The sequence below is a fragment of the Perognathus longimembris genome, chromosome 15, assembly GCF_023159225.1.
Source record: "Perognathus longimembris pacificus isolate PPM17 chromosome 15, ASM2315922v1, whole genome shotgun sequence".
Classification (NCBI taxonomy): domain Eukaryota; kingdom Metazoa; phylum Chordata; class Mammalia; order Rodentia; family Heteromyidae; genus Perognathus; species Perognathus longimembris.
In genome coordinates, this window is record NC_063175.1 from 30,290,987 (window position 1) to 30,363,075 (window position 72,089).

The following is a 72,089-nucleotide window of genomic DNA, read 5'->3' on the forward strand; positions in this document are numbered from 1 at the left end:
GGAAAAAGAAAGGGACCAGACCCATGAGCCAGGAAGCCTCCTTGCTTTTATCTGTGATACAGGGTCTTTAAATGGACACTTAACTTACTGATAATAGAGTATCTGAGGTGTGATTTTAAAGGTAGTTTTGTATCTTTCACTTTCCTGTGTTAGCCAGGTACTTCGCGTTCTCTTTATAAAGAAAATAAACTTTATAGATAGTGCTAGAAGTTAAATCATTGTTGGTGTCAGATATTGCAAGTCCTAAATGGGAATAATTGTGCCAATAAACCTTGTAGTTTACTGTGAGTAGTACCTCAGATGATAATTTTATTCCCTGATCTTTCAACTTAGGGTAGTAATTAGTAATAATAAGTAACAATTTGTTACTTATTTTTGGATTTTCAAGTAGTGTTTCATTGTATAGATTTACAATTACCCATCTTAATCTGAAACTTAAAATTCTTTTGAGTGCAGGTGCAATGCTTAAAAAGTTGTAAATTTTGGAGCATTTCTGATTTCAGGTTAAGGATGCTCAGCTGGTAAAGTCTATGCAAATATGACAGAATCTGAAAAAGTCTGAAATCTGAAACAGTTCTGATCCCAAACATTTCAAATAATAAATACTCAGTACCACAGTTTATGTATCTGTTTATTAGTAGTAATAGATAAATGTTCATACATTTTGGTAATTACGATTAAACTGCTGTAACAATTTTCTTGTAGGTCTTTGTGTAGACAAAAGTTTACCTTTCTCTGGAAGGGTTTGATATGAGAAGACAAATTTTTAGGTATATATATATATATATAAACAAATTAGATACTATATATAAAACTGACATTAGATTTTAGAAACTACTTAGTAGAGTCACTTTTTTTTTTTTTTTTTTTTTTGCCAGTCATGGGGCTTGAACTTAGGGCCTGGACACTGTCCCTGAGCTCATTTTTGCTCAAGGCTAGTGCTCTGCCACTTTCAGTCACAGTTGCACTTCTGGTTTTCTGATGGTTAATTGGAGAAAACAGTCTCATGGACTTTCCTGCTCAGACTGGCTTTGAACCAAGATCCTCAGATCTTAGCTTCCTGGGTAGCTAGTTACTACAGGTGTGAGCCACCAGCACCGGGCAGAGTCACATTTTAAGTCCATTATATTAGCAGTCAAGCGACCAAAAGAGGTAGGTAGCTTTTCATGTCAAATACATTTCAAACTATAAGATTATGTGTCTTGCTTCTGTAAGGTGAACTGTTGTTCCATGACATTGTTTTCTGAAATTCTCTTACCTGTTGCAGTTGTAGGTAGCTCCTCACTGAATATGATACAATATCAAGTTTCACATTGAATAAGCATGCTTTTAAGACAGGACTATGACAGGAGCATCCTTGTTTTTACCTTGAAGTCAGAGAATGTTGGTCTGATAGAAGGAAAACTTCCCAAGAAGATGAGCAGAAGTAATAATTATTTGTGCTTACAAGTATCACTTAATACTTTTTTCACATGATTTCCAGGTTGCTGTCTAGTAACCTTGTAAAAAGTCTTACATTCATAATCACCTGCCTCAAATTGTCTGCATAAATCCATTTTTGCTGGCCATCCTTATAAGAAGCTCTTTGATTGCCTGTCAAACCAATTTTTCAGAGTATCTGCTTACATGGCTTTCATTGTGGGGCACATGTAAAGTGTGTTTCCTCTGTTACCATATTAGAACATACTTTGGTTTGTTTCTTTCCTTTCAGCTTCAGTGTTAGCAACTCCCTGACATACTTTTTTTGATCTCTGAGGTTCCAGAGCTCCCCAAGATAATATTTCTCATGTGCCAGAAACATTTCTAGACAGAGTATCCCAGATTACTTTACAAAATTCCTTATGGTATTTTAACCATGATTATAGAGAGGTTGGGAGAATGGCAAGTAGAACATAAAAATTAGGGAATTCTGAGCCAATACTAGGTCTCAGATCTTTTAATATTTTTCCTGTGGTGCTTTTTGTGAGTGTTTCCTGAGTTTTTGATAACTGGAGGTTTTTTGGATGGTATTCAGTAAGGAAGGAGGGACAGGACTTAGCTGATAAGCTGCTGCAATGCAAATTATAGGGGAAATTACTTTGAGTCTAAGAACTGAATGTATAGACTGGGGTCATTGATTGCGTAGACTTTAACAGTTAATAGATTGACTTTTGCCTTAGCATTTAGTATAGCAGTTGAATAGAAAGGGCGTTAAGATCTGTGTTTAATGGATGTGAAATAGCAGCTCACTTGTTTTAATTTATATGTCTAATTATAGGGAATTGAGCATATTTCTACACATTTATTGGTTATTTCCTTCTATAAAGTGCATACTTGTATCATGTAACCTATTTTCCTATTGCATGTTATATTACTTTGTACAAGTTACTTATATAATCATGAAACTTCGATAATAGTATTGATAGTCTTAATGACTATTAACGTATTAATAGTCATTAAATTAATCATGAAATTGGTTTTCTAAGTTATGAGTTTTTAAGTAAATCTTTTTTACTTTTTCTCTCTAGGATATGAACGTGATTTCTGATGAAACTGGATTGGAATAATTTCCATAATATTTGTATATTTATATACATATATATATATTTTAAAATTTTGCATTTGACTTAAAGTGCCATGAGAAAATTTGCATATTGCAAGGTGGTTCTAGCCACCTCCTTAATTTGGGTACTCTTGGATATGTTCCTGCTGCTTTACTTCAGTGAGTGCAACAAATGTGATGAGAAAAAGGAACGAGGACTTCCTGCTGGGGATGGTGAGTGATGTTTTGTAAAACAACTATATTTATAAATATATCACTAGTTTTTATTAATTTGAACAATATAATTAACTTTTTAAAATAAATGTGATGATTATACTTCCAACAAATCTACAGTTGGTTCTTCTGTTAAACCTGTTGAGGGCTGGGAATATGGCCTAGTGGCAAGAGTGCTTGCCTCCTACATATGAAGCTCTCGGTTGGATTCCCCAGCACCACATATATGGAAAACGGCCAGAAGGGGCGCTGTGGCTCAGGTTGCAGAATGCTAGCCTTGAGTGGGAATAAGCCAGGGACGGTGCTCAGGCCCTGAGTCCAAGGCCCAGGACTGGCCAAAAAAAAAAAATCTGTTGAGTTAGCTGGGCACTGGTACCTCATATCTAATCCTACCTACTCAGGAGGCTGAGATCTGAGGGTCATGGTTCGAAGCCAGCCTAGACAGAAAAGTCCATGAGAGTCTTATCTCCAATAAGCTACTCAGAAATGGCACTGTGGCTCATGTGGTTGAGTGCTAGCCTTGAGCATAAATAGGCTCAGGAACAGGGCCCAGGACCTGGGTTCAGGGCCCAGGACCTGGGTTCATGCCCCAGGACCAGCAGACACAAGCGCGCACACACACACACCTAAAAACTGTTGAATTGCTCATTTCAATGTGTGTTCAATATTAAATGTACTCAATTTTATGCAAATTATTTTGTATTACCAAATAATGTAGTTGGAATTATTAAAATTGTATAGATTAGACTACTATAATACTGAGTGGAAGATTAAAATTATATTATGAGATCTCAAAGTTTTCTTTTGTTTTTCATGTGCAATCTGGAAAATCCTTTTTTATTAATGCTATATAGATAGCTCCAGTTAGCATTCTTAAAAGGGCTGAAGATCAGGCTATAGAATATGGACCATAATAAAATCATTGTAGTATTACTGAAAACAAGGAAAACATAAAGGTAGTACTGATAATTTTGGAAAATTGAGTTCTAAGCTCCTGATATTCAAGCCAACAAACAATGCTACCTTTTTTCTCTATTTTTTTTTTTTAGTCATAATGAAAATGACTGTGCTATAAGAGGCAGTAATTCAGCTTATTTTGAGCTATGAAGTCTCTATGATTAAAGAGCACACAATCTGGGCACCAGTGGCTCACACCTGTAATCCTAGCTACTCAGGAGGCTGAGATCTGAGGATCATGGTTCAAAGCCAGCTCAGGCTGAAAAGTCACTCGTGAGACTCTTATTTCCAATTAACCACCTGAAAACCAGACATGGTGCTGTGGCTCAAAGTAGTAGAGTGCTAGCCTCAAGCAAAATAGCTCAGGGACAGTACCCAGGCCCTGAGTTCAAGCCCCATGACCAACCAAAAAAACAACCAAAAATATCCTCACATAACTAGCTGGGTGCTGGTGGCTCATACCTGTAATCCTAGCTACTCAGAAGGCTGAGATCTGAATATCTCGGTTCAAAGCCAACTTGGGCAGGAAAGTTTGTGAGACTCTTAACTCCATTTAACCACCAGAAAAATGGCAGTGAAGCTATGGCTCAAAGTAGAATGTTAGCCTTGAACAAAAAAGCTCAGGGACAGTCCCAGCTCTGATTTCCAGCCCCACAACTAACAAAACAAAAAAAAAAAACATGTCTGTATGGCACTTTGCCTGTTTCCCTCTTTTTAGGAATTATATACAGATACTTTTTCTCCAACATAGGTTTTCTTTGCATGTATAGCCATGTTTAAATTTTTCACACTTTCACAAATTAAAAGGGTACTTGGTCTCCCATATTTACAATCTAAAAATAATGAAATACCCCCTTGTCTACTTTTAAAAAGAAAGGACAAATATTCCTATTTACTGGCAAGAAATTTGAATACTGGATATAAACTTTTTCCTTATCTTACTTTGATTCATTGCCATTATGGTGCTCTATTCATTATGGTGCTCTATTCCAAGTGCAAGGGCTCAAAGGGATTTGTAGCATGTGAACATTCACTTGAATAAATGTTTCCAAAACTCAAGTAAGTGCTGGGCAATATGAAATGCTATTAGTTCAGCTGATTAGCAACAGGACAGAATTCCTTTTCAGAAAACTCAGTCCAGAGGCCAAATGAGGACATGCATAGGAGTGGTTGACAAAGACGCAATAGCTATGTGCGTATAATCATATAAAATAATATTTTACGAAATGAATCTCAAGAAAAGGAAATGAGATTAAAAAAAACCCTAAGTCTAATGAAGAAAAAGAATAACTGTAAAATGTCAATTTAACCAATATCACAGAGATGTGCACAGGAACAGAAAGGAAGGAATGCCTTGGAATGCCCACAAAGGAATATACTTCAGCAGAGTATTAGGGTGAAGGGGATACTTTTCAGACTTTATATGAATAATGGAAAATCTGCTTAGCCAAGTAATAGAAGCATGTAAAAGATAAGCAAGGGAGAGTTGATGGATTCAGGAGTTCCAGGCAAGAGCATGTGACAAAGTTTGGAGGTGTCAGAGGCCACATCTTGAATGCAGTAGAACCTTTGGGATGCTAAAGACTTTGAACTTCATCCTGCAGGCTGTAGCATGCCTTTGAAATGTCTTTCAAGGATTTTAAACAAGAATATTAAGTTATTTAATTGATCTGAACCTTTTTTTTTTCTTTTCTTTAAATGTACCAGATTGGGGCTTGAACTCATGACCTAGGTACTGTTCCTTTTTCTGCTCGAGGCTGGTGCTCTATCACTTTAACCAGAGTCTACTACTGACATGTATATGTGTGCTTGTGCACGTGTGTGTGTGTGTTTGTGTGTGAGAGAGAGAGATTAACTGGAGATAAGAGTCTTATGGACTTTCCTGCCTGATCTGGATTGAAACTGTGATCCTCAATCAGCCTGTTGAATAGCTAGGATTACAGACATAAGCAACCAGCACCTGATTGGTATGGATGTTTAGAATAATGTGTTGGGGTCCAGGTAGCTGTTGAACTATAAGAAGATGAAACAGGTAACAGAGACCAACCACTGGAAACTTGCAAATGTTTGGGATGTAGGGACTATAAAATGACACTGGGTCTGGAGAGGAAATACAGATATGAGAAATATTTAAATGATGGGATTTATATATCTCAGCAAGCCTTTGAATAAAAAAGTTTAGTTATCCTCAGGTCTCCTTGATTGGACAGATAAGAGGTGAGGCCCTCAGTGGAGGAGCAGCTTTGAAGAAATTCTGAGTAAGAAAAGCCAAGGAGTAAAGCACTAATGTGAATATGAAATGCTGCTGATGTGTTTGATAATAGTGTCCCTAGTGACCCTCACAAGTGCCATTCAAAAATTAAGGCCATCAGATTTGTTGTACTGAAAGAGATATGCAATTTAGGGAAGCAGAGATATACATGTAGAGGAGGTAATACAAAAGTTAAAAGAATGGAGCCACATTTGGTTCTCTGGGTGCGTATATATTATTTGTGTTGAGGGAAAAGTTTAAAATATAGGGAAAAATGAAAGAAACACTGGAAATAGCAAGTTATCAACATGTAAGACAGTATCATATCAAGATTATAAGAATAGGACAATTTTTAGCCAGATGCTGATGGCTCATGCCTGTAATTCTAGTTACTCAAGAGGCTGAGAATTGAGGATCATAGTTCAAAGCCAGCCTGGGGAGGAAAGTCCATAAGACTCTTATCTCCAATTCAGCACCTAAAAAGCCAGAAATGAAGTTGTGGCTCAAGTGGTAGAGTATTGACCTTGAGCAAAAATCAGCTCAAGCACAATGCCCAGACCCCTGAGTTTAAGCCCCAGGACTGCCACCAAAAAAAGAAAAGAGAGAGAGAGAGAACATGAAGGAAGGAAGGAAGGAAGGAAGGAAGGAAGGAAGGAAGGAAGGAAGGAAGGAAGGAAGGAAGGAAGGAAAGAAGGAAAGAAGGAAGGACTTGAAGAAGATCCTAAGGTTAAAAGAGTTTTGAAAACAGAACTAGTGGCATAGATTTCAAAGAAAACTTGTAAATTTTGTACAAGTACAAAAACAGTAAGTAAAAGAAAAATGGGTTGGAAATGACAGTGTGGCACTAGGAGATAGCATTATTAAGTCCGGAGAAAAGGCTTCTGGAAAAGGTGTGAGATTAGTATGCTCTGAAAGAGATTTAGTTTTGAGTTAAAGACACAGACAGGAGAGGGTGGTTTAGAGGCTTTGTAATAGCCAGGGAACGAAAGTGAGTGAACAGTGGAAGAGGAGGAGTGCTAAAGATGAATAAATAGCTAACGGGACATGGTCTTGAGGGGCAAGATTCCTGATGAGGCTTCATCTTCAACATATGGAGTGGAAGGGAAAAGAAAAGTGATAGGGAAGAGGGACCATTTGAAAAATCTATCTCGATGTATGAAGTTTCAGTGCAGTGGTTGCTGAGGGGGCCTGAGGGGTTGCCTCAGAGCCCTGATGCTTGTGTTCTAGTTCCACTGGTGACAAACTGCTGTGGAGCCTCTGAAGATGTCTTTGTACTGTGGTTGGGGAAAGAAGTATGTTTTATCGTAGCACCAAGGATATGAGTCATTTGTATTAGGATTAGCATTTACATTCTCTAACTAAAAGTCTCTTGATAGAACACATGCCCTCGGATTTTTTTTTATGGCATTTGAACTAAACAGCAAAAACAAAATAAACAAAAAGGAAATAATGAGTAGCTAGTGACTGTAGAGTAGTGTTATAAAGATCTTATTTCTGAACATTCAACTCTGTTGACAAGGTAAAATTTACCTAAACCTCTTCTTTTGTTGTGAATAAAGATGTTGTAGATATAAGTACAATTAGAGTTGTTAATGCTTAATGCCCCTTAAAGATTATTTTTGATGTACTTAACAGTCTTAGAGTATTCTTATTACCTTGTCTTTTATAATACCAGAGGGGTAGGTATCAAATCATTATTTTTTTTTTCCACAGGCCAGGACTGTTTATTGAGGAACAACAGTGAGGGGTACAGACCTTCTGCGGGTTTGGAGGTTGTGCGAGGGGGTAAATTTGGACCAGGCTTATATGGGAGTCTGAGCAAGAAGGCAGTGGTTAATGAAGGGACCACTAGATCTAGTAAGTTGGGGCTTTTCCCCTTTGGCCCACAAAGGGTTGTTTACAGCTGGGCCTAGGTGAGATGTCCTGCCTGCATATCAAAGCAGGTTCCCATGTTGAGGTTCCACCTGATGTCTGTATGGGCCTGAGGCAATAGGGTGGAGGTCAGTCCTTCATATTCCATCTTTGGATACATGGAAAGAATCGATCTAGAGGGGAGAGGCAAGTCCTTCATGTAGGATCTCTGGATACATAAAAAGAATGGGCCAAGAAGGGAGCAACAAGGAATTATGAGAACAAGGCAGATTCCCATCATTTGAAACCCTGAAGGAGTATAAAAAGTTGAGGGACTTCGTGGTCTTTCCTGCTGCGTCGAGGAGTCACTGAGCTGTAGTCTTCAGGGAAGGGCAGCATCTGGTTGCCTGCAGTGCCTTGATGTGCTCCCAGGTAGTGTCCTGAGTGAGGGCTATTATCCTGTTAAAGAGAAACTTGAAAAAGGTGAGATCAGGGAAAAGGCTGACAAGGTGGCAGAACTAGTTGGTAATAATGACATAGGAAAACAAACCCTGGGCACATTTGGAGCATAATCCCAGTTTGGCTTATTACTGGGAAGGAGGAATTTCCATATCACTGGGGATATAGTATGGATAGGAAACAGAAATAGCAGGTAACAAAGGCAAGAATGTAAATTTCTGTCCAGTTAGAAGGTAGACAGGCATGGAAATTAGATGGGCAAGCCTGTTATTTCCCTGGATCTCCCTGCTCTGGTTAATTTTGAAAGGGCAAGCACAAAGTGGCTCCACTTAGGATGTGACACCAGGATGTGACCCTTGCTCCTCTCTGAAAGCATAGGTCCTGGCCATCCCAGAGGACCATGCAGAGATAATCACAGGCAGGAGAAGAAGGTTCATAAGGAGGTTTATTAGTGGGGCCGTAGTCCCCACGGGAGAGGGAGCTACTTGGCGTCTGCACCTTATCCAGGTGGCAGCTTCTCTTTCTGGGGGTAAAGGGAAAGGTAGGTAGTGAGTAGGAGTGGCTCATTAGGTATGGGTGGATCTGGAGGCTAGTGGGAGGAGCTGAGGACCTGAGGCTAGGGAAATGCTAACATTCCCCCATTTGTTGTTTATTAATAACAGAGGAGGGGTACCAGGCTGGGAGTGGTTGTTTCTTCTGGAGCTACTTCCTGCTGTAAAGGGACAAAGTAGTCAGGGGTCCCTGATTTGTCATTTGGCCTGGTACTGTCCAAGAAGTATTTGTTTGACAGTTTGGTTGGTTAAAAGTCCTCATCATTTCCACAAGAATGGTTATCAGGGCCAATGGGTATCATGATCTCCTCTGGCTACCTCTTGCAGCTTGGGCACATCAAGGAGTCACTGGGGCTGGGGTCTTCAGGGTCTAGATCTGTGCTGGGCACAGCAGTGTAGTAAGAGGATGGCCTTGAACTGCAAGTTCCCGGGTGGCGTCCTGGGTGAGGGATGTCCTGTTAAAAGAGACTTTTGGAAAGGTCAGGCAAAAGGCTGACAAGTTCACAGGACCAGTTAACATGAACGATATGGGAGAACACACCCTGGGCACAAGCCAGAAAAGTTCCATTTGGAACATACACCCAATTGTGGCCCATTACAAGGAAGGAGGAATAACTGGACTGGGGGCAGGAAGGAAGTGTTTAGGGATAGTAGACTGGTTGGGAGTAACCAGTCAGAAGCTAATATATATATATATATATATATATATATATATATATATATATATATATGTACACACACACACACACAAATAGCAAGTAACAAAGACAAGAATGCAAGTTTCTGTCCAGATGGAAAATGGACAGGTATGGACATTAGGCGGGTAAACACTATTCCTCTTGATCTCCTGGCTCTGATTAATTTTGAAAGGGCAAGTTTAAATTGACTCCATTTAAGATGAGACTTCATCTCCTCTTACTCCTCTCCATGGTTCCTCATTGTCGTGAAGGTCTAGGTGCTCCTTGCTTGGATACCTTGTCCCAGTTGGCATTCACGGGGTTTGAACTCAAGCCTGGGCACTGTCCCTGAGCACTTGTGCTCGAGGCTAGTGCTCTACCACTTGAGCCACAGTGTCGCTTTCAGCATTTGGCTGGTTCTTTTGAGCCAAGCTTCCAGTCTGGCTCTTTGCTGGTTAGTTGGGAGATGGAGTTTTAGAGGGATATTTTGTTGTTGTTGTTGCCTTGGAGTCTGGTGATAAAGAGTCAGGATTGCCTCCATGCTGTTCACTGTGACTCCACCCACAGGCTGCAAAGATCAGTTTAATACGAGACTTAAAAGTTACTCCAAAGCAGGTAATTTTGAAACCATGATGCTAGTTTTTACATGTTTTACAGACAGTTGTGCACAAGCTTTGGGGCGTGCTTAGAATTTTTTTTAATTGGCCATGTAGGTTTTCTGGAATTCCAGTGGAAAAGTGATATTATTTTGCTCATATTTTAGAACCACATGGTCAGTTAGAAAACAAAAACTTTTACAAAAATTTTCACAGATTATCCGGCGAGGAAATGGAGAAGCCACATTTTGAGAAACCAGTTCAGCTCCAATGGGGAGCTGAAATGGGATGCTATGACCAGAGAAGGTCCTGGAGATGGGAGACAGGACAAAGAACACAGACACGTAGCACGGCATAATGGCAGCGGAGCTCGTCAGAGCCTTAGCAGGCTCACAGCAAGACATCTTCACCTTCCAGCATTTGAATTGCAAGGCACATTTGAATTGCAAGGCCACATTTACAGAGTTTAGGGTGGGGGGGCAGGGGTTACTGGGAGTTTGAGTCTCCACATCCCTGCCTAGCCTCAAGGAATTTGGCACGCCCACTACCTGGGGGATGGGTGGGACTCCACCTCCAAGAGTTTTTGGAACCTTGATGGAACAAAGATGGCGCTTGCTAAAATCAATTCTGTTGTCCACCACGTGGTCAATGCTAGAGAAAACTTAGGATTTAGCCAACAACAAGCAGAACTTAACTGAAACTCCAAGCTTAACAAACATCAATACAAGAACAGAAAACCTTTTTTTGTGTCTTTCAAAGCAGATGTTAAACAAATATTGGTACCTTTGGAAGCTAGTACCAGCCCATCCTATCACAGGCAGGCAGAGAGAGAGAGAGAACTCCATCTGCCCGAGCACTCATAGAAGTTATGTAAGTCCTGTAAAATATTCCAAATTTGTAAGATTGGGCTCAAACTTGAGCAGCTTTTAGATTGTGCCCCTCCCATGGTAAGTGATTAGCGGAGCTGAGGAGTTAAATACCAAGCATCCTCCGTATTACTCTGGTCAGCTGAAATATAGGAGACAATCAGCAATGAGGTCGTCACCCCAGTTTCTGTGTCCTGGACCGAGCGTGGAGTGTGGCCCTGAAGCCATGGCCCTGTGGCCCTATGCTACGGTTGCCTGGAGTGGGGCTCGGAACTTGGCGCCAAGATTTTTAGTGTGGCCCTGAAGCCACAGCCCTGTGGCCCTACGGAAAATCGGATCCGAGCCCCCGGGTTAGATGATCACTTACCCTGGGTGTAAGGGCAAATTTGTAGATTGTCGTGGTGGATGGAAGTAGAGCACTCAGTCTGGAGAAGTTACCTCGGTGATCCTCTGGGTAGGCTTAGGACAGCAGAATAAGTCCCTGGGGCAGCTTGGACCCCCCCAGAAATGGGGGAGCAAATCCACTGGGGAACCTATCCCAGGTTCGGCACCAATGAAAGTGTAGGTCCCAGAGGACCATGCAGAGATAATCACAGACAGGAGGAGAAGGTTCATAAGGAGGTTTATTAGTGGGACCATAGTTCCCACGGGAGAGGTGTTGGGGTTTGGACACCCCCTTTCTCCCCCCACGGGGAGAATGGTAACCACAAACTCTATGAAAGAGCACTCAGCCTGGCCCTCTGCCAGCGGAAGGCCAAAGGCGTGCTCACATGGGCAAGCGCTAAGTTGAGGAAGGGTTGCTGAAGCTTCCCCTCCCCCCATTCCCCCCACATGTTACCAAGGGCGGAGGCGAAAAGGAAGGCATCAGGGACACGCTGCGGTGGTGGGAAGCGTCTCAAAGACTTTAATATGGAAGGGCACTTATATAGAAGTAATGGTGGGAAAGAAAGGGGGCTGGCCAAAGGGCCAGTCATAGGCTAGGGGTCACGTTCATCAAGTGACATCACGAAACTTCCCTTTGTGGGCGGGACAACCCCATCATGGTGGCACGCACGTGTTCACCTCCCAAGGGGTGGAGGCCAGAAGGTGGGAGGGACTTCCATTGTCCCAAGGCTGGTGGGAGGGCAGCCTTTCCCAGGCCATAATAATCCCCAACAGAGAGGGAGCTACATGGCGTCTGCACCTTATCCAGGTGGCAGCTTCGGTATCAAATAATTATAAATCGTATTTTTATACTAGAGATGATCTGAAACAATCAGAATAACAAGACTAGTATAGGTTATGGCCTGGAAAATTTTTTATTACTACTCTTGTAGGGTTTTCCAGATTTAGCAAATTTATCCAATTTATGACTTAGATATTACATAGAATATGTAGTATTTTTACAGGTGCAACTTTAGGAATTGATTATCATGCTACCAATGCACTTGATTTTCAGGTCATTGAAATGTTTATATATTAGAAATTATTTCAGCGGTCAAAAACATTAAACATTGAGAACAGAGTTTACAGAAAGAATTTCAGTGAATAAAATTGAAAATATTAGTATGTAGGAATGGGAATTTTTTCTGCCAAAAGCCATTTATAATATATTTATAACATAATTTGTGGTCCATACAAAATTATCAATACAGGTAGATGGCTATTGGCAGCAGACAGGAAGCATTTGAGAAGTACATGTGTCTGTCTCATTATGTACCAGTGATTTCACAGGCTTTGTATAAATGTTCCCCACCCTCCTATAAAGGCTTTCAGAAATGCTCAGAAATTGTCTTAAGTATTTTAGCATTTTATGAAGTGAACAGGGGTTGAAATTGGCAAAGATATTGAAGTAGCAGTGTTACCAATAAGTTTAGTTATAGATCATATTTTGGTATTTAAAAATGAGACACCATGATGCACTTCATAATATCATGCTTGTGTTATACAATACTTACGTGGCACTGTGAAAGCAAAAACATTCCATTTACTGTAAGCAACATTCCAATTTCAGAGACATCAAGACATGGAAAGAATGTTTCAGAATAGGGTAAATATAATAAGTAAAGGTAACAGTTGTGTAATAAGGTAAGAAACTGTGGAAGAAACTATCTTTGCCTCTATTGTAGTAGTTTTTTTCCAAACTAAGTTGTAACTTTGTTCTGCTGCTGGGAGAAAAATACAAATTAGAAATTTAAAAAGCTTCTTAAAGTACATTGATTTGTTAAAGTACATGCATTAAAGTATGTCATGTTGTTTGTGTATGTTGGTTTTACTTTCAGGCTTTCAGCATAGATCTATAATTTTCTTTGTTATTAAGTTTACTAAAACATGAGAATTCTCCATTGTCGTGTAAATGGAGCTTAAGTGAAGCATATGATAAAGTAATTTTATTTTCACATAATACTTTGGAACAATGCTTATTAGCTTTCCATCACTGTGACAGAAATACCTAAGATAAACCATCCATTGCTTCTGAGTGTATAGTGAGACAGTGCATATTGGGAATGTGAAGTGTAGGAAGCTACTTGCCTCATGTTGGCCAAGAAGCAAAGAGAGAAGAGTGGAGTCTCAGGGTCCTAATATCTACTTAAGGTGAGAAAACTTTAGGCCTGAGAGATTCTATCTTCTGTCAATAATTCTATAGGCTGAGGACCAAATCTTTAACATATGGGTGTTGAGAAAGACACTTATCTAAACTATAATAGATGCCTTTGAGTCTCTCTTACCAAATCAATTTGATTCTTAGAATTATTGTGTAAAATTTTTTGCCAAGATTTTTTCAGTATGTGAAAAGCCATTCTGAAATTAATACTTAAAAATTTTGTTGATTATTTTAAAATCTTAGTTTATTAATAGTTAAAATGTATTCAATAGCCATGTGCATTTTATCAGTCTTCTTTGCCTAGGAAAATTAGTTTACAACAATTCTTTATTAGAGATTTATGATAGTCTATTTATACAGTAGTTGTATAACTTTATGACAAATAATCATTTCTGAATGTGGCTCGGATTTTCATGTGTGCCATTAGGTTAGAGTATATAAGGTAAGTTCTATATTAGAATTTCAGATTATTAAATATCAGATAATCAAGCTTAAAAAGTACTTATAGTAGTAACCTGCTTCTTTTATTTTATTTTGGTTTGGGTTTGGGGGTGGTGGTTGTTACTGCTTTTGTTTTTGTGCTGGTATGGGGACTTGAACTCGGGCTTTGCACTGTTGCTTGGCTTTTTCACTCAAGGCTGGGGCTCTACCACTTAATTTTTGCCAGGTAATTGGAAAATAAGAGTCTCATGGACTTTTCTGCCTAATCTCACTTCAAAACTCAGATCTCCCAGCCTTTAATCCTCAGATCTCAGCCTTCTGGGTAGCTAGGATTACAGGTATGAGCAACCAGTGCTTGGCTAGTGTTTTTGTTTGTTTGTTAGTTTTTTGCTGGTCCTGAGACTTGCACTTAGTGCCTGGGTGCTGTCCCTGAGCCTCTCTGAGCCACAGTGCCACTTCCAGCCTTTTCTGAGTAGTTTACTGGAGATAAGCATCTCACAGACTTTCCTGCCTGGGCTGACTTTGAACCCTAATCTTCAGATCTCAGCCTCCTGAGTAGCTGAGATTACAGGTGTGAACCACTGGCGCCCAGCTTGTTTTGTTTTGAGATAGGGTTTCTCACTAATGTAGGCCAACAATAATAGGGCAGATTTCAAGTTTTGATCATGTAGTTTAACTCCCATCATCTAACTTCAAGAGTTATATCAACTCATGAGTTGGAGACCTTACTTGGCTCAAGGGGTCAATCATTTGCTAGGCAACCCCTGGGTTTAATCCCCAGTTCTAAAAATTAACACCTGTCAATTCATGGCTAATTCTGTGGTATGGAAACCCCTCCCTTTCTTCCTTCCTCCCTTCCTCCTTCCCTTCCTCCCTCCCTCCTTCCCTTCCTCTCTCCCTCCCTCCCTCCCTCCCCCCCTTACTTCCTTCCTTACTTTTTTTTTTTTTTAAACATTCTCTTTTTATTGTTGCTGTTGAGGAAAAAGAAATTGGATATCTTTTTTTTTTTTAGTTTCCCTGTCAGGATTTGACTCCCTTTTAATGTTTCGTGTGTGTGTGCATGCATGTATGTGTGTGCAGGCATGCACCAATCCTGGAACTCAGGGTCTGGGCACTGTCCTTGAGCTTTTGTTCTCAAGGCTAGGGCTCTACAACTTGAGCCACCCCTCTCCTTCTAGTTTTTTTTTTTTTTTTAGTTAGGGATAAGAGTTTCATGGACTTTCCTTGTCTGGGCTGGCTTTGAACTGTGATCTTCAGATCTGAGTTTCCCAAGTAGCTAGAATTCCAGGCATGAGCTACTGGTACCTGGCTCCATTTAATGTTTTTTTACACTCCTATCTTTTCTGTTTCCTGTGAACTAGTAGTTTGATCCAGGAGCCTACCCAGTGTTAGGATCTTTTGTTTGTCTCTAGTATAAACACATTGTAGATGCTGTTTTTATGAATTTAGTACTCTTAATTTGAAAGTTGAGCCATATAAAACATTTTTATTTTAATTTTTCTTTAAAGTATCATACTCTAAAATAAGACACAGATAACAGAAGAATATTTATAATCAGGGCTGGAATTTGGCTCTGGTTATTGAAGGCACAGTTTTAACTCATGTTACTGAGTAGACATACTAATTGCTGTGAAATTAATGTTAAGTTTACTCTTTATTCTTAGTTCTAGAGCCAGTACAGAAGCCTCATGAAGGTCCTGGAGAAATGGGGAAGCCAGTCGTCATTCCCAAAGAGGATCAAGAAAAAATGAAAGAGATGTTTAAAATCAATCAGTTCAATTTAATGGCAAGTGAGATGATTGCACTCAACAGATCCTTACCAGATGTTAGGTTAGAAGGGTAAGTACTTGGTGTTACCTTGGCCGTATGTGAATGGAAAGTATATTCAGCTTTCCGAATAAATTTCACTTAAAAACAGTAAAATGTAAGCCAGAAGTGGAGCTGTGGCTCAAGCAGTAGAGTGCTAGCATTGAGCACAAAAGCTCGGAGCAGCACCTAGGCCCTGAGTTCAGGCTTTGAGTTCAAGCCCTAGAATGGGCTCATGCACACACACATACACATAGTATCTGTTTTTAAAGCAGTGTTATTTTACTAAGTTACTACTTATTGTACTTAAAGCAAAATTAAATGCTGATAAGTAATACCTCCAGATATTACTGATGTAATAACTATTTCAGGAATTTGGAACATAATTGTTTACCTTAATATATTAGTAGGGGGTTCAAAACATTGTTGTCAGAATATTTTTACAAAATGATTCCATTTAAATTTTTACAAAAAGCTTCCATTTTTAATAACTTTTAGCAGTTAAATATATGTATAGCTTACTGATATGTATGTATATATATACATATATATACAAATATATGTATAGCTTACAGGTGTGTATACCTGTGTAATAATGATCCACACTAAACAAAATGTTTCTCTCACCCCTGAAGTTTTTCTTTCCTGTTATTGCTCCTACAGGTAACCATTGTTTTACCTCTCTAAGTACAGATTGTCTTTGCCTTAAGTTTCTGTAACTGGGTCCATGTATTCTTTTATGTCTTTGAGATTCATATTATTGTATATGTCAGCCATTTTTTTACAATGCAAATTATTGGTTTTATCAGTATACCTCAATTTATTCATATTGGTAGACTTTTAATGTGTTCCCCCCCCCTTTTTTTACTGTGATAAGTAAAGCATGCCTTTTAGAGGACTTAAACTCTCACTTCTACTTGATGTATATTGGGGAAAGGAGAATAGCTTATGCATTTATATAGTTTCAGCATGTGCTACAAAACATGTTTTCCATAGTGTTGTATCAATAAACATTCATATGAGCAATTTACAAGGTCTAGTTGCTCTGTGTGAAGAAGGTAACACAGGTATCTGAACTGGAGGGTAACAGGTACAATTAAAAACAAAGGGAGTTGTGCAGAAAACAAATGGATTAATCAAGTGAGCACTTAAGTATATTTTTTCTGCTGGAAACATTTGCTGTGTTGTTCCCATTAATGCTGGCAGCCAGACTTTCCTCTTCCTAGCAAGAAATTGGAGAGTATTTGTCAGCTAAAGTGAACTAGTTGTAGAGAAAAGGCCCTACAGACATTGAATATTAGCTTAACTAATCACCTTTGTGAAAACATATAACTGATATCTGTTCATGATTTAGATATGGGGCTTCCATTTTTAAGAGATAAAGCAATATGAGCAATAGTCTCAGCAAAATAGAAAACATACACCGAAAGAACTAGAAAGAGTAGAAATAGAGAAATAAGAGAGAAATGAATATGTGTATTAATGTAGTTCTGAATGTCTAGTTTAGCAAAGACTAATCAATCTACTATGTTATCTAATAAATAGTTCCAAACTACCAGATGCTTCTATAAATCAAAATAACTAGCATGATCATAAGGAATTGTAAAATGATTTGAACACTTCCTGGCATGTAGACTTCTATTTGGGGAGTGATCTCTGTATCATAGGGTGAGTCTCAGGGGAAAATAACTCCAATGGGCTTTTCCAGCCTCACTCATTTTTTTTTTTTGGTGCTCACAGCCTGATTTGTACAGTGGATTCACAACTATATGTTGAACAAGAAACACAGGTGAGTCTTAAACTGTCTTCACACGAAGTTGGGCAAAACTGACCAGCATCTACTTTTTTAGACCAGTCTTCCAAGATGTAAGGACAATTAATTTGCAGTCACCCCTAATGTGTGACTTGTTCAACTTCTAGACTCCAGAAAAGCCTTGCTTTTCTATTCTAGGGGCATGAGCTTATATCCAGATCATCCTATTTGCCAGGAACCTTTACTGTCTTATAGGTCTCAAGGGACATATTTCCTGATGCAAACGAGAGGAAAGAAGACATTGTCCCACCATTAAAAGAAGTAGCAGTCATTTAATTGAGCCTGTGTAGTTTTAAGAAAGGAGGTTCAAAAAAATCCCAAGTTCTTTCATCTTATACAATTTTTCTTAACATTTAAAAAGTAGTAATAATTATGTGTCCAGCATCATATACATTATCATATTTAAACAGTTGAGTAAAGCAGAAGTAGTTTGTCTAGTTTACTGATTGGAAAACTTGGACCTAGATTAAATGATTTGTTTGAAGTCTGTATGGTAAATGACCCAAATGAAGTTTGTTCCTGGTCTTGATGACAAAACATGTGCTCTTAATCATTGTACTTTGTTATCGCTTTTATGGTAATATCAGCTGATCTTAATCTAAATGAAAGTACATAGGAAAAATTTTGCAACTTTGCCAGTCAGTATTTGACTAGAGGCCAGATTTCTTATGAAATACTGAAATGTCATTGGTAAAACTAATGACAGCTTAAATTTAGTAGATGACAAAGAATACATGGAAAATTGCCTGGCTAGTGGCTCATACCTGTAATCCTAGCTACTTGAGGTGGAGATCAAGGGATTAAAGCCAGTCCAATCAGAAATGTCCATAAGACTCTTCAAGTAACTACCAAAAAGCTAGAAGTAGAGCTGTACCTCAAGAGGTAGAGAGCTAACCTTGATCTTAAAAGCTCAGGGTCATTGTCCAGTCCTTGAGTTCCAGCCCCTGGACTCCATACACAACACACACACACACACACACACACACACACACACACACACACACACACACGAAAATCTTCCCTCTGAGTTAAGATTATGGATGGGATATGTATATATTCATTGGATATGTGTATATTCTGAAACTTCTTGAAAATTCTTTTCTGGGTTATGATTTTGCTACTTATTTTGCTACCTATTTTGTGTTAGTTACTCCCTTACTCAAACCTTAGTTTCCTTATTTGTAAAATTGGGAAAATAATACCTTTGTCTTAAGGTATTGATAGTATAAATGGAATAATGTGAAACCCTTAATATAAAACAATTAAAAACTAGTCAGCAAGACCTTTTTACACTGAGAGTTTTAGACCTTTTCAGTGCCATGAGTGTTAAGAACTCTGATGTTTAACAATTGAAAAATAATAGTAGTAGTAAATACCAGGCAACTTGTGTTACTCTACATTCCTGAATCCTTAGGTATTTGTGAGGCTTGCCCTATCTGAGATAAATGGGCAATATCTTATGCAAGCATTAATAATCTCTTTATTTCCAGAAACAACACAGTAATGTTACTGAGGTAGTCACTCAAATGCTCAGATCACCTAGTTAATTTCCTGCATCAGTAATCCTTTCATTCTCTTACAGTGTTTATTATGTAAGCTTTTACTTAGTATTGTACCTAAGAGCAGAAATTAAACCATAGGCATTTTCACTTGTTCAAAAATCAATAAATCTTCTCCTGCTGTACTACAATGTGCAACTTACTCCCATTACATGGCAATATCCACTTATCCTTTATCAGGATGAATCTGAGTTTAAGATTAGTGGCAAATGCATAGAAAACAAACCAAAAGGAAGAAATATTCCAGGATAAACGATACCATTTAAAAACATGGCAATATCCACTTATCCTTTATCAGGATGGAATCTGAGTTTAAGATTAGTGGCAAATGCATAGAAAACAAACCAAAAGGAAGAAATATTCCAGGATAAAATGGACGGGGACTGTTGTGCAGAAAAGTTTAAGTATTCATAAAATGTATAAAACATAGTTCTAATACAAACATGCAGCAGTGATGTCACAAAAATTATAATGTAACTACACTGAGAGGGGCTAGGAAGATGTGTTTTGTTAGAGTGTGGAAGGAGTGACATAAATCTTCGTAGTCTGTAAAAGGAAGCCAAGAATTGAAAATTTAAAAATCCAGAAGTGAAAATACATAGTATTTAGAATTTTGGAGGTATTTGCCTCCAGAAACAAGTGAAAGGTGTGGTTTATGGAAAGAGAAAAATTAACTTTTAAAAACGGTGTTTGATGAGAGTTTTGAGTTTTTAAGCATATGCATATATGATTTGGATCAAACTAAACATTAAAAAATAAGATAAAAATAAAGTACTGGCCAGATAGTACTAATACTCTATACATTCCATCCACCATAGGCTGTCTAATCCAGAATGGTGCTTTTCTCTCAAGCTTGTTGGAGTAGGGAAGAAAGGAAAAATGGGGGAAAGATGGATTTTTTTCTATTCCCTCCAACTTTTAAGACACCCTTTTCTCATTCCTGAGGCAGCTTGGTGCATGTAGCGAACACTTCCAGTTTTTAGACTGTGTTTGATGTGGGTTGGCTAAGGCCAGAGGGGTAAAGAATGGGGAGCTCTTCACTGATTCAGTGGATCTAGGAGTTCTGGTTTCTTTCACCAGTGAGCCAGCTATATTTACATTTTAGACTTGCCTCAGATATCTGTCGTGTGAATTTAATCCAGATATATAGTTCTACTTGGTGAGATAGCATGAAATACACTTATTGTATCTTCCCAGAGAAACTTACCATTTGAAGTATATAATTCAGTGGTTTATAATCAGAGTTTGAAATGTTCTGCTACTGTTACCAGTTTTAGAAAAATTGCATCACCCGTAAAAAATAGCACTCTTGGGGCTGGGAATGTGGCTTAGCGGTAGAGTGCTTGCCATGCATGCATGAAGCCCCAGGTTCAATTCCTCAGCACCATATAAACAGAAAAGGCTGCAAAGTGGCACTGTGGCTCAAGAGGTAGAGTTCTATCTTTGAGCATAAAGAAGCCAGGGACAGTGCTCAGGTCCTGAGTCCAAGCCCTAGGGTGGGGAGGGGGGTGAAGTACTCTTCATTCCTGTGTCCAGTTTCAGGCTTAAGTTGTTGATATTGTGTAGTCATGTATTCTTTGGTAATTGGGCTATTTCCCTGAAGTTAATGTTTGAGGTTCACCTATGTTTTAATATGTTTCCTTTGTTCCTTTATATTATTCAGAATTATTCCATTATGGGTATGTTGTATTTTGTTTCTCCTGTTACCCTGTGATGGACATCTAGGTTGTTCCTTTTTATGCTGGCTTTTATAAATAATGTTGCTGAGAATGTTTATGGGGAAATAAATGTTCATTCTTGAGTAGAATCCTAGGAATAGATTTGGTAACTTAAACATTTTAGAAAGTGGAAAGCTATTCTCTATGTGGGTGTATCATTTAGATTCTCACCAGTGTGAGGAGTGTTCTACTTTTACCATATCCTCATCAACACTTCTTTGCTGTCGTTTTACTTATACATATTTTAGAGTGTGAAATGTCCCTTGGTGTTCCAGTTTTTATTTTCCCAGTAATTATATTGAGGATTTTTCCACACACTTATTGATCATTCCTATATTTATCTAAAAGAAAAAAATTGATAAATTGACTTTACCCAAATTTAAAATTTTCATACTAAAGAATGAAATAACATGGGACTGCCTCAAAAAAAAAAAAAAGGGTTCTACACAGCAAAGACATAGTTATTAAACTAGAAAGACAACCAACAAACTGGAAGATCTTCACCAGCTATACACTTAATACCCAAAATATCTAAGATGCTCAGGAAACTAACCCCATCACTAATAAACTAATCAATAAATGGGCAAATGAGCTAAACAGAGATTTCTTAAAAGAAGTATATCCAGTAAACACATGAGGAAATGTTCAATGTTTCTGCCCATAAAGGAAATGCAAATCAAAACAACATTGAGATTCCATCACACTCGAGTTAGGATTGGCCAACATTAAGAATTTGAACGATAACAAATGATGGCAAAATATGGAGGAAGAGGAACCCTGTTGCATGGTTGGTGGGACAGAGTAGTGGGACAACTACTCTGGATGGTGGTTGGGAGATTCCTCAAAAAACTAAATGTAGAACTTTCTTACGATCCAACTATACCACTCTTGGGCGTGTACCCAAATCAGGATTTGGTAAAGACACTTGCACATCCATGTCCATTAATGCACTATTCACAATAGCCAAGTTATGGAAACAGCCTAGATGCCATTCAATAGATGAATGGATCAAAAAATGTGCTACATATGTACAATGGAATTTTACTATCTATTAGAGTGAATAATATTATGTCATTTGCAGGGAAATGGATGGACCTAGAACAAATCATGTTAAGTGAAGTAAGACAATGCAGAGAAACAACCAGCACTTTTTTTTCTCATATATGAAAGCTATATCTAAAATACAACTAGACATGATTCTGTGCATTTACACACAATTGACAAAAAGAGGGTATGTGTAGTGGAGAATTCCAAAGGTATAAATCTAGTTATCAAAGTGAACTCCAGGAAATGGAAACTTTTTTAAAGGGGGAGGGCAAAAGGGAGGTACAGAAATGGAGGAAGGAAGGGTGAGCAAATGCAGTTACTGTATTCAATACACACTGTGTAAAAAATGAACTGTGTAACTTGTGGGAATGGATGAGAGGGGGTAAATTGGGGAAAGTGAGGGAAGGGGTGACATTGTCCTAAAAACATTGTACTCACATCCTGTCTGATGGAATTGTAACTCTTTTGTACAACTCCTTAAAAATAACAATAAAAAAAACAAAAAAGGATGAAAGAACAAAGCTACAGAAGAAAATATTTGCAACTATCCAGCAAAGAGCTTACATTGAGAATATTTATAAAGAGCTTTTAAACATACAACCCAGTAAGAAAAATTTAACAATAAAAATTATGCGAAAGACTTGATACTTTATCCGAAATCTCATTTGATTGACAAATGAACACAGAAAGACAGCGATTGGGGAAATGCCAATTAAAACAGTAATGAGATACAATTCTAAACCTATTTAAATGGACAGCTAAAGTAATAAATACCATCATTGTGAAGTGCTGAAAAAGATGCAGAATAATTGGAATGCTTGTATATTTCTGGTGAGCATGCAAAGTATTATTATACTCTCTGGCAAAAAGGTTTGGCAGTCGTTTACAAAATTATGTTAACCATGTAGCCCAGTGAGCCAATTTACTGAATGTAAATAAATGAAAGCATGTTTACACAAAACTCTGCACTTGAATGCTTATAGCCATTTTACTCTTATGGCCAAACAACTTGACAGATGAATGGATAAGCAGACTTGACATAGCCATGCAATTAAATGCTATTCAACAATAAAAAAGAACAAACTAGTGATATACACAATAACTTAAGTGTTTCTCAAAGACATTATGCCCAGTGAAACCAGTGTCAAAGATTACAAACAGGCTGTATGCTTCCATTTATGTGACAATATAAAAAACTAGTAATGGAAAAACAGATGTTGCTTGCCAAGAACCAGGTATTAGAGGCAGGCTGTGACTATGAAATGATAGTACAAGAGAGTTATTTGCCAGTGTGGAACAATTCTGCTTCTTGATCATGGTAGTGGTTATATGAATGTGTACATGTGTTCAAACTCATAGAACTTAAACCCTCAAAAAACTAAATGGCACAGAATCAATACTGATGCTCCTGTGAAGCAACTGGAACTCTTACCACATTGCAGCTGAGAATCTGAATTGTTACAGCTTGTTAGGAAACAATTTCGTAATATCTCCTAAGGCTGAGATTATATATATTTTGTTCCCAGAAATACAGGCACCAAAAGACATACATGAATAATGATCATAGCACTATGTGTTTACTAAGGTCCATGAATATTAGAGTGGAAAAATAAACTACTATAAGTGTTTGCATAATGAAATACTGTCGCAGTGATAAGAAAATAAACTGTTGCATGTAACAGTATGGATGTTGTACAAATAACTGTTAAGTGAAAAAACCAGACAAAAGAATATACTCTGTGTCAGTAATTCTCAAGGCTTGAGAGAGTCTGCAAGGTCAAAACAGACCTTAGGATATTACATATTAAGATGTCCTTTGGGGCTGGGGAGATAGCCTAGTGGCAAGAGTGCCTGCCTCGGATACACTAGGCCCTAGGTTCGATTCCCCAGCACCACATATACAGAAAACGGCCAGAAGCGGCGCTGTGGCTCAAGAGGCAGAGTGCTAGCCTTGAGCGGGAAGAAGCCAGGGACAGTGCTCAGGCCCTGAGTCCAAGGCCCAGGACTGGCCAAAAAAAAAACAACAACAAAAAAAAACGATGTCCTTTGTCCTTTTTTCTCTTAATTCTTCAGCTAGTACACAGTGGTGTTTCAGGGGCTGTATGAATTAGTCACCAGGAAGAAGAGAATTCGTATAATAAGTTGAATAGAGGAAAGTTTAATATAAATAAATGTTAACTATAATGGGACAACTATAAGGGAGTTAAGACATTGTAATGGATACCCTAGGAATGAGAGTACAAGGAAGGAAAAACTGGAGGAGTCCTGACCTACAGCTGGAATTCAGACCTTATCAGAAAAAAAACTCTTATTGAAGTTCACTGTATGATGGAAAAGTTTGTTCATTTGCCCTGGCTAATACTCTCCAGTGTTGGTACTAGTGGGTAGGCCTACAAGTGAGAAATCCACTTGAGTATGTATTTGCACGAAATCAGACCCAGAACTGGCAAATAGGAACTGCCTTTCCATAGTACAAACAGCCAACTTTAAGAAGGAGGTTTACTGAGAACTATCTGCCTATTGGTGTTCTGCTGGAACTAAATGGAACCTTTTTGAAGAAGGTCTAATTGCAGCTCATTGGATGGTAGAAAAGTATGCTGAGTACCTCTGGGTATTCACCAGACTACACTGTACCCACACCTGTAGGAGGGAGAAAAAAGATAATAGAAGGACACACACACCAGATAGGCAAGTGCCTTCCTCTTGTGATATTCCTTCACCACCCTCTACTGACAGTTTAGATATGCCTCATCTGTGTACCATGGCCAGCTACAAAGGAAAACCACTTATATAGGCCTTTTCCATTATTGCGGTGTAGATAATTAAAAGTTTGAACCTGAGAGGCAATAAGTGGGTAATGGACACACTACATGATAGTGAGGAGTTGCTGCTTGCTGATAACTAAGGTAATATTTGTTTAGAAATTGTTAGGTTTTTAAAAATTCCTCTTAACATACATAGTAAATGTCGATAGTTATAAGCTGCATAAAGAAAAGCTTTTTGAAGTTCTCAATTTCTAAATATGTAAAGGAATCATAAATCAGAAAATTTGAGAAGTACTGCTTTAAAAACAGATGAAACTCATAATGCTGGGAGTCTTTATGAATTTAATCATTTATTAGGATTCTCTTTTTGTTACCTCCTATTCTAGATCATATTTTTTGCTGCTCTTTGATTATTCTGTCTAATGATCTTACAATCTTATTTCATTTCCATACAATTTTAGAATTTACTTTTTAGGGTTTAATTTTTAATATATCCATGACGTAGGTTGTTATTTTATTCTATAGAACCTACTGTTTCAGATTTTTCTTCTCCTCTGCTTCCTAGCCACGGCCATGGTTAACAGTACCATCTTTATACTATATGTGTTCCTTAATCATCTTGTATATTGTACCTTGTTTTCTCTTATTGTTATTTTGGTAAGCCAACAGTTACATAGTCACTTTGGCTATTTTAATAATAAGTACAGTTACTTAGGCAAAGAGATCATGTGTGACACTAAATGAGATAAATAATACAAGAAAGGTTTGAAAGCTCTTGTTTATACATACATACATACATACATACATACATACATACTGGCTGTTCCTGACTTTAAAGTCTTTTTCTAATAAGCAATACAGAATTCATTCTCCCATAAAAACACTGAATTGTCTTGGCTTGATCACCTATGATGCACGTGATAGTATTATGTGCATGAATAATCAGCCACTGTAACAGTTTTGATGGGAAACTTTTCAGAAGTAATATTAGGAATTTTAAAGACATGTTTTCTTTTTTGCAACCTGGACAACTAATCTCTTAAGCCCTGTCTTTTAGCTCAACTTGGAAGTAAAGGCTACAAAGGACAGCAGGCAAGTCTTCTAGTGGATTTGAAATAAACAATGGGTGAGGGTCATGGACAGTGAAGTGAAATGAAACTGGATTTTCTGGATCAGAGATGACTAGTTAGTGAGATCATTGATAGTAAGAGGTAGGACCATGCTGAGAAATGGTTTTTAAAAAAAGATGAGAGGGAGGCTAGGCATGGTAGCACATTCCCAGTAATCCCAGTGCCTGGGAGGCTGAAGCAGGAGGATCAGTATTTTGAGGCTGAAATGGGGTACAGTGAAGAACAATGAAAGCTATTTGCTGCTGCTTTTCCTCTGGCAGCCATAGAATTCTACTCATACTTTTAGACCCTTTGTCATCTTTTTAACATGCCCTTTTTCTTTTGTTCAGTTGCCACGATGTATCCCTAGCATAGCATGGTCAAGTAAGTAGGATTCTTACAGTTTCAGAGTTTTTCATCTCCTCTTTCTCCACTCCCATTGATAGGTGATAACAGCAAAAAGTTTGAGAAGCTTGGGAGAGCAAGGGGGAAAAGGAAGAAAGGGGCTAGAGTAACTATTTAATTGTGGATTCAGTTATGGATAAGAAAAGATTATACATACATTTTTTAAGGGGCTTATATACTATAACACATACTCTAATACTGATACCTGATTGCTCACTGCTGTTATTATTCTCTAGTACTATGTACCCTAGCAATATCATTTAGCTAACAAAGTTGAAAGAAGAGACCATGTTATATAACAAAATGTTCGGATAACATTTACAGTGTTGTGTGAATATATTTCAGGTGCATTTGTTCTGACATCTTCATGTTTAGGTCTAATCTATTAAAACAGGATGCATATTGATATTTCACTTATAGAGGTGGCAATTTGTTCATTGGAGGCTGGACTGTGAAGTCTTCAATCAGGCTTTCTTATTTCTGTCCTTGGCTTCTCATGTTTGACACAGTTCTAAGTTTCTGCTTTAAAATTGGCGAAAGACTAAGACATGGTTTATAATAGGTAGTCATTAAATGTAATTGATCTCCATGAAAGTTATACTTAGTTTTGGATTTCAAGTTTGTGTTTCTGACTTTTTTTTTTTTTGCTCAAGGCTAGTACTCTGTCACTCGAGCCACAGCGCCACCTCTGGCTGCTTTCTATATATGTGGTGCTGGGGAATCGAACCCAGGGCTTCATGTATACAAGGCGAGCACTCTTGCCACTAGGCCATATTCCTAGCCCTTGTTTCTGACTTTTTTATGCAATTGGATTCTTTAAATACATGGAGTTTGGGATTGTTAATATAGGTTTGATTCTCCATTAATGAATCAACCCTAAACCCTCATAAGGCGGAGTTGCTTAACTTTAAAAATGCAAGTGACATATATTAATTTCAATGTATTACTTTAAGTAGGTACTGTTTATTAATAATAAAACATTAAAACTTAAAGAAATGAAAACATAACAAGAATCTTACCACTAGAACACACTGTTTCTATTATTCTCTTACCCCTTTTACTTGAAATCCATTAATTAATATAGAATAAAGGCATTTTCTTTGTCTCCAGGTGTAAAACAAAGGTCTATCCAGATAATCTTCCTACAACAAGTGTGGTGATTGTTTTCCACAATGAGGCATGGAGCACACTTCTGCGAACCGTCCATAGTGTCATTAATCGTTCACCAAGACACATGATAGAGGAAATTGTTCTTGTAGATGATGCCAGTGAAAGAGGTAAATCATAAATTTTAATGCCAGTAATATGCTACCTTTTGTCAGTAATGGTCTACTAATTGCTACAATTTTAACTTAATAGTTTTATATAAATTTCTAGTTTATTCTAAAAATATTTTAGTATTTGAACTCATTCACGTATAGAAGTATGCCATTGGGAAACTTTAAAAGCACTTAATTTATGTTGTATCTGAATCATATTTTTTAAATGATGCTTTAAAATGAGTATGTTTATGCAGAGTAATTAAAAATTGAATCATGTAATTTTGTTAGGCTTTTTTCTGTGTAAAGCTTTAGTTCTAGGTTAGTGGACTCAGCTAGATTCTACTTATAGCCATAAATGAAGAAATTTAGTTCAGTGGATAGTAGTACATTTGACAACAAAAATGGATCTGGACTTGGAGGAGTCTTAGTTTTCTAGGATCTTGAGGTCTTTGATTTCTTATTTCTAAGTTTTTGGAATGGTCTGTAGCTAACTACATAAAATGATTAAGCTGAATGAAAAAGAAGTATGTAATATGACACTAATCAAAAAATAAATGTCTGTGACTCTTGCCTAAATGTCTTTTGAGAATTGCAGCTTTATAACATATTCTGTGAAATTCTCTTTTTGAAAAATATATTAATTAGGTGCCTTGGGCCAGCATAAGTTATTTTGAATCTTTCATTGAGATTCACACTGCAGAGTACTATAGAAAAGACTTCTACTTTGTCAGTAAAGAAGCCTGTTGTAGTCAGAAACCTAGCATTTCTCAGTACCTATCCTCCCCACAGCAGCACATATGTCCAATAATCATTGGTATAATGTATATAGCTTTTACTGCTTTTTATTCCTTTCTTGACACGCTTTAAAACTGTTGATGGCCCTTCAAGTTGGTGGCTTCCCCTCTATTGTTAGATTCTTCAAATTATATTTTTTGTCTATTCTCATTGCATTTGCTGAGTCAGATATTAACACCCTTTCTTTCATGCGCCCACACCAAATATGTATACTTAAAAGCAAGTTTATAGCCTGTAGCTCATGCTTTATAATCCTGCTTACTCAAGAGACTATGATTGGAGGGTCATGGTTTGAAGCCATCCCAGGCAGTAAAGGCTTTATCTCCAGTTAACCAGTTTAAAAAATATATAACTAAAGGGGGAGGGGGAAGGGAGGAATGAGGGAGGAGGTAACAAACAGTACAAGAAATGTACCCAAGGCCTAACATATGAACCTGTAACCTCTCTGTACATCACTTTGACAATAAATAAGAAAAAAAATATATATATATATCTAGAATGGAAACATGGCTAAAGTAGTATAGCACCAGCTGTGAGAGAAAAAGCTAAGCAAGAGCAAGCCCTGACTTCAAGCCCCAGTCCAGGAATACACAAACAGTTTAGTCACATGACATTGATTATTGGGAGTAATTTATGTATTAATAACAATTTAAACCTTATTCAGCCAGACTTCAAATGGGAATTAAGAATATGGTATAGTTCTTCCCTGGGCCTTATAATTTACCTTCTTAATCTAGTGAAAAATGATTTATAATCATGCAAGACAATGTAAATTCACTGTCAACATGAGTGAAAGCTGTTATGAATTAAGAATACCACACTTAAAAAAAAAAAACTACTGCCAGGTGCTGGTGGTTTACATCCATAAATACTAAGAGGTTGAGCCCAGGCTGGAAGGTCTATGAGACTCTTACCTCCAATTAAATATCAAAAAGCCAGAAGTGGAGCTGTGATTTAAGTTGTAGAGTGCTAGCCTTGAGCACAAAAGCTCTGAGACTGGCGCATGTGGGCATGTGCGTGCGTGCGCACACACACACACACGCGCGCGCGCGTGCGCGCGCGCACGCCATTTGATTTCTTTGCTTCCAGAGAGACAGCTTTGAAAATTAGAGGACTTGCCAATTGTCTTCTGGTTGTATTACTGAGGACAATAGAAGTATAAACCACATGTGGATAACTTTTGCTAGGAGTTAATTCTTAAGAAAATTCATCTAAGTTTGTATAACTGCAATCATGGTTCTGAGCAATGTATCTTTAGATGATTTTGTCTTTGTGCAAATACAGAATGTACTTAGCAGGAGATGTTTTTGATATCACTAAATAACATAGTTTTATCTACCTCCATCACATATGCTGTCTGTCACTGACCAAAACATCATTATACAGCATATAACTGTGCAAACATCCATCGAGTGAGTTGTGCTTGGTTCACTTGTGTTCACGTTGCTAAATGAAATGTTCTTTTTTTGAAAGTCCTGAGCCTTCAGCTCAGGGCCTGAGTATTGCCCCTGTCTTCTTTTTGCTCAAGGATAGCACTCTGCCACTTGAGCCACAGTGCCAATTCTGGCCGTTTTCTATATATGTGGTGCTAGGTAATCGAACCCAGGGCATCGTGTATACGAGGCAAGCACTCTTGCCACTAGGCCATATTCCCAGCCCTAAATGAAATGTTCTTAAAGGGGAGATTTTTTTCTGAAATAAAATGAATTATTTTTCCATTCTCTCCTTTGATTTTCTCTTTAATTTGTAAGTGCCTAAGAAGGCTATATGAAGAGTAGTAAATTTTGGTAGAGTGTATCCTCATCAAAGACATTCATGTACTCACAACTCAAAACAGTATGTAAAAAGAAACAGCTCAAAGAGACAAAACAGGACATCTTTTCTCTCATATGCAGAAGCTAAATCTGAAACACAATAGAACATAATAAGTTATACAGGATTCTAGGCACTCACAGTAAAACCAAAGGAGGATATTCTTAGGAAAGGATCACAGACTCAAGGACATGCATGTGATCATATAAAATAATACTTATCGACGTGAACTCCAGGAAATGGAAGGGAGGATTTTTCTTCATGTTGTTTTTGTTTTCTTTTCATTTTATCTTGTTTGTTCATTTATCTGTCTTTGGGAGGGTAAGAGGAAGGCACAGAAATGGAGGGTCAAAAGGTGAACAGAGACAGTGGTGGTACTCACTAGACACTATGTTGAAAATGATCTATACAACTTGCTGGCGAAGACCAGAGGGAAAACTGGGAGAGAGTGAGGGAAAGGGTGACACTATCCAAAAGGAGATGTACTCTTTACCAGACTTAGGTACTGTAACCCCTCTCTACATAACCTTATAATAACAATAAAACAATTTAAAAGAAAAAAGTGAAACTTACATATCTCAGTTCCTAAATTTCATTTTTTTTTCATGTAATCCTTACTTAATATCCTTGAAGATGTGAGTCAAAAGGTGTGGGCAGATGTCTACTTCACAGTCCCATCAGAGGTTCAGTCACTAGCACTCCTGAGTGCTATTCTAATTCTCCTTTATCTTCCTGTCTAGAATCTCTACCCAGGTGTGGTGGTACATGCCTGTAATCCTGGGAGTATCACAAGTTCAAGGCCAGTCTGGGTATACATAGTAAAATCCTATTTCAAGAAAGGAGAAGGGAAGGGGAAGGTGGGAGAGAGAAAAGAATGAACGAAAAAGCAAAAGCCAGGTCATACAGGATTTAGTAAAAGAGGTAGCATAATTGTGTTTGCACGCCCAAAAACTCACTTTGTATACACTGTATTGAACAGGTGGAAGGAGGTACACGTATATGCAGAGACTATACTGGTTGATTTATTTTAGCAATCCAGATGAGAAATGTCTATCTCCGGAATAGGATAAAACAGACTTAAACAATCACTTAAAAGCCAAGAGTTTGCTGTGGTTCCCAAACTCAACAATTACCTAAACAATGATGCCAAATGAAATTCCATTAGAAAAATCATTGTGATTGCACAAACCTGCAGTTTTAACTACAAAAAACAGTAGTTCCCCGCTCCCATATATCAGAAATGAGGACCTAGATTCTTGAGATATTCTTACTCTGACTACCTCATGTTCCATGATAGAGTTATGCTTTACAATCCATTCATTGGATAGCAGTTGTAAAGATAATTGTAATAAATGTTTTCAACCTTAATAATAATCACTTAATCTCATAGCTATTTCCTATAAAATGAAGCTTGATTCATAATTCATATTTTTGCACTTAGTCCTGAGTCCATGATTCTGTATCATCCTAAAGGAAAACATGTTTCCTAACCTTATTGTATGAGTCACAAAGATCCCAGAGTTGTAAAAAAAATAAATTGTAAAATAACAAGCTTATTATCATACCATAGAATTTTGCATTTTTCATTTGCCCATAGGACAGCGTATCACAGCTTTCAGATATATGAGACTTGGGAATTAAATTGCTTTGGTTTTCATCAACAAACATTTAAACTAATATTTTTGCAAACACTTGTTAGGAGACACATTATTTTTAATGCATTCAACCTTGATTAAGGTACTCAAGTATAGCTCTTATTCTGTCACGTGAAATTCTGACATTCTAGATATCGAGTATAAATTAGACCGTAATTTATATTCATGGCAGATTAGGTACTTCCACAATACTGAATTGTTCTTTGTACAGTTCCCTTCTCAAATTTTGTTTTTTGAAAGGGCTTTGCTACGCTGATACTTGCCTGTATACCCTAGGCAGATGTCAAACTCACAATCCTCCTGCATCTGCCTCACAAATGCTGGAATGGTAGGCATGTACCAACACACCTTTTAAAGTATTCTTTTTTTTTAATCAGGTAGACATATATACAATACACAGTGTACCAAAAACATATACAGTAGCCACATGGCATACACCAAAGGAAATTCACCTAGGACTTTAAATATAACGTCAACAATAGAGTTTGCTTATCCTTTTAAAAGTATTCTTGACATGGATAAAAAGTTGGGTTTTGAAACTGGAAAAACATGGGCTTGAATCTTGGGTCCAGGCCTTAGCTGTGCCACCTTAATCAAATTCATGTAATATTCTGAGCCTTAGATTTTCATTTCCTATTCCTGAGATACACAGCCTCACAGAGTTCTTGTGAATGTTAAATGAGAAAACATTTGATGGATTTAACAGTGTATTAGTTCCAAAATGTTCTCTGAGATTGCCACTGCTCCCATTTTTTTTTACTCAGAATGTAGTTGAATCTTTCTGATCTTGATTTGCAAAATCTACTAATCAATTTTGTAGATTCTCTTTTTAGCCCAGATATTAAGGAAATATGTTAGCATAAATGGAAATATTAGTAATCTGATGTGGTAGGACACAAAAATCTTCTTTTTGTCCATTGTCATATCCCTGATTATTTTATTATTACTTCATTCTGACTTTGCTAGTTCAGCAGATGATTATTTCACTCTTACCTGTCATTCCCATCCCACTATTTGGGAAGCACTTTGGATCCCTACTGTCAGCCTTTGAAGAATCCTTTAATGCATAATCCTTATTTCTATGAATTGCAGAAGTTCTGTGGGACAAAGCTAGTCATAGAGGAATTCTAATAGTTCTATTTAAAGTATTTAATTTCATAGGGAAGTTATCTTCATGTATTTATATAAAATATAGTTGGAAAGACATTGGGCTATATCATCATTAATAGCCTCTATGCTATAAATTCTACAAAATAATCCAAAAGATCTTTTATCTTTGCTTTGAGGAAGCCTCACTTTTTTCTGCTCTTTTTTAAGTCAGTTATAAAATAAGGTAGGATGTTCTTCTTTATGGGCACAAACATTATCTGACTTACCAGGGTAGCTCTCCCTTTTGCCTTTTCTCTCTTTCTCCACCTTCTCTTTTTAATTGCCTTCTTTTATTAAAAATAAAATAAAATATTTTCCATAGCCCCACCTGTCAAAGATTTCTCTTTGGCCTTGAAATTATACTTCAGTATTTCCCTTCTGAGCTTAAGGTCACTTCCTGTCTCCCAACTTTAAAAAAAAAGAAGTATATAAGTCAAAAGATTATGGTGACCAATATGGGAGTTTGTTTCTGCTTCTAAAGAAATCTCAGAACTTTCAGAACTATGGTGTATTCTTTCTTCTCTCTGTTGAAGTCTGGATTTAGTACTCTTGAAACATTGTGATAATATGTGTTTCCTTCATGAGTCTTTCTTTGTACCATATTCCAGTAAAGGCAGCTGTAGTCCACACTCCTGTGAAATAAAAAGGCACCCTTTAAGAAATGTGTTGGTGGGGCTGGGAGTATGGCCTAGTGGCAAGAGTGCTTGCCTCGTATACATGAAGTCCTGGGTTCGATTCCCAAGCACCACATATATAGAAAACAGCCAGAAATGACGCTGTGGCTCAAGTGGCAGAGTGCTAGCCTTGAGCAAAAATAAGCCAGGAAAAGTGCTCAGGCCCTGAGTCCAAGCTCCAGGACTGGCAAAAAAATAAAAATTAAAAAAAAAAGTGTTGGTGAACCTTATTAGGAATGCTTAGTATGCTGAAGAAATATAAACTAAAAATGTTTTACAGCTGAGTAATACCAGTTCACTCTTTTCTTTTCATGTTACTGTTTTCTATTAATTTCTTAGACTTCCTGAAAAGACCTCTAGAAAGTTACGTGAAAAAACTCAAAGTGCCAGTTCATGTAATTCGAATGGAACAACGTTCTGGATTGATCAGAGCTAGATTAAAAGGAGCTGCTGTGTCCAAAGGCCAAGTAATCACCTTTTTAGATGCTCATTGTGAATGTACAGCAGGTTGGCTGGAGCCTCTCTTAGCCAGAATCAAACATGACAGGTAATTTTTTGCAGTCTGTAAATTTGTTCTCAGTACTTTTGCCCTAAACTGCATGATGAGTTGTGAAATTCTTTTGTTGTTGATTGTGGTGATGGTGGCGGTAGTGGTTGTGAGCCTTGAGCTGATGTTGGCCTGAGCTCTCTGATCCTTAGATCTCAGCTTCTTGCATAGCTAGAATTACCAGCACCTGGCCCTTTATTTTTAATAAATACAAAAATAACTTTATCTCACGTTGCCTTTAAAATATTCTGAAGCTATGGTAAAGAAAATATGAAGGCAAACAGATGCTTAAAGTCTGGTAATTGCTAAATGTGTAAATTTCTTTGCTTTTGGAGATAGAATGGAAAGCATGTTGTTTGTTACAATATCTACTAGGTGCTGTGTTTGCCAATAGAACTGATGGACAATGAACTTGAGGAAGGTAGCATAAAACCCTTTACTTTTGTTCACCTTTTTAAAAAATAAAGTTTTATTATTAAGTTGTTGAACAAATGGGTTAAGATACATAATTCATTTCCTTTTAGTACATATTTTCTTGAGTTTTACCATGTCACTACTATTTAATTGTACAGCTTTCTCATCATCACTTTCTTTTTTTGTTTTGGAGATATATAGGGGAGTTCTTGCTATGTAGCCCAGGTTGGACCCCAACTCATAATCCTCCTGTTTCAGCTGCCTGAGTGCTAGAATTAGAGGCATATGCCACCAAACCGGCCTCCTTACATTTTTGGTAGCCTTGAAAACCCTGTACTTTGGTCCCTGCTCTCTAAAGCTCTGGGATCTAGGGTAGGCAGGTTATTTTATCTCTGCTCACATCTTCATTGAAATTCAGCTTTAGGCACAGAACTTCTAGAGTTGAGAGAAGCACATTTTAAGCTGAAATGCTTAATTGTATGTGGAATAGTACTCTGATCTTACCTGATATAGGAAGAATGTTGCTGTAATGTGCCCTTATGGTTGTAGTCTTCACATATTTTTGAAAGAATTACTTTACTATTGCCTGGCTGTCTTAGTGCTTGTGGTTCAGGGAACAACCTGGTTTCAGTCTACTAGACTTGTATCAGTTGAATTTCTGCTTGTCATGCAGTTTGAGCTGAAGGCTATCTGTATTAACATTAGTGTTTGGAGTTTAAAAGGTAAATTTTTTTGTTAGTCAAGTCACAACTAGAAGGAGTTAGAACTATTGCATCTGGTGTGTTTTTTAGCCAAGTGCTACCTATATTTCTTCCCTTTCAAAGAGAAATAAGAAAAACTAGCACTGGGCGAAAAAAATCTAGTAGCTTCAAGAAAGAGTCCATTGACATGAAGAGTGAAAAGGAATGTAATATCTCCATAAATAATAGATGACTGATTTAGGAAACATTTGCATGAATGAATATATAACCTTTAGAAACAGGAACTTGAACCCAATAGAGAAGATGCAGTGTGAAGTGATAATAGTATAGAAGGAATTAGCTAACATACTATATATACACAGTTTTGGCTATGTGGTTAGTTAGATATCCTGAATAACTTTTCAACTGAAGAAATGAAAATGCTATATAAAATACAAAAAAATTAAATGCATCATTGAGTTGGCATGAAAGTAAGAAATTTGCATAGCTCAAAACAAAGTGAGAGCAAATGAGTAACCTATACTAAGTTATAAATTTCTACTGAACTCTAGGGTTCTAAGCTTCACTCTTGATAAATGAACAAGATGAAATAATAGGGGAAAAACATCAAGGTTCTTCCCAAGGTGGGAAGATTATTAGACACCTGTATAAAGCTGATTTTGAGATCTGTACCTCAGTGTAAGAAAGAATGCAAAATAGATTTCACTACATCAGAGAAAACTTACGTGTCTCAGGCTTGGTATTTGGATGGAAAAGGGGAAACAATTCTACTATACAAATTTGTAAGAAGATTCAGAAAAGTGGAAAACAAACTCTTTAAGAGCCAGCATAACTTAACACAAAAATAAGAAAAAAAATATGAGGTAAATTATAGCTCAAGATGACTCATGAATAGTACAAAAAAAACTCACAGTACCAGCAAACTCAGCCCATCTATAGACACATACACAAGCACACACACAAAATATATTATGACCAATTGCTTTAGCTTAATATTACAACCCAATTCATGTAATGTACCCTATTTAACTATTTTAAAGACTATCATTGTAAACTTATTAAAGATCTGTGATAACTTCCAAATATTAGGAAATAAATTTGAGTCCAAGAAAGAATACGGAAAGAAAAAATACCTTAGCAATCTAACATAGTATAAATGGAAATTTTTATTAAAAGATTCAGAGCAAGATTTGTCCCAAATTGGGCTGAGAATGTAGTTCAGTGCTAGAGCACATCTGAGGCCCTAGGTTTGATGCCCAGAATTCAACAGGAAGTTTTTTTCATCAATTGTGTTTTTTTTTTTAACATTGTAGAGTATATTTTTATTTTAGAAACACTTGGTATTCAGTTGTTTTGTGGTTAGTAAAATAAGCAAGAACGTTTTGAAAGATCTTAAAATTTTGTTTTTATGCTGTTAGGAGAACAGTGGTATGTCCTATCATTGATGTGATCAGTGATGATACTTTTGAGTACATGGCAGGCTCTGATATGACCTATGGTGGATTCAACTGGAAGCTGAATTTTCGCTGGTATCCTGTTCCCCAAAGAGAAATGGACAGAAGGAAAGGTGACCGGACTCTTCCTGTCAGGTAATTTCCTTAAAGTATCAGCAGAGGATTGTGAAGCTTTAGGAATCTTAATATTAAAAGATTTGTGTGCTTTGAGAAACACAAAGGAATTGTATATTATATATATCGTTATCATATTTCATTTATTTCAGTATTTGAGAAAGGGCTTTTTTTCCTATAATAAATTAATAAAATTAGAAGTTTTCATGTGTTGGTAAATCTAGTGCATATGAGAAACGATAACATCTTTTATTTCTATGGGGACATTTTGCAAATATTTAAGTCCACAGTCTATTCTTAAACTTCCTCTTAATTATGTCAGTATGTTGTTAAAATATTACCAAAATCTGGGTCCTTGCACCGTAAAGTTTTTCCCAAACTCATTCCATATTGATGATACTTATTGACTGGTTAGGAAAACTTGTTTCAAACATTAAAATTGCTAGAATTAACACAAAGCATTTAAAAATCCATGATTATATTGTCTGATTTTTCTTTTGTTTCACAGTTAATCAATATAGATTTTCTTCAGAAAGGGATAAAAAATGTTCTTGCTGTTTAGGACATGGAATTGAGACCTTTAAGTTCTCTGAGCCATCCTAGGATTTATTCCAAATGAATCCACATGTCACACAACCAAGCTTCTACCTTATTCTCTTCTGGGCTTCTCAGACCTGTGAATTCAGGTCCCGATTCTGGCAAAGCTAAAGAAATTTCTCATATATTCTTTTCGCAAGCCAGCAAGGGACTTTTCTTTAGCTATTACTTCAGTTCTATGTCTAAATCAGGGATTAAGGATTCTTACACATTTTTAAATTGATGAATTTCTTTGAAATTTATCTGTTCTTCATTCATCTTCTCTAATGGGAAAAGTATACTTAGGAAAGATTTAACAGGCCAAGAAACCTCTACACTAAAATGATAACTGTAGACATTGGCCAATTTCCTTTAGTATCTAAGACAAGTTTACTTTTTTCTCATTCTTCCTCTTCTAACATCAAAATAGTACAAACTTCTAAAAAATACTTTTACTGGGAAAGCAAATACTGGTACCATAAGCAGAGTGTGGGGTGAAAGTTTGTAGGGGTGATCACTTCATCTTTATAGTGTTCTTGGATCCTAGAACTTAATGATTTTTCTTCTAGTGGTAAATCCGGTTTTTCTGTACTCATCCTTCATGGAAATCAAAGGGTTAACTGACAGTCATTTATTTAATTTCTTCATTATCGTTTTTCTGTTCAATTCTGCCTATTCCCTCCTCCACAGTACCTGTCGAATATCAAGGCTTTTTCAGAAAATCTTCCATACTAGTCAGGATGATAATCTCTTTAAAAAGGAGTATATTGATTTTGTTCTATATTTGATCTCTTTCATTCCCCAAAAGTTTCTGTTTGGCTTAGTAAGGAGCCTCATTGTTTTCATCATTTTAATCTTATGTCTCTGCAGCATTTACTACCTTGTAAACCTTGCATTATTGACCCTAACCTGAGTCTTATGGTTAAAATTCTAAAGGAAAAAAAGATTTATTTTTGACTCACACACTATAATTCCTTAAAAAAAACAAAAGCTGATTGTAAATTTTTAATCATTACAAAAGTAATGGAATAGTATTATGATTGAATTTCAGGACACCTACAATGGCAGGAGGTCTTTTTTCAATAGACAGAGATTACTTTCAGGAAATTGGAACATATGATGCTGGAATGGATATTTGGGGAGGAGAAAACCTAGAAATTTCCTTTAGGGTAAGTTCCCCTTGGAAACAATCTTTTACTTAATCTCATATACTTAACCTCAAATATAGATATGCATTGGTTATATGTGTTATCTCTAAGTAATAAAATGAAATTTAATGAGTTTAACCTGACTCCAGAGCCATGGGCCTATAAAACTTTAGTGACACTATTAAGGATTGATTTTAAACTGTTTAAGCACATATCCAGTTTTAATAGTCCAGCTATTTTAAAAAAAGTAATAATGTAATTTATATGTGCTACTGTGATGTGCCTGATTGCCAAAAGCATATGCTTTTTGTCTGGTATAAAAATTGTTTCCTAGAGGGGGCCCTGTGGCTTAGCTGGTCAAAGCACCTGTCTGGTAAAAATTGTTTCCTTATAAAAATCTAGTCTCTCTGTGTGTGTGTGTGTGTGTGTGTGTGTGTGTGTTTCTCCTGGTAATAGGGCTTGAATTCAATGCCTGGGCACTGTCCCTGAGCTTTTTTGCTCAAAGCTGTGTGTGTGTGTGTGTGTGTGTGTGTGTGTGTGTGTGTGTGTGTGTGTGTGTGTGTGTGTGTGTGTGTTTCTCTCCTGGTAATAGGGCTTGAATTCAATGCCTGGGCACTGTCCCTGAGCTTTTTTGCTCAAAGCTGTGTGTGTGTGTGTGTGTGTGTGTGTGTGTGTGTGTTTCTCCTGGTAATAGGGCTTGAATTCAATGCCTGGGCACTGTCCCTGAGCTTTTTTGCTCAAAGCTCTACCACATGAACTCCACTTCCAGCTTTTTGGTGTTCAATTGGAAATAGGAGTCTTACGGACTTTGCTCTTCAAACTGGCTTCAAACTGTTTTCCTCAGATGTCAGCTTCCTGAGTACCTTACAAGCATGAGTTGTCCATGCTCAGCTATTACTGTACATTTTAAATAATCAACTTCTGATTCAAAGTAATTTTATTAGTACTAATAATATATTGTACAGAATGACTACCATTTTATAAGTAAAGTAGTAAATAGATTTCTTTCTGTGGACACTGTCACCCCTTCCTTTACTTTCCCCTAACATGTAATTTTTTTGTGGGAGCCAGTAATGGGGTTTAAACTCAGGACCTAGGCACTATCCCTGAGCTCTGTTTGCTCAAGGCTAGTGCTCTACCACTTAAGGCACAGCTCTACTTCTAGCTTTTTGTTTGTTGTTAATTGGAAATGAGTCCCACAGACTTTCCTGTTGAGCTGGCTTTGAACTTTGATTTGCAGATCTCAGACTCCTAAATAGCTGTGATTACAGGTATGAAGCACTGGTGCCTGGCCAAATGTGATTCTTTTTATTATAAATAAAGGTTTTTTAGTTACAGAAGAAAATACGTTTTGAAAGGAGAAAGTTTTGAAAGGAGATTTAAGGTCAGAAATCCATATTTGATCTTTCACTTTTTCATTTTTTGTCTGTTTTTAAATTTTATTAAGTAGTTGTACAAAGATGTTACAATTCCCTAAGTCATGGGTTCAGTGTATCTTGATCAAAGTCACCCATTGATTTGTATCACTTCTTTTTTTGTTTTTCTTGTCCTAACACAAAGAACAAAATATACTATCATTATTTCACTTAAAACTTATGATGGTTTAGGTCCCTGGGGTTTATTTAATGTACAGGTAGTTACAAAGGTTTAAAGAGGAGGGAACTGAAAAGAATCTGACTGGATTCTCAGTTAACTTTTTCTTCTTTTAAAACAACAAACTACCTTAGTAACTACATTATAAATACATTTCTTGAACATTTCAAAAAGTAGTGTGTTCTTATTAATATGAGCTGTTTATAATTTATGATGAATTTATGATGCTTTTATGACTCATAAAATTTAGAAAAGACTGTTCTACATCTTACTTCTTTGATATCTTTAGCCTGTCTTTTCTGTGTTTTTTTTTAACCTTTTGTTTTGGTTTGATCAAATCCAAAAATTAGAGAAACATTTGATACTGAGGAAGCATTGGCTTTTTAACAAAAGTAGAGCTCTTCTTTATGCCCTACACTCTATGAAATTCCAACTATGAAGCTCAGTAGATGTGAACAAATTTTTTTAAAAATCAGTGTCTAATATGGTCTTCTTTGCTGTGTTTTCAGATTTGAGAATGAAAGTGTTTGAAAGGTTTTTACTAGTAACTACAGATTTTCCATAAAAGCCAAACCCTTATTCAAATGAATTGACCAAGACAAATTTTCCTGGTTATTGAGTAGTGTCTTGCTGTTTGCAGATTTGGCAGTGTGGAGGAACTTTGGAAATAGTTACATGCTCCCATGTTGGGCATGTGTTTCGAAAAGCTACACCCTATACGTTTCCAGGTGGGACTGGGCAGATTATCAATAAAAATAACAGACGACTTGCAGAAGTGTGGATGGATGAATTCAAGAATTTCTTCTATATAATTTCTCCAGGTTAGTTTATTTTGCTGTGGAAGTACAAGACTGTACCTTTCTTGTCCCTGGTTCTAATGTATTCTGAGGAGAAGCAGTATGGATACAAAGTTTTGGAAGAGTGTTGTAAGGAATAATGAAACCATAATAGTGAAGTGCTTGGCAGAATTCACAATATTATACTATTAGTAATAATAGGAAATTATCCCGCTTACTTTTGTCAGCCCAGGTGTTTATCCATATTCTATTTTTTATATTCAGTTGTAGCATTTCACATTTATCTCTACATGGTTTCATCTTACTAATTTCAATCATTTTCCTAGCTTGCATGGTCCTTTCAGGTTATTTAATTAACTTTTTCATCCAACATAAGAAAACCACTGTTATACAGCAGGTCATGAACATTTTCAGTAAACAGGGCCTTAATACCCTTCACACAAGGCCTTCATCTAACCATCAAGCATCACAGGGCCAGTCTTAGAACATGCTTCAAGGAACCTCTCTCCAGGAACCTTCCTCAGCTATTTAGTATTTGAAGGGTATCATTGTTTCACCAGGTAGAAATCTGCCTACATTTTTACTTCTCTGTCCTCATCTTTCACATATCTTTTACTATAAGACTACACTGTGGCAGTGTGCACAATCAGTAATGCAGAAGAGAGAGCTGGTTGGAAACAGTTGCACTGTTTAATAGTTTAGGCAAAATAGCTCTTTTTTTTTGTTTTACCTTAACATGCATTAAGGCTTTCTGATCCCATATATATGCAGACATTTGTGCATAATTTTATTAATTTGTGCTTTATTCTTATATTTTTTAAATAAAACATGTCAATGTCCTTTCCTTGTAAGATACTTTGTAAGATGTCTGCAAGATGAATTTATATTAGTCACATGTCACCCAAATGACAGCACTATTACCATTCAGCTGTTAGAACCAATGTAAGTAGATGTGAGATCCCTAATTCAGAGTTGATTATTTCTTTCAACAGGTGTTACCAAAGTAGATTATGGAGACATATCATCAAGACTTGGTCTAAGACACAAACTACAGTGCAAACCTTTCTCTTGGTACCTAGAGAATATTTACCCTGATTCTCAAATTCCACGTCACTATTTCTCACTGGGAGAGGTAAAAACATACGTATATATGTATATATTCTGTAGAGCTCTTATATTTTTAATTAAAAAGTAGAAGTTAAACTTCTAACCTCTTTTAAGACACTTAAGTATCTTTGTGTTAAAATTATGTAACCTCAAGTATAAGAAATTTCTTAGCTGCTAGAGTCGGCTTCAGACCTTGAAGTCTTTTTAATTTTTGTTTTTATTTAATTGAAATAAGAATACTCTGCATGTTATCTTTTGGACCTTGTCCAGCAGGTTAAGTTCTTTTTACGTCTTCAGTAGTGTTATTTTAGCAAACTATCATTTACTTGTGATCATGCACTCCTGAATCTACTATCCTTTTCTTTGTTAGTCTGTGTCAAAGCTTGGGAAGTTTTAGTGAAGGTAAATTGTAAAGAATTAGTGAGGAGAAGTAGCGCTTGTGGCTCAAGTGGAAGACCACTAGCCTTGAGACTTCACTCAGGACTTCACTCAGGCCTAGAGTTCAAGCCTCAGGGACTGACAAACAAAAGAAAGAGGAATTAGTGAAAGACCATTCATAATTAATTGTATTTTGAGCACAGGCTTATTTTCCTTTGTGAATTTAAATTTCTTTGTTTGGACAGGGAAACTGGAAAGAATATTATAAATGATGTATTATAAAGTGATGTTTTTTGTTACTTCTCTTAGAATTCAGCTTGTTCTTAGAATTAGTTAATAAGGGGCTGGGAATATGGCTTAGTGGTAAGAGTGTTTGCCTTGAATGCATGAAGCCCGGCGTTTGATTCCTCAGCACCATATAAAGAGAAAAAAAGCCAGAAGTGGCGCTGTGGCTCAAGTGGTAGAGTGCTAGCCTTGAGCAGAAAGAAGCCAGGGACAGTGCTCAGGCCCTGAGTTCAAGACCCAGGACTGGCAAAAAACAAAACAAGAATTAGTTAATAAAAGTTAGCAACTTAGTTGTGCTTTAAAATGGTCTTAAACATGCCATTGACAAAAAAGATAAATAATGTACATAATTCTAGTTATATCAATTATGTAAAGTTGTCTAATTGATAGAAACAGAAAATAGAATAGTGGCTACCAGAAGCAGATGGGAGATCGGAAAGGTGATTTGTTTGATAATTATTTAAAATTTTGAGTTCACAAGATAAAAAAGTTCTGGAGATGGATTTCACATCCATGTGAGTTTATATTAATATTGCTGAACTGTTTAGTTGGAAACAGTTAAGATGGTAAATTTTATGTGATAAAGATAGAGCCAGTGTTTGTCCAAGTCATATGTAAAATATGTGGGAGAAGAGATCTAAAGCACAGTGGGGAGGGTATTGATTGGGGGGTGGGGTGAAGGTAGTTCCTTACTTGGCATAGGATGGAGAGTAGAGGGATCAAATGAAGATTTTCTTTTCCAAAGACTTGCTTCTGCTGGTGAATCTAAGATTGAGAAAGAAGAAGGAGGTGTTGGTAGTTGGAGTTTGGGGAAAGAAAAAATGTGAAACAGAATTGTAGGATGGACCCTTGTACAGCTAAAGATAATGAAGATATAATTAAGAAAATGTAAGATATAAAGGAGCATATAGATCAGAGGGGAGCAAGATGTTTGTAAATTAGAACTATTCAACCTGGTTGTATTTTTTTTTACTGACAGGGGCAAGCGCAGCTTCTCAGGTTCTCTTAATAGTTATTGAGGCTATTCTAGGATTGACTTCACCTCCTTACCTCTGAACTTTGTTGTCACTTAAGAAATCCAGCCTCATACAAAGTAAAGGATGTGTTGCATTTCTTGAGCCCCTCCACACAATCCTCACTAATTTCTCACTAGTAAATGTTTCCATTGCTGTAGCTTTTTTTAGTGAATAAAGGCCCAGGGATGGATAATGTGCTATGGTAAGATTTAGAGCAGTCACTCCTATAACATGATGTATGTAGAATAAGAAATGAGTTGTTTTTTATTTTTCCTTCTTACTGACCCAGTTTTAAACAATGCCTAGGCACTATTAGTTGGGTCAGAATGTAGGTATATTACAAAGCAACACTTGTCTAACCCTTCATAGATAATTGTCAAGACAAGCTGGCCTCTTACCTATCTCTTGCCAGCTGGCTTTCTGGTGAATCACAGATTTTACCATCTGTGGCCTTCAAGATTAACTCAGCCCTATGGACTGTTAATTTAATACCAGATCAAATCATCTAGTTTAAAAGTCTGGTTTCTAAGGCACACTTGTTAGCAAGCATCCATGGCAGTGCAGCTGGGGATTTTATGCTTACGATCAGTCACTCATAGCTTCATTCTTGCGATCCTTCCTTGGCCAATGACTAGAAATTAACCTTCCAGAGAAGATGGTGCTCCAAGGACCCAGGAAAACCTGAAATCATAGAATTTTAGAGCAGAAAGGGAATCTGGGAAACCAGAATATGATTAGAGTAATAATCACAATTTAGAGTATCTGAATTCAACCAAGCCTAATATTCCTAAGTCTTGTTAGGACTTGGAACCAAATGCATGTATTTGGTTGTAATATCTAATAGTTAATTCCAGAATTAGTTATTGCAAATAACCACAGAAAGCAATCCAGATTATTTGTTGCCAGATTAGCCAGGCTCATGGATTGACCAATCACTTCCCCAAACAGATATTATAACTCTAACATTTTTATTTAGCACATACTTTAAGAACCACATTTCATACCCACATTTCATAGATATGTAAGTTAAAGCATGAATAGATTTAAACAGCATAGCTAAGGCAACAGCCACAAAATAGAAGAAATAAATGTTGAATGCAGGCATCTGGCTGAAAACTTGTTCTCTTTAATATGAATAATATATTTTTTCTCAAATCTAGTATCCAGTTTACATAATACTAGATTCAACACATATAACTCTAACATTGTCAAACCTAATGCAGGTACCAAGAATCTGGAGGACACTATTGGAAAAGCTAAGAAACTAAGGCTCCTCTATGCAACAATCAGTGCATTCACAAATATTTTTCACCACTAAAATAAACAATGTAGTAGTCATAATATCTAGGTTGATAATTCAGAAGTGGGCTAATTTTGTACTTCAAAAGTGAAATTGAAGAGTTGCTGGCTCTGTAGATAAGGAAAGAAAGCAAGTATTGTGTGCCTTCTGTGTGGTAGTCAACTGCCAAGGCCCATTTGTATTCTCTTACTTTGTATTTGTATTATCTTACTCTTAACAAACCTGAGCAAGATTTATAATTTCTCTTTTTACTGAAGAGAAGTTGAAAGATGAATCCCCAAAGATACTTGATTAGGCAAGATGCGGGAGGAAAAGGGTAAACTTTGTGAAAAAATGTTTTTAAAGTACTGATACTTTTATGTCTTATCTTTATAGCTTCCTGTACCACTATTCCCCATCCCTACCAAGAATCACTGTATTAGAAAACTATGTGAAGTTCTTCAAGTAGATTAATTTAGCACTGTGTTTCCTAAACATATTTGATCACCAACACTCCCTTTTAGCATATATGTTGCCATCTTGCATGGTAGTGTTCTTCAAATCAGGGTTTTGGGAGTCACTCTTTTGGAAGCAATAACCATCCCTAAAGTCGCCTAGTTAATAATGGTAAAGTTAGGATGAGACCGAGGCCTCCATATCCTCACAACCTGTATTCTTACCCTGTAGATGCTGCCCTTCTGCCATATATTACTGCCATTGAAATAGAAAAGTTCCTGTTTTTAATAGTTCTTTGCTATTTATGACATTATAGTGTGGGCACAGTGCCTAAGATTAGTTTGGCTTGACAACAACAAATCTAACTTCATAAGAAAACAACCTTCTTTCTCTCATGGTTATGCTTCTTGGTATGCAGCTTCTTCCTTTTCTTAGTACAACTATGACGTCTCAGTGGAAGGTTAGATTTCTTTTGAAGGTTGTAGTAAGACAAAGTGCATCCATTTTCTAGTTGCTTACCAGAAGAGACCAGTTTTTGCGATCAGGAGAAATTCATTGCTTCTACTGGATGTTGGCCTTTGTATTTTCTACAGTATCTCGGGGTTCAACCTCAAGTGTAAGGGTTTTTATGAAATTCCGAGTCTTGTTGTTACTTAATATATGTTAGTCTGTTTGTCCCAAGCATATTTTGCTCAAGAACAATTCAGTGTAGTCTCAAACTATGCTCCTTGGAAAGTAAGTATTAAGAACTCTGTGGGGACTGGTAATGTGGCTTAGTGGTAGAGTGCTTGCCTAGCATGCACGGAACTCTTGAGTTCGAGTCCTCAGCACCACATAAACAGAAAAAGTCAAGAGTGGCACTGTGGGCTGGGGATATAGCCTAGTGGCAAGAGTGCCTGCCTCGGATACACGAGGCCCTAGGTTCGATTCCCCAGCACCACATATACAGAAAACGGCCAGAAGCGGCGCTGTGGCTCAAGTGGCAGAGTGCTAGCCTTGAGCGGGAAGAAGCCAGGGACAGTGCTCAGGCCCTGAGTCCAAGGCCCAGGACTGGCCAAAAAAAAAAAAAAAAAAAAAAAGAGTGGCACTGTGGCTCAACAGATAGAATGCCAGCCTTGAGAAAAAAGAAGCCAGGGACAGTGCTCAGGCCCTAAGTCCAAGCCCCAGGACTGGCAAAAAGAAAAAAAAAAATCCTCTGTGGAAAAAGCAGTTAGATTCATGAAAACGTTGAAAAAAATATATTTTTAGACATAATTGAATCATATTAAAAGGTTTATTGGAGCTAACCATAACTCAGTGGCAGAGAGCCTGGTTTGTATATGCAAAGCCCTGTGTTTGAAAAGAAGAAAATGAAAGGACCATTAGCTTCCTCTTGGTAGTAATTTAACCCCCAAGACTACCTAGAAGGTACAAACCAAACAGTACATTTGAATTTTCCAAATGTCTAAGGATGTGATTATTAACATGTTGTGAATCATTTTTCATCTTTGACAAGGAACTCCTCACAAACGAGACTTTGTTTTTTCTATTGTCAGCATCAAGACCTGTGTACCTAACAAGTAGTTAGCCACTAGCCACATTAAATTTAAATCTATTGAAATTGCTCAGGTCCTCAAATCATAGTAGCCACATGTAAAGGGTTCAGTAGCCATGTGACTACTAGCTACTCATTGGACACCAAAAATACAGACATTTCCATTGTTACAAAAAGTGGTATTTGGATTATCTGGAGAAACTCAAATAGCACAGAGACCATCTGTTTGTTTATATTGTGTACAGTTACTTCGTTATCTGAAGTTGCAGTGTCAATATTTGGTTTGTCAAACAGTGTTTTAAGAAACCAAAGGTAATGCTTACCCTTTATAGTCCTCCTTGTTCCTAATTTAGAGTTATCCTAAGACAACTCTCATAGGATGTACTATATTAAGTTCCCAAGAGATCCTGTTAGTGGTTATTTTCCTTCTAGGTTAAATAGAGTTACCAGGTACTAAGGCATTCCTATTTCAACTAGGAAAATCTCCCTTTTTCTATATCAAATCAGCCTTTTAGTTTGAGTCCCTAGTGATTTAGAATCAATGGTAACTACTGAATAAGTTACCAAACAGAATACCATCTTCTTTCCAAGAGAGCCATCAAGATGTGGAAGATGAGCAAACTCGAAGGAATTGATATTGTTATGACACTGCTGAGCAGTTAGCTATACGTTATGTAGGCATAAGATGTAATACAACCTGTAAAGACAGAATAATCCAGAAAGAAGCTAGCTGTTCTCTTCTCTTCCATGTACTGAACTTCAGAATATACCTAGGTTATCCAAATATTCACACTTTTTAGAAGTTCCAACAAAATATATTTATCTGGAATATCCTTATATTAGTGTTACATTCTTGCATATAGCAGGCATAGTAGTACATACCCTTAATTGCAACACTTGGGAGGTGGAGGCAGGAGTATCTGGAGTTCATGGCTAGTTTGGATTACATACTAGATCCTTTCTCAAAAAAAAAAAAAAAACCATGCATATAATTTACAAATCTTACTTTTCCCTAATAACATGCTTATGTTTTTGTTATTTTATATTTTACAAATACTGTTATTTCATATTCTTTAGACTGTCAGATATTGAATAACTAACCTATAATTCATTATATCCCAATACAAATACTGAAATAAGTATATGTTGTCACTATTTCTACTTTCCACACTTTACTAGAAAGCTGGTACTTGTTTACATGGCCTAAAGGCAGTTTTTTTTTAAATTTTTATTGACAAACTGATGTACAGAGGAGGATACATTTTCATACGTTAGGCATTGGATACATTTCTTGTACTGTTTGTTACCTCCTCCCTCATTTCCCCCTCCTCCCTACCCCTTTCCCTCTCCCCCCATGAGTTGTTCAGTTGATTTACACCAAACAGTTTTGCAATTATTGCTTTTGTAGTCATTTTTTTTCCTGTGTCTCTCAATTTTGGTATTTCCTTTCACTTTCCTAGTTCTAATACCAATATATACAGTTTCCAATGTACTCAGATAAGATACAGAGATAATGCAGGTACAACCACAGGAAGGGGATACAAGAGGATCATCAACAATAGAAGCTACGGTTTCACATGGCATGTTAAAAGTAATTACAACAGTGATATAACACTCGTTTCCATAACATGGAGTTCATTTCACCTAGCATTATCGTATACATTCATAGGGGCATAGTTATTGGGCTCTTGTGATCCTCTGATGTGAGTAGTCTAAACCTGTGCTAATTACTCCCTATGAGGGAGACCATAGAGTCCATGTTTCTTTGGGTCTGGCTCACTTCACTTAGTATAATTTTTTCCAAGTCCTTCCATTTCCTTACAAATGGGGCAATGTCATTCTTTTTGATAGAGGCATAAAATTCCATTATGTATATGTACCACATTTTCCTGATCCATTCGTCTACTGAAGGGCATCTGGGTTGGTTCCATATTCTAGCTATGACAAATTGTGCTGCCATGAACATTGTTGTGCTGGTGGCTTTCGTGTGTTCTTGTTTGTGGTCTTTTGGATAGATGTCCAAAAGTGGGGCTGCTGGGTCATAGGGGAGCTCAGTGTTTAGCCTTCTGAGGAATCTCCATAGTGCATGCCAGAATGGCTGAACCAGCTTACATTCCCACCAACAATGAAGTAGGGTTCCCTTTTGGCCACATCCCCTCCAACATTTGTTATTGTTAGTTTTCTTGATATAGAACATTCTTACTGGGGTGAGATGGAATCTCAATGTTGTTTTGATTTGCATTTCTTTTATGGCCAGTGATGTAGAGCACTTTTTCATATGTCTCTTGGCCATTCTCATTTCCTCATCAGAGAAGTCTCTTTAGCCCACTTTAACACATAAAACAACGTGTTTTTCTATCTACATACAGTATGACAGAAGTACCCTACCACATCTTTCCCCTGTGACACTGTGGTACTATTGTACTACCTGTGGGAATAAACTATGGGCTTTCCAGATGCCTAGTAGATTGCCAAATGCTTTGAAATTTAGTTGTTGTGAGGAAACAAAACAGCTAGATGTTGCTTAAAATATTCTTCTAGTTCTTTTTTTTTTTTTTTTTTTGCAGTCCTGGGCCTTCAGCTCAGGGCCTGAGCACTGTCCCTGGCTTATTTTTGCTCAAGGCTAGCACTCTGCCACTTGAGCCACAGCGCCACTTCTGGCTGTTTTCTATATATGTGGTGCTGGGGAATCAAACCGAGGGTTTCATGTGTATGAGTCAAGCACTCTTGCCACTAGGCCATATTCCCAGCCCCATATTCTTCTAATTCTGATGGCTGATTCGGGATCCTTTATATAAATGGCAAGTATCTAATGACAAAATAAGGTTTGCACCATACTATGCCTATACTTCCAAGTGCCACATTATTTGGCTAGAAAATGCCTACTGTGGAAACCCTCTGAGAAGTCACTAGAGTAATTATAAAAAGTAATACACTTACTTTGGTTGGTACAGTTGTCTTGAATGTGTGTTCAGTTGCTTTAAATTATTAGAGAATTTACTGAAATAAAAACAATTCCTAGAGGAACCATGTAGAAGAAACTAAAAAACAAGAATGTGATAGATTTCCTCTTTAAACGTAGAGCTTTCATGAACAGTTTGGAAAATATTTCTAAACCAAAGAATTTTAGGGAACCATGCACTGATTTCCCCCCGCCTGTAAACTTTACCTAGGAGATTTGTAGTCATTTGAGCTCAAATTGACCTTTAGTTGTAGATGTGGCTATCTATCTAGTTAACTTCTCTTAATTCCTGACATTTTTATTGTTGTCTCACAGATACGAAATGTGGAAACAAATCAATGTTTAGATAACATGGCTAGAAAAGAAAATGAAAAAGTTGGAATTTTTAATTGTCATGGTATGGGAGGTAATCAGGTGAGTATATTAGTGAACTTTTAAAAGTTTAATTTTAACTTTTCCTTTTTGTTGTATCCTTTACTCCATGACATTATCCTGGAATATTTTTATATACCCAAAGAGAAAATAATAAAGACCATTAGGTTAAAAGAGCCTTTAATCTAGTAATTTCTTTTAAACAAACCATTTGTAAAAGTCTCTGTGTATTGCCATTGCTGAACACAAGATTTTTTTTTTGTCCTTTTTAGGTGGACATATACTAATGTATACACTAATGTATACAAAGAATTAAATGATTTTTACTTTCCTCTATGGAAACCTGGAGGAAATTTTTCTGCATCATTTTATCTTCATTATTTTAATAAAGGACAAAAGTCATGTATCTTGGAAGACCTGTATTTTCCCTGCCAGAATATTGATATCTAAAGTGCTATAACTAGTTTGTTTTGTAAGCTTATATGTGTGCATTTTTGCTTTATAGGTTTTCTCTTATACTGCCAATAAAGAAATTAGAACAGATGACCTTTGTTTGGATGTTTCCAAACTTAATGGCCCAGTTACCATGCTCAAATGCCACCACCTAAAAGGCAACCAACTCTGGGAGTATGACCCAGTGGTAAGTTATCTAGTTTTGAATAGGAATAAAAAAATCATAATGTAGCATTTGGCATATTTATATTTTTATCACTAAGGTAGTAAATATTAGCATAGTAAAAATATGGTTAAGATAGCCATTGGACATTTCCTGAATATTCTGCTCGAACTTGTCCTTTGGTACTGGGCTACTTGCTATCTTGGGTATGACTGCCTCACACATAGAAAGATGAAGAGCATCACTAAGAAGTGCCAGTAACATAGCCATTGTGACAACCAAAATTTTTCTTAATTTGAAAAGGTACTGATTAGAAAATAGCATATCAATTAGGCCATAAAAGATCTACTTATAGTAGCTTAAACAGACAGTTCTATCATCTTTATATAAGTCTGGAGTGAATTCAATGGCACGGTGCTGTCTGGGATAAACACTTCAACATTCTTAAATTTGCCATGTGGTTACTGCAGCTCACACTCTCACATTGCAACTCAAGGCAGAAAGAAAAGGAAAGGAGGAATATTTCATCGCCACAGATGTTGCTCTTTTCCAGGAAAGCAAAAAAAGCTTTTCCAGAATCCTCTTTAGTAAACTATTTATCATGGGATAAAAATGTATTCCATAATGACAAGCAACTACAAGGAAGGCTAGGAGAGCAAGCATTTGGTTTTTCTAGTATTTATAGTGAAAGTAACAAAGAGAAAGATTAGGAATGGCTTTTGGCTAACCAATCTGAACAATATACAGTCATTTTTCTAAAAGTAAATGTTTGGTTAAAATGTAAGAAGCTAGAGATGGTTTAAAAAGAACCAGTTATATGTATGCAATTTTAAAACTTAAGAATCATTTTACAAACTTTCTCCTGAGATAAAATTTTAGTGTCACACACTGGTTTCTCCCAAAAACAAACTCTTAGAATGACAGTTTATCACTGAGATATCTACTAGGGAGCACCTTTTGAATCTGTACCTGTGAAAAGAAAAACGGGAAGAAGGCAAAATTGGGCAAAAGGAGAATGCAAGTTCCAATACTTGTCCGGTTGCCTGAGCTGACAGCATAGTGAGCTCTGGAGAGGAAATAGCCCGTCACAATTACCATATGTTCATCCATTGGAAACATAACACTCTGGATAAAGAACCAAGTATTATGTCAACAATCTGTAATGTAAGCTTCAAATTATGAAATCTTAGCTCAAAAGAACTTCACAGGTAGAATCCAGTGTACTGTTTTGTATGAATAGAAATTAAAGGCCTTATACATAAATCACAAAAATTAAATAGCCATTTGGAAATAGGTTGGAAGATCTTAAATGGGGAATCCCTAATCCTATCCTTTTTCCACTATACACCACTGTACTCCATTGCTTTTCCCATTACTCCCTTAAAGATATAGCTCTTAGTGCTTTCTTTAAATATATTCCTTCTCTGTCATGTGAGCTACAGTTCCACTTCTGGATTTTTGGTGCTTAATTGGAAGTAAGAGTCTCCTGGACTTTCCTAGTCAGTCTAGCTTCGAACAATGATCCTCAGTTCTCAGCCTTATGAGTAGCTAGGATTATAGGTGTCAGCCTCAGCAACTGGATTTCCTGAGGTCCTCATTTCTATAGGGGAACTTAGCAATTATCAAAAATAATGGCTGAGATGTTTTTCTCTCCATCACTTTCAGAAATTAACCCTGCAGCATGTGAACAGTAATCAGTGCCTGGATAAAGCCACAGAAGAGGATAGCCAGGTGCCCAGCATTAGAGACTGCAATGGAAGCCGGTCCCAACAGTGGCTTCTTCGAAACGTCACCCTTCCAGAAATATTCTGAGACCAAATTTACAAAAACAAAAAAGAAAAAAAGAAGGATTGACTGGGCTACCTCAGCATACATTTCTGCCACATTCTTAAGTAGCAAAAAAGGAAAAATACTTTCCTCTTCTGCAGGATGTAAGGTTTATCAGCCATTAAACTCAGACTTGTAGCTTTTCACGAGCTGTGAACCAGCCTTCCTGTCCAATTTCGTGAAAATGCATAGTAGTGAGACTGTGCACAATGATGTTTACAAGATTGAAAGAGTTTTTCATCTAGAGTCATGGGAAAGAATATTCAGACACACAATCAACAAAATATGCTTTCTGGAAAGCTGCACCTTCTGTGGTTCGCTTGCACGTCAGTAATTTCTGCTGAGTGTGCTGTCATGAAGAAGAGATTTCCAAGATTTTTTTCCTAATTAGGACTGGTAGCCAGTATATTAAATATTGATAAAAAAAAATAAACGAGAAAGAACTGAAAGAACCAGATTAAGAATCATGAAAACAGCATTTTTACAACAATAAAAAACTATATTAAACAGGGTTTAAAAGAAATTAAAACAGAACTATGAGAAGTACAATTTGTTATAGTATAGTATCAAATTTCTATATAGATTTTATACCTCAGTGGAGAAAAATAACTGATTTCAGTGATACTCATTTTGTTTCCATCTGTGATAGTCATGGATGCTTTTATTTTCCTTGGGGTGCTGAAAATGAGCTGGGCAAAAAAGCTCTCTGAACATAGTTTTAATTTCTATAATTTTTTATTTGGTTTGTGGGCTGTTGGAATTGTAATTTTTAACTGCCTTCTTAAAAATGGAGACTTAACATGTCTGGTCTCAACTGAACAAATTAAATATATCAGTTCTTGGGTCAACTGGCTTATTATACACTAAGACATACACACACGCACACACTTACATATCTCCAACTTCTTAACTCATCCAACTGATTATGCTTAATACCCAAGATTCATACTACTGTAGTACAGATTTGTTTCACAGCAAGCAATAAATCTTCAGTTCTTTATGACTCCATTTAACAAAAGGCTTATTACAAGGAGTGGTTTATTATTTGGGTATTTGCAGATAATATATTTGACAATTTTGAAACCTTTCTCACTCCATACACAGATGTGCTTTATTGTCAAGTACATATTTAGATTAGATTATTGAATTGTAACATTGATTTGTTTTTTTTTAAATAAAACTTACTGAAAATGTATAATTGACATTTTTTGAATGAGTTAATGGAAGAAGTGCAGCTATTCCATATTTCAGTTTCTGTATTTCTTCCCTAAATTCCATGTAGGTTAAATTGATCTTATTTTTCTCTGATCTTTAATACCAAAAAATCAACTTGATTATCAAAAGTTCATGTCAATTAAAAGTTAACTTTTTAACTTCCCAGAAACTCGCATTTTGACATTTTCTGAATATCTAAAGCTGTCCATTGGCAAAAGTGCATATATTTTGCTTGTTTTTGTTAGATTATATTTAATGCTATTCTTTTCTTTGGTTATAAAAACTCACTGCAGGCAGTGTTATTTCTGGTGCCTAAGAATGTTTCTGAAAGTCACATCATGAGTGATAATTGCCAAGTTGAGTGTACACAGTTTGTTTCATCAACATCAAGCATGTGGATGCTTTAGGTTGAAGCTATAATACAGAAGGCAAAACTCCCAAGGATATTGAAAATGAAACAGGTACTGGATGGAATTTTATTTCCTACTCCATGAGTTGTGTTAATTCTATTCAGTAGACCTAATGCTTGAAAAAATTGAATGTCTAATCAATAAATTACTTTCATGCTCAGCATTTCAGGTTTTTGTATTCTAGAATAGTTTGGTATTATTTGTTACTGTAAGAAAGTTTAATAGCATTGTGACTTAAGGTTCAGTTTTATTTTTAAGAGGGCTATTGGAGTGATTTTGATGCATGGGTACTTTTAGAACTTGATAGATAATCCCATTGCTTTTATTTTTCTAATTAAAATATTCCTAAATGCCTGGAAAATATACAATATTCCTCACTAGTTGTGCCTAAAATTGGTTTTGTTTGAAGTTAAAATGAATCCCTTTACATTATAGCAATTTGTAAGGCAGAGTAAATTAGTATTTAATCAGTATCTAATCTATTTGTAAATGAAATTGAGAAAAAAGAATGAGTGAAAAAAATAGATACATAGGTTTATTTGACCATAAGAATTCCTAAGTGTGACAAAGATAATTTGAATCTCACAAATCTTTTCACTATACTTCATGAACAGTCTAATATACATATCTTCCCTAATTAGGACAGAGTTATCGTAAATTTTTACAAATCCTTCTGTTCACTATTCTGCAAATGGAGGATACCATGTAGGCTGTGTTTTCATTTGTCCTGTCAACCACTTAGCTGAAAAAAACAACAACATAGTCCTTATTTTATAAGGACTTGGTGCTATCCTAATCTTCCAAGAAATATATATATATATCAAAGCCAATTTAATGTTCCTCAAAGAAGAAAATTTAGAAGGGAATGTTTCTGAAGTAATGACTGTGTTTGTACACAAAGAGCTAAGCTACTTTTTATACTATTTGGAAAATTAGGTCTGTTTCCAATTACATGACCATTTAAAAGATTACCTCACATTTGCTTGATAAATCTATTAGAACTATTTTTTTCAGACCAGGAGGCCTGTATACAAAACTCAACTGTATATCTATCTATACATTAGCAATAAACACTTGATATTAACTTTTAAAATAGCTTTAATATCATTAAGGAAGTCATACCCAGGAAAAAAGTTATGCAAGATGAAGATATATAAAACTTGAAAATGGTGCTGAAAAAAATTAATACAGTAGGTGGTTTGAAATATTACATAATGTTATTATTCCAGTTTCCTACAAATTGATTTATAGATGCAATGAATTCAAAATCCCACAATGTTTTCTTGTAGAAATTCACAAGTTGTGTGTGTATGTGTATGTGTGTGTGTGGTGTATGGAAATGCAATAGATACAGGAAATCCGGGATAATGTTGAAGAAGAAAAATAAAATCAGAACTCTCTCAGATAGTGGTGAGCTTGGATCACGGCCACTGTCAGCAGTAGAAAGATCTCAAGACCAAATTAGAAATCATAACAATGGGAATTACAATGGTAATACTCCTCAAAATGACATACAAATTCAATGTAATCCCTAAAAAATATTCCAGGGCTGGGGATATAGCCTAATGGCAAGAGTGCCTACCTCGGATACACGAGGCCCTAGGTTCGATTCCCCAGCACCACATATACAGAAAACTGCCAGAAGCGGCGCTGTGGCTCAAGTGGCAGAGTGCTAGCCTTGAGCAGGAAGAAGCCAGGGACAGTGCTCAGGCCCTGAGTCCAAGGCCCAGGACTGCCCCCCCCCAAAAAAAAATATATATATATTCCAAATGTTTTCTTTTTTAAATTTATTAAATTGTGTTGACAAGGTGTTGTGCAAAAGGGGTACAGTTACACAATAGGGCAGTGAGTACATTTCTTGTGATATCTTACACCCTCATTTTTCTTGAGGCAGAAGTTGACAAGCTGATCCTAAAATTTATATGGAAATTTACACATGGTATGCAGAATGTCTAAAACAATCTTTTTCTAAAAAGTTAAGAATACTCAGAAGTGCTAGGCCTATAATCCTAACTACTCAAGAGGCTATAATATGAGGACTGTGGTTTGAAGCCAGCCAGGACAGGAAAATCCATGAGACTTTTTTTTTTTTTGCCAGTCCTGGGCTTGGACTCGGGGCCTGAGCTCTGTCCCTGGCTTCTTTTTGCTCAAGGCTAGCACTCTGCCACTTGAGCCACAGCGCCACTTCTGGCCGTTTTCTATATATGTGGTGCTGGGGAATTGAACTGAGGGCTTCATGTATATGAGGCAAGCACTCTTGCCACTAGGCCATATTCCCAGCCACTCCATGAGACTCTTATTTCCAATTAACTACCCAAAAGTTGGAAGTGGAGCTGTGGCCCAAGTGGAAGAGCATTGGCCTTAAGCAAAAAAGCTCAGTGATTATACCCAGACTCTTGAATTCAAGCCCCCATACTGGCACCAAAAAAACCCAATAATAATAATAATAGTAATACTCCCTGACTTACTATTGTCACGTCACCAATTACTACTTGTAAGTCAAGACAGTGTTTTGCTGATGCAAACCAAATACAGTTAAGAATCCAAAAATAACTCCTAATAACACGGTTGATTGATTTTTCAACAAATGCCAAGAAAATTTAATGGAGCCAGTAGTGATGAGACAATTGCAAGGAACAAATGCAAAAAAGGAAATTGAACCCCTATATCACACCAAAGACAAAAATGTAAATGAATTAAAGGAATATAGAGCTAAAGCTATGCAATCGCTTCAAAGGAAACATTGATACAATCTTTGTGACTTTGAAGTACAGAAAACAAAAAACGCCAGCAAGAGGTTAAAAGATAAGTTGGCCAGGCGCCGATGGCTCACACCTGTAATCTTAGCTACTCAAGGCTGAAATCTGAGGATCAGAGTTCAAAGCCAGCCTAGGCAGGAAAATCTGTATGATTCTTATCTCCAGTTAACCACCAGAAAACCAGAAGTGCTGTGGCTCAAGTGGCAGAGTGGTAGTCTTGAGCTGAAGAGCTCAGGGACATTGCCCAGGCCCAGATTTCAAACCCCACAATCAACAAATAAAAGATAATTTAGGAGTCTTCAAAACTTAAAATTTATGGTTCAGAGAATACCACTAGAGATGTAGCTCAGTCATAGAATGTTTGCCTAGCATGTGTGAGGCCCTGGGGTTGGTACCTAGTACCACAAAAGGGAAGGAGGAGCAAAGGACACCATCCCACAAAATGAGACAAAATATTGGCTAATCACATCTGATAAGGAATTCATATCTGAAATATATAACAATTTAAAATGAAACCAATTTTAATGGATAAATAGGCATTCTCCAAAAAACATACAGAAATGGCCAACATAAATATGAAGAGATGATAAACATCATTCGCCATCAATATTAAAATTACAGTATCACTTATAGTTGCTTAAAATGTAACTCAACTGACAAAACATACATACACAGTATATCTATAATAAAACTACATGGTGATTAAATAGAGGTTAAACAAGTGAAGAGACCCTATATAGATAAATTAGGAAGTGCAATGTAGTAAAGATGTCAGTTTCCTCAAATAGATGCACAGGTGTGACAATGCACACCAAAGTCTCAGCATGATTTTTTTTTGTTAGTATAAGCAAGATGACTTTACAATTTATATGAAAAAGAAGAGAATAGCTACAAGTTTTGAAAAGAGTGAAAAAAAGGAAAGACTATCCCATTTCAAGGTTTACCACCAAATACACTAGTAATAAACCCTCACAAATGTGACCAAAGGATTTGAAATAAGGGTGCCAAGAATGCTCAATGAGGGGAAAGAACAGTCTCAGCAGGTAGCATTGGGAAGACTATCTACATGAAAAAGTGAGATAGAACCCTTACCTTATACCCATAAACAAAAACCAACTCAATGTAAAGACAACAAAATTGCTTGAGCAACACAGAGGGGACAAGTTTCATGACACTGGAGTTAAGAATGATTTCTTAGGTATGATACCAAAAGCACCACAAAAGTAAAACTAGACAAATGGGACTGCATCAAACACAAACTCAGTGAACAGCAAGAGAAAATGTAAATCATAAATGATAAGGTAAATATCCAGAATGTTGAAACAACTATGACTCAGCAACCAAAAGTCAAATAGCCTGATTTAAAAGTAGGCAAAATAAAGCCAGACACCCAGTGGCTCATGCCTGTAATCCGAGCTTCAGGCAGCTGAGATCTGAGGATTGACATTCAAAACCAGCCCGGGGCAGTAAAGTCCATGAGACTCTTATCTCCAATGAACCACCAAAAAACCAGAAGTGGTGCTGTGGCTCAAGTGGCAGAGTGGTAGCTTTGAGCAAAACTTGAGGACAGTGCCCAAGCCCTGAGTTTAAGTCTCAGGACTAGCAAAAAGAAAAAAGAAAAACCTAGACATTTCTCCAAAGATAGTATCAATCATCAAATAGCAAGCAAAATAGTGCAGATAGCACCTTACATTCAGTAGGATGACTGGTATTTTTAAAAACATGGTTTAAGTGTTGATGACAGGAGCACATGTACTGCTAGTGGGGTTGTATGATGGTAAATTTGCTGTTGAAAATTGTATGGGGGGTTCTTCATACACACAAAAATTGAATGCATCATCAATTTAGCACCTCTGAATCCAAAAGAATTGAAAGTGAAGTCTCAGATATTTGCCCAATATTGTCTACAGCAGCAATATTCACAGTAGCAAAGGAGTGAAAACAACTCCAACGTCCATCAACAGATGAACGGATGAACTAAAATATTGTATACACATGCAATTAATATGCATTCTTTAAATAGGAAAGAAATCCTGCCATGCCATCTGACAGTTCTTTCAGCTGGAGCTCCCTTGCTCAGGAAATGGCACCAACCTGGCTGTTGAAGGGGCTGCAGGGCAGCATCAGATGGCCTGAACCATTTCTGCAAGGTCTGCTTGTGACAGCTATGTGTTTGGGCTTAAGAGGTCACAGCAAATGGATCAAACCAAAGGTAAGTCGTTGGGCATCAATCCCTCAGACACCTGCTGTGCCCAAGACTCCCCAGGGGGACTTGCACTGGCAGAGCGGTACAGTTTCTGAAGCCCATTTAGCCAACCGAGTGGAATGGGTTTATGGGGAGCCAGCACCTGACATGGTTCTATTTGTTCCTGTAACTGTGCCACAGCTATACTTTGGAACCCTCTTCATTTAGGAGCAACTCCCCTAACACTTTTGCCCTGTCTCACAAGGTTTTTTGAAATGTGAAGTCCTTTCATTCTGACATTGAGTCTTGAACTTGATTCAGAGCCAGTCCTCCCTTCTCTCCTCTTTTGCCTTTCTGTATTTTTGGTAGTGGTGGAATAGTGCAGGGGAGATCTCTGGTCAGCTTCACCCTTGGTCTTCCCTACAGTTCCCTCTGGAGTAGGACAGAAAAAGTTCTCTGAGGCCAACTCCCCAGGGTGAGCTCCTACAAGATCTCTTTTGTTTTTCAGTATTGGAATTTGTACTCAGGGCCTCACTTAGTCTTGCTCAGTTTGCTTCTTTAACTGGTACACTACAACTTGAGCCATACCTCCAGCCAAGTCTTTTTTTTTTTGCTGTTTATTTTAGAGTCATTTAGACTTTCCTGCTGGGGCTGGTTTCAAACCACTATCCTCCTGATCCCAGCCTCCTGAGTAGCTAGGATTATAGGAATGGACTACCAATACCTACCTGCCACTTTACTTTTTTTTTTTTTTGGCCAGTCCTGGGCCTTGGACTCAGGGCCTGAGCACTGTCCCTGGCTTCTTCCCGCTCAAGGCTAGCACTCTGCCACTTGAGCCACAGCGCCGCTTCTGGCCGTTTTCTGTATATGTGGTGCTGGGGAATCGAACCTAGGGCCTCGTGTATCCGAGGCAGGCACGCTTGCCACTAGGCTATATCCCCAGCCCTTTTTTTTTTTTTTTTAGTAATTACTTATTGTCAAAGTGATGTACAGAGGGGTTACAGTTTCATACGTAAGACATTGTACTTTTTATTTTTTTAACTCAGGGCCTCAAGCATGAGAGGAAAGTTCTCTACCACTGAACTAAATCTCAATCCTGTCACCTTCCTGTTGATTCTTCAAAACAAGAAGCACCTCCAACCCTGTCTGTCACTCCTGACCAGGTAGCAGAGGTGACCTTAGAAAACCCATGCCTAAACAGACAAGCAATCAGCCTTTCCTCCCGCAGGCCCCCTGTTCTGCCATCATGAGGGACCTGATCCATACCATGAGGAGAGGCTGGTCTCAGAAGGGCTGGCCTCTCTACCCCTCCACCCCCACCCCCACCACGACCACCACCTCCCCACCTCACACCCCCGCAGCTCTCCAGTTCCTGGGATGGACACAACACAGGTCTGCCCTGCACACCAGCTTCCCCTACTGCCTGAGCTCCTGCCTCGTAGAACTTTTCATTTTCTGTCCTCAGCTTTGGACCTCTGCCAGGCTGCAAGATAGCAAGCAACACCATGCTGCACTTCCTGGGTGGCAGTGCAGACAAAGGCACACTGTCTTTGTTCATAATTGTATTGTTTCAATGGCCAAATTGGGAAGTCAGCTGTGAGAAGAGACAAAAGAGCTCAGGATGTGAAGTTAGGCAGCCACAGGTGCAGTAGATGGTTGATAAAACAGAACTAAGAACGTGAATCAAACCCATGTGTTTAAAAATGCATCTTCAGAAGTATTCTTCCTTGTTAAATCAACAGGCAGAATTATATTTAATGGTAAATCCCTAGAGACCTTGCTATTTAAATCAAGAACAAAACAAGGATGCCTGCTATTACCATTACTGCTTAACTGTTCAGGAAGTTTTGGGCATTGTATGACGACATGAAATAGAAAAGAGAGGCAAAAAAATCTCAGGAACAGCATTTGTTCACATTATTTGTGTGCTGTTTATTCACCCGCATGGAACTTTTTTGATAGAGGGAGGGAAACAGTTAAAAACGAATCACCAGTATAGGATGTGCCCTGAAGAAAACTAAAGCAGTTGGCAGAATGACTAAAGGAAGGGGCAGTTGTAGAGCAGGTGGACAGTCCACCTGAGGAAGGGATAATTGAACAGAACCCCAAAAGCACTAAAGACCAAGCCATGTGTCAACTAGGCAATGTTTGAGAAGAAGGAACAGTGGAGACAACGGCTCTGGAACAGGAGCAAGACCAGAAAGTTGCAAGACTAGGCAAGATAGTATGGCCAGGTGTAAAGAGAGGGACAGGGTCCAAGACAGGACTGAAAAGCAGGCAGGAGCCAAACCATGTAGCCTACCTACAGACCATAGCCAGGACTTTAGATTTGAATATGAATGTGATGGTATGAGCGATTGTGAGGCTAGGAGTAGCATGTGCTGGCCTAAATCCCCCAAAAAGCCACTGTGTGTTGAATGAGAACCTGTTGGACCTAACAGTGGCAGCAAGGGTCCAGGAACAATTTTCTCTGCAGATTTTGAAAGCAAAACCACCCCTTGAGCTGAGGACATAAAGGTAGAGCCTAGTGTGCACAAGGCCTTGGGTTATAGCTGTAGCACTACAAAGGAGTCAAAAGCCATATGGCTCATGCCTGTAATCTTAGCAACTCGGGAGGCTGAGATCTGATTATTGTGGTTCAAAGCCAGCCCAGGCAATAAAGTCTGTGAGGCTCTTATCTCTAATTTAACCATCAAAAAGCAAGAAGTGAAGTTGTGACCCAAGTGGTAGAGCATTAACCTTGATTAAAAAAGCTCTAGGACACTACCCAGGTCCTGAGTTCAAGACCCAGGAACAGCACAAATAAATAAATACATACATGCCTACAGCAATGCTACAGATTGAAGGGTGGGTACCAGTGGCTTTAATCAAAGACCCACAGTGGATCTATGAAGTCTGTGTTGCTTATGATATCAGATGGGTTATGTTATACTTCTGAAATCCAGGGGAAACCAAAATACTTTCAGTTATCAGCACATGGGTAGATAATTTTGCCCCAGTATAGTTATACACAGAATTGTTCATATCTGATTTGTGCGATGAAATTTGGAAATCTGAAGCTGGTGAGACTCATTTCAGATTTTGGACTTGATGCTGTAATGGATTAGACTTTCAAGAATCTTGGGCTAAGGCCTTACATAGGAGATTCAGGTGAATCTTTTGAGAGTCCAGAGTGTAAGTTATTGTAGATAAACACCTCCAGAGAGGGTCATGCCATCTCAGAAAGTCAAATTATCCTCTTAAACCTCCAGAAAGGAACAATGCCTTACCGACACCTTGATTTTAGCCCAATGAAACTCATTTTGGACTTATGATCCCCAGAATTTTTAAGTGTTTTTAAACCACTACTTTGTAGTGATTTTCATACATTGAACCAGTTAAATAATTAACTCCCTAACTCTTCATATGAAATTCTATTATAGATTGATGGGTGATGTTTGCTAGTATGTTACTAAGGATTTTTTTTCATCTGTATTTACAAGGGATATTGGTCTATAGTTGACTTTCTTTTACTACCATTGTATGGTTTCTAGAAGATTAATTCTGACTTTATAAATTAGATTGGGAAGTATTCGCTCCTTTCATATTTTCAGGAAGGGATTATATAGAATAAAAATAAGCTTAGAATTTTTAGATATTTAGTAGAACTTGCCAATTAAACCATCGGGACCTGGAAACAGTAATATATATATACTGGGGGGGACGGGGGATAGGGTCTGTCGTGGGGCTTGAACTCTGGGCCTGGGCACTGTACCTGAGCTCTTCAGCTCAAAGTTAGCACTTTACCAATTGAGCCACCAGTTTTCTAAGTGGTTTATTGGAGATAAGAGTCTCAGACTTTCCTGCCCAGGCTGGCTTTGAACCACAATCCTCAGATCTCAGCCTCCTAAGTAGCTGGGATTATAGGTGTGAGCCACTGGCACCTGGTTTAGTGTTAAGTATTTTTACTATATTTTTAAACTATAGATTCAATTTTGCTAAGTGGGGGGATTTAAATGATCTATTTCACATGGAGTGAGTTTGGTAGCTGTACTTTTTTTTTCCAGTCCTAGGCCTTGGACTTAGGGCATGAGCACTGTCCCTGGCTTCTTTATGCTCAAGGCTAGCACTCTGCCACTTGAGCCACAGCACCACTTTTGGCCGTTTTCTATATATGTGGTGCTGGGGAATCGAACCCAGGGCTTCATGTATATGAGACAAGCACTCTTGCCACTAGGCCATATTCCCAGCCCGGTAGCTGTACTTTTGAGGAATTGGTCCAGTTCAGCTAAATTGTTGATTTTTTTTTTTTGGTCATAGATGTTTTGATGTCTGCAGAGTCTGTAATTTTCTCCATTGTTGCACTCCTGATGTGGCTGATTTATCTTCTTTTCCCTGCTCCACTTTGGTTTTATGAAATTGGGTCTTGTATATATAGGCCAGGCTGGCCTTGAACTTTCAGTTCTCCTCTGCCTTTTGAGTGCTGGGTTATAGGCATGAGACACTCTGGCCTCTCTAGTTTCTTTGTTAGCTTGCTAGAAGTTTGTTAGTAATATTTATCTTTTCAGTAAGTCTGTTTTGGTTCCAGTGATTCTTTTCTATTTTTTTCATTCTTAATCCCATTGCTTTATGTCCATACTTGTATTATTTGCTTTACTTTGTTTGGTTTGGGCTGATTTTGATCTGGTTTCTCAGCCCAAGATTTACATATTGATTTGAGATGTCCTTTAAAAAAAAAAAACGAGTACTTATTTAGTTCATTTATAATGTATTTGTTCTGTGCAACATTATGATTTGAAATATGGTATGTTGCTGAATAACTCGATTTAGTTGATTCATTACCTCATCATTATTTTATTTTTTTGTTATCTTTAAGTAGTACAAAGGAGTTGCCATTCAACAAAGCAGTTAATGAATACAATGCATCTTAATCAGTGTCACTCTTTTCTTTAACAGTCTCACCCATCCCTCCCAACCTACTCCTTCCCTTGCTTTTCTCAAATTTTGTAGAATATGCATTAAATTTTATGATTGCATTTCCCACCTTCTCTCTTTGTTCTTTCTCTTACATATAAGCATTTATATAACTTTTTTTCTCAACACTGTCTTTCTTGTCTCTCACATTTTGATTTGTTGTATTTTCGCTGTCATTCATTTCAGGGTTGTTGTGTACCAATTACTTTTGTTCCATCATAGCCATTTTTGTGAGTATCGAAAGGTATCTCAATATGGTTCTGCTTTGATCTCCTGATCACTAATGTAGAGCCAGCCGTTTCCTCTGCTTACTAGTTATTTGAATATCTTAGAGAAATGGTTTTTCACTTTGTTTGGATAAAAACGTTGTAAATGTCCTTTATGTATTGCAGGCACAAGTGTCTTTTTCAAGCTCTGACTTAAAAATATTTTCTGCCATTGGATGGACTGTTTTCACTTTCTTAATGGTATTCTTTTGTAAGGACACACAATTTGAGGGGGTTGTGCTTTGTCAAAAGAAACCATTGGCAAATCTGAAGTCACAAAGATTTATTCCCATGTCCTCTTTCTTCTAAGTACTCTTAAATTTAGGTCTATGGTTACTTTTTAGTTTTTTGTCTCTAGCTCCCGGGCTTTAGTGATCTTCCTACCTCAGCCTCCCACCCTTGACCCACCCTTGAGGTAGTTTTTTATAAATGAAATAGGACAGGGAGTAAGAGTTACTCTTTATTTCTGTTTTAAGAACTTTTTTTAGCTGGTCTCATAGCGTGGTTCTATGAGCAACAAATAGTCTTGTTTTTCTTCATCTGAGAATATTTTAATTTACTCGGCATCCCCGAAGCATATTTTCACTGGATGCAGAATTCTGGCTTGACAGCTCTTTTCTTCTAGCACTTGAAAAATGTTGTGCTACTTCCTCTGGCCTTTGTGGTTTCTGATGAGAAAATTCAATGTCATGTGAATTGTTTTTCCTTTATATACAAGATGTCATTTTTCTCGCACTGAATAGAAATTACTTCTTTGTGTTTCGTTTTTGGAATGTTGATTTTGTTAGATCTTGGTGTACTTTTCTTTGGGTTTGAGATTTTTCTCAGCTTTGTGAAGCTGTAGCATTATATCTTTATCCAAATTTGGAATCTTTTCATCTTCTTTAGTTCAAGCTCCCTTGATGGGCTTTCTTTTTTTTTAATAGCTTTTGTGAGTGTGTGTTCATTGATTTCTCCAGGTTGCAGCCATGACCAGAACCTAGTCCAGGTACACAAGGCAAAAATTAAAAAATAAATAAGTAAACAAATCCGAGACCCCAGGGAATTCACCAGCATGTTGTTCCTTAGTCCTAGTCCCTCACTTTTTCCCCCCAGTCTGAAGACTTGAACTTAGGGCCTGAGCACTGTCCCTGGCTTCTTTTTGCTTAAGGCTAGCACTCTACCACTTGGGCCACAGCACCACTTTTGTTTTTTTCTATATATGTTTTGCTGAGGAATCGAACCCAGGGCTTCATGTATACAAGGCAAGCACTCTACCACTAGGTCATATTCCCAGCCCCATCCCTTACTTCTTCATCCACCTTTCAGTGTTGTCCTGTGTTGTTTGATGTTACAATGCTCTGGGGTCTTAGCTATACTCAGCAGGACAAATAGGAAGAAGTATACTATTCCATTTTATTTCCCTTGCACTTAACATTTGCAAATATCTAGATGTTTGGAAGATATCTTAGGATGGTCGTTGGAGTCTCCTTTATGAAATCAGTAGCACATCTCACCATCATACCAGGCTTGCATGGGTTTCCCCACCTTTGCCATCTCTATGTGTTTCCAAAGTCTATTGCAACAGTTTACCAAAAACTCTGAGACTTAGAATAGCACAGACAGATTATTTTGCAATTCTGTTGACCAGAAGTCTGATGTGAGCTAAAAGCAAGATGTTTGCAGGGGACTGTTCTATTTTGTAGGTTCATGGGGGAAGGGAGGAATTCCTTGGCCTTTCCATGTTGTAGAGGTGTCCTGTGTTCCTTGTGTTCCTTATTGGTTCCTCCACATCTGCATTCCTTATCTTCAAAACCAGGAACAGTCAATTGCATGCTCACATTTTATCATGCTGTCCCTCTCTTTGGTCTCCCCCTTCCTCTTCAAGTCCCCAGACCGCGATTATAATGGGCCTGGCTAGATAAACAGGTGAGCAGCGACTCATGTAGCCGATGTCTGCATCAGTATCCTGGCTTTTAGGTCAATCTTGCCCCTCAGTTCCCCTGCACAGCCCGATAGCAACAGAGGGAAGATGTGCTGAACTCCAAAACTTGAAGTTTATAGGTGAGAAGGGCCGGTACAGAGCTCTCTGAGCATCTGCATATCAGAACACAGTCCCTGTGTTTGTCCACTTTCAGTCACTATAATAAACACCCAAGGAAGCACAACCTATAAAGAGTTTTCTTTTGGCTCATAGTTTTGGGGCGTTTGGGGGTTTTTTGTTTGGTTGTTCGGTTTTTTTTTTTACCAGTCCTGGAGCTTGGCTTCCTTTTTGCTCAAGGTTAGCACTCTATCTCTTGACCCACAGTGCCACTTCCAGCTTTCTCTTTATGTGGTGCCAGGGCTTCATGCATGCTAGGCAAGTTCTACATCTAAGTGAGCCCTTTTGAAGGCTCTGTTGGCCACATTACTTTGGGCCTGTTGATAAAGCAGCACACCATGGCCAAGGACAATGGAAGATTAAAAGAACAACAAAAAAAGACAAAAAAAAAAAAGAAAGAAAACCAACCCTACTCACCTATGGCTGAGAAGCAAAAGAGAAAGAAGATGACAGAAAATCCAAAATCATCTCTATGGCCATGCCTCCCATGACCTAGACCTCCTACCAGGCCACACCTCTTAAAGTCACCACCAGCTTCCAATAGTATCACCTTAGAAACAAAGCCTTAACAACTCCTTTAGCAGTACACCACCCTTTCAACCCAAATGGTGTAAGGTAAAGCAAGCTTGCTTCGGAGCCCAGATACCCAGAACCTTGGCCACTGTTTCAGTTTCAGGTCCAAGAGGCAAAAACCAGCTAAGGAGTGCCCCCACCTTCCTCTCCTGGGGAGCTTGGTGGGTGTAGGCCATGAGATGTTCTGAGTAGCCCTCAGACTGCTGCTGTATGGAGATGGAGGGACCTGCTCATGTCTTCCTCATTTTGATAAGGATACAAAAACTAATTCTCATAAAGCAGCTAGGCTTCTTCCACCTTCATATAGATTTCTTCAGCCTCAGTGTGGACATGAAGCAGGCTGACTTTCAGGAAGTCTTAGCTGAGATCACACAGCCAAGCAGGGAGCTAAGCCTCTGGGTTAATAAACAACCTTGGGCTTTGGCAGAAAGGAGCAGAGTAGAATTCTGCAAAGATCCTGCACCCAGGTGGCTGAGGCATCTGGGCCAGCCCCTCCCACCATGGATGCACTTGAAAGGCCCACAGAGTGATGGCAGGAGGATTTAAATGGGCTGCAAGAGATGGAGAATTGTGAGCCTGGATAATTCAGTTGGCTGGCTATCTAGAGGTGGGGGAATTAAATTAGAAGAAGGGTTAAGGATAGAGGACAGGAAAGAGATGGAAGACATGGAGAGTAGACACTTAGTCCTAGCTCAAGGCTCACATAAAGAAAAGGCTCCAGCCTTTGAGGATTTCATTTGTATTTGCATTGAAGACCAGAACATAAAGATCCAGAACAGTCAATCCCTTCCCTGTTGGGCTAAGTGCTCTGGGTTGACTGTCAGATACAGCAGGTTGGTGACCTCCACATGCATTTAGTAGGAATTTACCAAACAGCAACTGAGGCTGAATAGATCAAGGAAAATGAGATAGGGAGACAACCATCATAAATTCAGAAATATTTGTATTAATAAGTGGCTTGGGAATTGAAGTCATGGCTCAGATGGTAGTGAGCCAGCCAATGAGTACAAGCTTCAGATACTGAATTCAAGTCCCTGTCTCAGACCAAAAAGAAAAAATAGCTTGATTAAAAGCACACTGGCTGGGAATGTGGCTTCGTATTAGAGTGCTTGCCTAGCATGCATGAAACCCTGGGTCCTCAGTACTACATAAGCAATAAAAGCCTTAAGTGGCACTGTGGCTCAAGTGATTGAGTGCTACCCTTGAACAAAAGAAGCTCAAGCACAGTGCCCAGGCCCAACTTCCAGCCCCAGGTCTGGCAAAAAAAAACAACCCACAAGCACTACTTTATTTGCTTTTAGCTTTACATTCCCTCACTGAGCTGCAACACACAGTAAGATCAATCAATAAGCAAAAGAGCTCTGACTTGGCCCACTTGCCTTCATAGTAGAGCACACTTGGAACTGAGCAAGAATATCTTAAATACATCTTTCCTGGACATAAAACTTCTGAGAAATGACTCTTTTGATCATAAAAGTGCTTACAAAAGAAAATACTAATCTCGAGTATGGACATCTGTTTTGAAAGGAGCATCTGTTAAACCAGTTGTTTGTGTACTCATGTCTAGATGTGTACTATCCTTTGCTTTACTAGTAGACTTTCTTGGTTTCTACCTCCATGTGTTTTTAAATTCTTTTTTGTGACAGTATCACGAAGTTGTAAAAAGTCTATGGCTCACACTATCTAAATTCTGCATGGATGAGGGCCAGGTCTCAGTTTGTGAGGGTTAATGAAAAATGAAATTCCCTGAGACCTGCAGGGTACCTCCCAACTCAGCCCCATGCACAGACTACTCCTAGTGACCCCTAGGTACCCCAGCTCAGAGCTTGGATGCACTTCCTCAAAATGTGACTATAGGAGACCAGAATATGCTACCCACAAATGGAAGTCTTCTGTATTTTGAGAAGTATTTTGAGAAGGTGGTTGTGAGAATTGCAGATGTGAGAGTAGCTCTGAAAAGCTGCTTTTTCCTAAACGACAGTTAAACCTATGAAGGACATACAACATTTGGAAAGCTGTCAGAAGAGAACTGAGACATAAATCACCTGAGAGAGTAACTTGTATAACAAGGCACCACTTGTCAAACATTTACTCCACTTCCCTCCTCTTTCTCCTGACCCCCCCCCCCCCTTCACCTCTCCATCCATCACCTTCCGGAGCCCCTGCAGCTCAGGATGCTCTATATAAGCTTTAATCAGTTGACTCTTTCTGAGTTATATTTTTGGGAGGGACTCCCATATCTGTCTATGTAATAATGCCCAATTTTTCTCTTGTTCATCTGTTTTATGTCAGTTTAATTTGTGGCCCGGCCAAAGAACCTGGAGAAAATGGAAGGAAGCTGTTTCCCCAACCCCCTACCAAGACAAAACCCTTCCTCAGTGCTCACAGTGTATCAGCTGACCCAGACTGGGTGCCCTTGACCTGCATGACTGCCACTGTGCCCTTAAAACGACAGAAAGCCAGGGAGGATGGGTGAGTGGGAGTAACACCCTCACCAACTTCCTCTGACTCTTGGTAGAGGGGTAATCATGCACAGTCTGGTCCTCATGACTCTCCAGGAAGAGAAACTTAATTGTCCTATCATCCCTCATTACTGTCCACCCTCTTTTTCTTTTCCCAGGACACAAGGACGGAGTATCCTGAAACCACCACCCCTAGCCGTGACTATTGTAGGCGGTTACAGGCTACCAGAAGGCAGGGGTCTTCCCATGGCTGCCATGTAATAAATCTCTTTTCTCTGCTTATCACCATGTCTTCTTATTTCGCATATGGGGGTGAGTGACCAGATTGAGACTCCTGGACTTTAAACCTAGGGTATTAAAAACCCCGATTTTATTTCCTTATAATAAAAGTCAGTTGATTTCTCTGTTCTCAGAGAGACTGTTTTGAACATTATCCCCCGTGGCCTCCTTACTTGACACGGGTTGTCTGTCTTCTGGCTGTACTTTTCTGCTTTGCACTCACCCTGGGTTGAATGCATTGCGTTTGGTTCTAATTTTCAATTAAAACATACAGCACCTTTGTTTCTACATTTAAGACTATCCTTGCTAGGGTTGTGGGTCAAGTGGTAGAGCATCTGCCTCACAAGCATAAGGCCCTGAATTCCAACCCCAGTACCACCACTGCCAATACACATGTGCTTGTGCACGCACACACACACACACACACACACACTCATACATCCCCATCTGAAAGAACCCAACAGAGCTTCATCACTTAGTGTTCCGATCACTTGGAGGTAACACCCATAGGGTGACACACAGCTTTTTATTCACACTGGGGCTGACTCCATCATCTTTCCTGATGAATGAGAGAGACTCCTGCAGTTCTGACAAGCACCTCAGATTCCCATGGTGAGGGCTTTGTAGTAACCCAATCCTGATGACCACAGGTCCCACTAGGAATAAGTCATTTACTATTTTTAAAGTGTGAAATAATGTGTTCCTAAAAGGAATTAATTTGCCAGAGAACAGCAGGCTTTAATTACTGACACACAGGGGTCCTTAAAGGAAAAAAAAATCTCCCAGAATGTCTAGAATTGCCTCTAAAACCTCAAGGTGCAGTGTTTTCAATGAGTTTTCCTCTATTTTTAACAGCAGGAAACAAGGAGTTGGAGCTGCTGGGAAAATGCAGCTTTTGTGGAAGAGGTGAATTCAGCAGGATTTGAATGGACTGGAACTTGGGCAGGGTGTGTTTGGGAAGAGGGGTGTGGTAAGGCTAGGGGAGACCACAGAGACCATCTGCTTCTAAGCTCCATCCTTGCTGTGTGTGTCACTTTGTTTGGGACACTACAGCTGATGCCCTTTTTCAGGCCTGATCCACATTTTGTGCAGCACACTGGGAAATGAGGACCCAGGTGTCCTTTATCTATAGGAATAGGACTCTGAGCCAGAGCAAAACAGGTAGACTTGGGCCAGCCTCGTTGCTTCATGAAATAATACACACCCCTCAATGCAGTGAGAATATGGAGCCAAAACCTGCCCCAAATCTACTACATGAAGGTTCCTAAATAAATGTGACTCTGGAATTCACCATACCTCCTTGTATGAGATTGGCCTCATTCACTCCCAGTTTCATCCTCCAGGAGGAGAGTTAACCTCATCTTAGCACCTGATCTAGGTGTCAACAAATACTGTAGAGTAGAGGTGGAGCCCTTCCCCCACATATGCAGGATTGATCATTGAAAACCCGACAGTTAATAGAAAATAATAACATAACTATTATCTGTTATTTTCCCAAAGGCATCACATGAAAGAAAAGTGAAAACCCCCAAATGTCAGCTTAACCTAAATTTTTATACATCCTCTCCCTAAGAGAGGTAGAGGAGAGAGCGAGAGAAAGTAGCCTAGGGAGAAAGGAATTAGGGAACGAGGAACAGGTCTGGACCAAATGTCATCTTTCTCCTATGACTGTTGATAGTTCCAGAAGGGAATTCCAGGGAGGGTTTCTTTAACACTGGAGTACATCTACAGGACAAGGCTGCAGTAAGAAGCAAGATTGGGCAAAAGCTATGCCCTTTAATTTGAAGTAATCTGCATCATTACATGGTATATGTTGGGGATGTTTCCTTAGCTCCTCCACTGGCTTCAACACCTGGATGGCTTCAGTGGGGCCCAGAAGACATCAAAAGGATGAAACTCAGTGTGTCCTATGCACAAGCTGATGACAGAGCCAGGATTTGGAGTGGGCACTGACAAGGCCAAGAGAAGATCGTGAGCTATGGAGGGCACAACCCTTGCAAGGTTCATTTGCTTAATGAGAGGTTGTTGAATCTTATATTTCATAAGTCTAAAATGGGAAAGGTATCATCAAAGAGTTCCCCAGGTGGAAGATGGATTCCCCAAGGACACAGATCTAGAGACTGGTTAGACAATCTGACAAGTCTTCATTGTTCACAGCCTTTGTCACCAGACAT

The 72,089-nt window shown here is 37.9% G+C and overlaps 1 protein-coding gene across 1 annotated transcript; it reads left to right on the top strand.

The window, feature by feature from the left end:
• Positions 1 to 2,506: 2,506 nt before the first annotated feature.
• Positions 2,507 to 53,903, top strand: Galnt1 (polypeptide N-acetylgalactosaminyltransferase 1). The gene is made up of 11 exons (XM_048363733.1): positions 2,507 to 2,755; positions 15,653 to 15,827; positions 27,321 to 27,487; positions 33,897 to 34,104; positions 36,638 to 36,808; positions 38,415 to 38,532; positions 40,745 to 40,925; positions 41,894 to 42,033; positions 50,234 to 50,332; positions 50,796 to 50,930; positions 52,572 to 53,903. Exons 1-11 carry the CDS (start codon positions 2,617 to 2,619, stop codon positions 52,716 to 52,718), a joined length of 1,680 nt encoding a protein of 559 aa, XP_048219690.1. The 5' UTR covers positions 2,507 to 2,616; the 3' UTR covers positions 52,719 to 53,903.
• Positions 53,904 to 72,089: the final 18,186 nt, after the last annotated feature.

Bases quoted from the DNA above. Each gene is read 5' to 3' on its own strand.
- Galnt1 (XM_048363733.1), top strand. From the start codon at position 2,617: ATGAGAAAATTTGCATATTGCAAGGTGGTTCTAGCCACCTCCTTAATT. The intron at 27,488-33,896 runs GTAAATCATAAA...TTAATTTCTTAG, and splicing joins AGATGATGCCAGTGAAAGAG to ACTTCCTGAAAAGACCTCTA. The intron at 38,533-40,744 runs GTAAGTTCCCCT...TGCTGTTTGCAG, and splicing joins ACCTAGAAATTTCCTTTAGG to ATTTGGCAGTGTGGAGGAAC.